The 72,089-nt window shown below is 47.2% G+C and overlaps 1 protein-coding gene across 1 annotated transcript; it reads right to left on the bottom strand.

The window, feature by feature from the left end:
- Positions 1–20,642: 20,642 nt before the first annotated feature.
- Positions 20,643–26,046, bottom strand: LOC137426547 (acylphosphatase-2). Its single transcript, XM_068115163.2, has 4 exons — positions 25,579–26,046; positions 23,726–23,742; positions 21,322–21,431; positions 20,643–21,189 (listed from the first exon to the last, which is right to left on the bottom strand). Exons 1-4 carry the CDS (start codon positions 25,628–25,630, stop codon positions 21,075–21,077), a joined length of 294 nt encoding a protein of 97 aa, XP_067971264.2. The 5' UTR covers positions 25,631–26,046; the 3' UTR covers positions 20,643–21,074.
- Positions 26,047–72,089: the final 46,043 nt, after the last annotated feature.

Here is a 72,089-nt window from a genome sequence, read left to right as displayed (position 1 = left end):
ACAGTCATTACAAAATTCAATGCAATTTTCTGGAGCGCCGGTCACGTCTGCCTTGTTGAAGGACCCGTTCAGGTCGACGGCCTCTGTGGTCAGAACCATAGTCGTTGTCGGCGGCTTCTTCAATTTCCATCCTGTAAAATACTTTCTCATACAGAGGAGGACTAGAGATTTCATTAGTGCCCCCCAAATTACTACCCCGATTATCACAGCCAGTGCGGTCAATAACCACTTCACTATGGTGCCCGTCCATCCCTGGAACCAGTCAGTGAGCCAGCTAAATGTATAAGAATTTTCGCGCGCGATCCGATCGATCGTCAGGGCGTGGCTAGTTTCCCTTAGTCTCACTATTGCGGCTGACACTCCTTCAGATGGATCGGGTATGTAAGTGCAACATTTTCCCTCTATTATTCCGCATACCCCTCCTTTCTCTGCCAAGAGCATGTCCAAAGCCACCCGATTCTGCATCACCATTGTACGCATGTGAATCACCGTATCCAATAGTATGTCATGAGCCGTAGCGGTGTCGTTTGCCACCTTTTCTAGGGCCAAAGCCAATTTATCTATCCGGAAACTATCCATGACTGTGCCCGCTCCTGGGAAGAAGAAACCAAACACCTTTTCCCATAGGCTCCCGTGTAGTTTAGTGGTTCCATCTTCGTTCATGACTGACCTCTTATAACGCCTGTCCAAGGACTTTGGGTCTAGCTCATCCAGTATCTCAACGTCAGGAAGGACTGAACCCAGATAACATGTGCCCCCCCAATTATTTGGTAAATAGGGGTAAGCCTTGTCGCCGCATATAAACATTGTCCCATGGGGTGGGACCAGGTGGGTGGATAAGCACTGGAGTCCCTTTACCACCCCATTAATCCTACTAACCCCCCTAGAGAATGTTATAGCCGTTATGTTGTGGTTGCGTTTATCTTGCAGTACTATTCGTAATGTAATCCCCGAGCTCCCTTGTCCCAGCTTCCCGGGGAGAGTGTAGGCGCATTCTGATTCTCCCATACGCAAGTGGCCGGAACCCTGGAGGCAGACCGTCCCTTTCTGTGGTTTGACCCAGACGGGGGCAGGCCTCTCGGCCACATGGGCAATCATTGACGGGCGATAATTAAATTGTCGATTGCAACTCTTGCCGTTGTCAACCCCTTCTCTTTCCAGCGTGGTGACTAAACATGGGGAATCGATAGGTTGTGAGCAGAGGTCATTGAGGGACAGAGGTAGCACTATCATGTGTATTCCTGTGGTGCCTGCTTGGGGAAAGCGCATGCACGACCAGCAGTGTGTCCTATTTTGAATTGTTGCCACCTCCCTGGCCACTTTCCAATATGTGTTTTCACCCTTCTTTGGGGCCTTATTCTGGGGTTGTGGCGTGAGTATGTATTCGATGCATGGTATGTAGTTCCTTTCGCCACCGGCCGCGCCAGGGGTCCAGACGCTGCACCGGACCTGCATGGTCATGTCTTTCCCTAGGCGTGTGCGTGTTTGTAGCTTAAAATCAGGGGTTCCCCATTGGTATCCTGGTTGGGCCAAGGTCTTAATGCTAGCTTGCCCGTCTTCCCGGAACTCTCGTTGCTTTTGTAGTACCATGCCAACGCGTCCAGGCCCTGCCGACAGTGCTAGCCAATTTATGTTCACCCAATTTGTGTGCAGGGCTTTCTGTTCGAAACATGGTAGTGATACTCTTTGTCCCCATGTTACGGTGAGGTGTCGGGTTTCGTTTTCGCATCTATTGGAATCGGAGTTTCCCCTAGCTGCTGTCGCTATCAATAGTATTGTACCTATGATTAGGCCCATCCTTACTGTGGTTGCTGTGGTGTAGTGTCTGGTGCTTGTATGGCCAACTTACAGTGCGTGGCGTGGATCCACGAAGTCTTGCCCTCGCAAAAGACTGCCGTTGGTGTAGTCAGCAACACCTGGACTGGTCCCGTCCACCTTGGTTCCAAGGCGTTCTTGCGGGTGAAGTGTTTTACGAGCACGTAATCGCCGGTCTGGAAGTCGTGGATGGCGTGGTTTGTTGGTTCAGGCAACGCCTCTCGTACCCGGGCGTGAATGCTGCGTGCCACATTGGACAATCCTCTGCAAAACTTTAAAAGCATGTCATCCATCACAGGCAAGTCAAATTTGGACATGTCCATCGGGGCCGAAACGGGCAAACTCATAGGTCGTCCCATTAATATCTCGTGGGGGGAAAGGCCCGTGGTGTGGCCCGGGGTGGAACGAATACTCATTAACGCCAGCGGGAGTGCTTCCGGCCACTTCAAACCTGTGTCTGCACAGATCTTGGCTACCTTAAGTTTCAGCGTCCCATTGGTGCGTTCCACAAGTCCCGCTGATTGTGGGTGATAAGCGCAATGGAAAGATTGTTTCACGCCCAGTGCCTTTAGGATACCCTTAATCACCTCTCCCGTGAAGTGGCCCCCTTTGTCTGACGAAATTTTCTGAGGGATGCCGAATCTGCACATGAAATCCCGCACGAGGCGCTTGGCTACTGTCGGGGCGTCTGACTTGACGCATGGATAGGCCTCGACCCATTTTGTGAACATGTCCACGATTACCAGGACATATCGGAACGACATACTTGGTTCCATGTTAATAAAATCGAACTGGACATGACAGAAGGGCCCGATTGGCCGAGGATGGCCCGCATTATGTGGGTGCCTAGGGGGTGCCCCCCTGTTGTGTTGTTGGCAAACCGCGCATGACCGGCACACCTCTGATGCGATTCGCGACAGTCCCGGTGCCGCCCAGGTATAGTTTATCTGTTCCATCACCCCCCTCTGGCACACATGGCCATTTTGATGTCCCATACGTGCCAGCCAAGGCAGTAGTTCCTTGGGTGCTATCGGTTTTCCGTGAAGGGTCCACATCGCATTTGGTCCGGGGCGTGTGGCCCCTCTTTTTACCCAGTCATTGTGTTCGGCTGCTGTTGCTGCGTTTTGAAGTTTTATAACGTCCTCATTAGTTGGTGAGGCGGTGATGATGGTGCACCCAATTTGCGGGGAGGGGGTAGGTCCTGAGGTCGGTACGTTGGCAGTTTGCGTGTGTGCCCCCTTTGCTCGCGTTACCATCGGCATGTTCTGTCCTATTTGTTGGTTGGCCGCTTTTCCTGCCGCTGCGTCTGCTCTGGCGTTGCCTCGGGCGACGTCAGAGTCTGTCCTTTGGTGGCCGCGACATTTAATTACCGCGATAGCGCGGGGAAGCAAGATGCTTTGGAGTAGCCCTTCAACCAGTTCGCCGTTCTTTATGACCGAACCCGCGGATGTGAGAAAGCCTCGCATCTTCCAGATTGCCCCTTTGTCGTGAACTACCCCGTGCGCGTATGCTGAATCTGTATAAATGTTGACGGCCAGGTCCGCCGCCAAGCTGCATGCTCTAGTCAAGGCGCACAGCTCCGCCTGCTGGGCGGAAAATGTGGGCGGAAGGCGCCCACTTTCTACCGTCTCGCTATCTGAACACACCGCGTATCCAGATAGCAAAGAGCCGTCCCATCCGCGTTTAGCCGACCCGTCAACGTAGTACACACGATCGGGGTTATCGAGGGGAACGTCCTTCAAGTCCGGACGTACCGTAGAGACTTGCTGTACTACATCAACACATACATGGGGTTCGCCCTCCTCTGGGGTGGGCATCAGTGAGGCCGGGTTGAGTGTAGTGCAACGTTTAATGGTGACGTTGGCGGCCGTAATCAGTGCTGTTTCGTATTGCATTAATCTAGTGGTCGATAAGTGTTGTGTTGTCCGCTGTAGTAACAGTGAAGTGACGCAGTGTGGTACCTGTAGCGTTACCGGGTGCCCCATCACAATGTCCGCTGTCCTTTCCACAGCGTACCTAGCCGCTGCCACGGCTTGCAGGCACACCGGAAACCCTTGCTCGACCGGTTCCAGCTTTTTACTAAAGTAGGCTACCGGTCGTTCCTTATCTCCATGAGTCTGTGTCAAAACGGACTGAGCAAAACCCCTTATTGCATGAGTGTAAAGGGTGAATGGTTTCGCATAATCGGGGAGTCCTAAAGTCGGTGCCGTTACCAATGCCTTTTTCAGCCCCTCGAAACAGCGCATCAATTCGTCCGTCCAAACCAAGTAGTTTGGTTCTCCTACTCTAGTGGCTTCGTACAGCGGTTTAGCAAGTAGCGCGTAGTCAATTATCCAAGAGCGGCAGTAACCCGTCATACCTAGGAAGCGCAACATCTGTCGTTGCGTACTTGGCCGTGGCGATTCCATGATAGCGGTCACTCGTCCAGCATGCAGTTCTCGCTTCCCGTGTGAAATGGCATGACCCAAATAGGTTACTACCTTCCGTACAAATTGGAGCTTTCTCCGTCCCACCTTGTGGCCCTTGGCCGCCAAGGCTCTTAGCAGGGCCATGGAGTCCCCTTCGCAGGCTTCCTTGGAAGGGGAACAAATCAACAAGTCGTCAATGTATTGTAACAACACCGATCCCCCTTTTAGTTCCACGTCTGCCAAATCGCGGTGCAGCGCTCGGGAGAACAGGGTGGGGCTGTCGGAGAACCCTTGGGGTAACACCGTCCAGGTGAACTGGCGCCCCCTAAAGGTGAAGGCGAACAAGTATTGTGACTCAGGTGCGATAGGTACGGAGAAAAAGGCAGAGCATAGGTCAATGACGGTAAAATGTGTTGCGTCCGGTGGGATAGATGTCATAAGGCCTTCCGCATTTGGTACCACTGGGTGTATGCCTTGTATGACTTTGTTCACTTCCCTCAAATCCTGCACGAACCTCCATTTATCCTGCATTGGTTTCTTCACGGGCAAAATCGGTGTGTTGCATTGGCTGTTAGTTTCCACAATTATTTTCTGTTTCACCAAAGATTGAATCACTGGCTCTATGCCCGCATCGGCCTCGTGCCGCAATTTATATTGTCTCACGTTTGGGAGGGGCATTCCTGGTTGGATCGGTATTACCAGAGGTTTGGCGTCGCGAATTCGCCCCACGTCGTTGTCGTGTTGGGACCACAAATCGGCCGGGACCTCCTCTAAAAGGCCATCGGACTCGCCCGGGCCCTGAGGCACCGTTCGTACAACGTGGGTGCCCTTTGGGGGCAGGTCTGTCTCTTCAAATTTTCCTTCTATACTCTGCTCATCATGGGTGATTACATACCCCTCGTTTTTGTCGAGCACTGTCACTGTCCAGTGGTCCACTTCATAAATGGCGCTGCACGGAATTTCTCGCAAGCGCCCCATCATCCATCCTACACTTTCCGCCGGCCACCCTTTGGCGGTGGTGAGGGTAACATGGGCGTCCACCCCTGCGGGATACTGAGACAACGCCCGCTGCTCCGCAGTTAGGGTTACCTTGACGCCTATTCCCTCCCGTCCAACCCATATATTTGACAACGATAGGTCCGAATTCTTACCTATTGACCCCTTTATCCTTTCTCGGTACTCGTCATCATCGCCCCTAGCATCGTAGTAAGCCGTGCAATGGGGAGGGTTGTCCTTTATGTCTGTTGTAATTTGATGTACGCGCAGCCAATCTCGCAACCCGTCGTTCCGGGAGCACACTGTGTCTAGGACATGTATCCAAGTGGCCAAAGCCCTCTTTTCCAGGCTCCACCAGTAGGCGGTGGGGCCGGGCCGAGACAATGCCGTCATTAACAGATCGCGTTTGGATTCCGCGACGTCTACAAAAACTCCCTGCTCCGTACATGAAATTTGGCAGCCTAAACGGCAAAGTAGATCCCGTCCCAACAAGTTAGTCGGGGCGGTGGTAGTCATCAAAAAAGCGTGTCTAGCCTCTAGTGGGCCGCACACCACTCTTACCTCTTCTGAAATAGGGAGCGCTTGGGGCAAGCCTGAAACTCCCACTATCTGGACATCCCTATCTGTGGGGCGCAAGGATGGTAGCTGCCCCTCGTTAATAGTACTGCGAGTAGCGCCCGTATCGACGAGAAAGTCTACCTGTTGCCCATCTACGTCTAGTGTCAAGGTCGGCTCCTCGGTTGGTGTCATAGTCAAGAGGGGACATTCTACGGGCGGCCCGCCGGCTTCCTGTCAATAGGCTACTTGATTTCTCTGTGGCGGGTACCCCTGGCGGGGCCCCCGGCAATCGCGTTTCCAATGTCCCGTCCGTCCGCAACGGAAGCACGCCCCCTGTGGAGCGGTGGATGCGGGGTACCTGTTGCTATTGCGCTGACCCTGTTGCGTCGGACGCCTCGCAGGCTGTTGGTTCCGTTGGTCCCATTGTGGCGGCCCATTCCCGTTCGCTCCGCTTGGGGTCCAATAACTTGGGGGAGGCCCATCGATTTGGGGAGGGGGTCCCTGTGGATACCCGTTCTGGGGAGGGGGCGTTTGTACTGCCCAGGTCTGTGGAGGGGGTGGTTGCATGGCCCAGCTCTGCGGCGGTGGAGGGGGCCCCTGCATGTTCCAGTTTTGCGGTGGAGGGGGCCCTTGTGGGTTCCAATTTTGGGGAGGGGGCCCTTGTGGGTTCCAATTTTGGGGAGGGGGCCCTTGTGTCCGCATGTCGACTCGTCCATTGTCGTTATCGTCGACGTCGTCGTCGTTTTCGTTATCGCGGCCCCACTCTTCGTTGGGCTCTATCCTAGTGTTCCGATTCTGGGCCCGTCCTTGGCCTCGATTCCCCTTCTCTTTTTGGTTGAGTTGGGCCCGTTTTTCCTGGACCAGCATTTGCAACATGTCGTCCTTAACATCGACCTTCTTATCGTCTCCGTCGCCACATTGTTCGGCCGCTTCAACTAGTTGGTCGGTTGGGGTGTTTCTCCATCCTATCATAGCCGTTTGAATGCGCTTCCTAACTGCCGGTCTCATCCCTTCTACCAAAAAGTTGTTCACTACAGCGTGAGGGAGATCTTGTGCCCGCACCTGGCCCAGTCCTCCCCACTTTAACACTGCTCTTTCTACCCTCTCTCTCCAATCGATGGCTGCTTCGCCATGCTTCTGTTTTAGGCCGTATATTTTATTCCAATCTGGCCCTGCGGCTGGCATCAGTGCGGTGTATACCCCGGCCAACAATAGGTCGACCAGGGCCTCCCAATCGGCGAGGGTCTGGGCCGCGGTTGCGGCCGGGGGCGGTGCTACATTTGGCCAGCGTGCGTGTACTTTGGCCTGGTCCCACACCCGCGCGGGCAATACAGCCTTCCCCATGTGGCAGACGTCTCGCCAATCTGCGCCTGTATTTTGTATCCACAACCGCATAAATTCTGGTATCTGACCGGGATGTTCAGCCAGCAGGGTTCTCACCCGCTCCTGCATAGACGCCAAATCTGATTCCCTCCAGGGTATCCTGATGTTAATGGGTGCCCCCCTGTTCAGTCCTATTGTTTTTAAAGGACACATCCCAATTGCAGGTTGTGGGTTCTCTGATTCCGTGCACCCTTCCAATGAGGGGTACAGTTCTCCTGGCCCCTCTTGGGCCGTGAACCCGCTGTCCGCCCCATTAATTTCTTGTCCTCTAAAAGGATTGCCCGGGCTAAGGTGAACCTGAGGGGCGGCTGGTCTAGTTTTATGGGGGTCTAACCCCTGGGGGAACAGGGGCGGGGGTGGGAGAGGTGGCGCCTGTAGCCCGGGGACAGGGCTCAGGGCTTGGGGGGGTGGGGGCATGGTGGCTACCTCCCCTACCGCGGGGTCTTGGTCCGGATTTTGGACGAGCGGCATTAGCCGCTGATTTGCTTGCTTAACTACCTCCCTAATTGTTTTGTCCTGAACCTTGTCTGCTTGCTTCTTTTGGTCCTGAAGCTTCAGTACTTCCCCTGCCAGGCTAGCCTGTCTTGTGGCCGCCAATCGCTTCATTCCTTCCTTTTCCCACCACCCAAACACCTTCCAATAATCGGGTGGGAAGTGTTTCTTTTCCTTTTCTAGCTTATCCAAAGCTCCGTACAACACTTCCAATTTGTCAAGTGCAAACGATCCCTCCTCTGGCCAGGGATGACTTAAATCTTTAGTTAGCACAGCCCAGTCCTTTATTGGTCTTACCGCGGCAAAATGATGCCTCTTAAACATGAAAGATGCCGGGGTTCCCTTGAGGGGTTCCCCTTCTTTCGTTAGCTTGTTTCCTATCTTGTTGCTCTGGGCTGATCCTTCCTGGAAAGTTCTCGGCCTACTCAACCTTTACGGCTGTCCGACCTCACTTTCCCCCTCGTCCTTGTTAATTATTACGTTACCCTTAAATAATATCCAGCGCAAATATTGTAACGTTACTCTTAAATAATATCCAGCGCTAAATCTATCCTTAGCTTTACTCTTAATGTTTATCCAGCGCAAATATTGTAACGTTACTCTTAAATGATATCCAGGTGATTTCAACAAAGACACGTCATTCTGTGGCCTGAAATGAGCCTCTACTTACAATTTCTGTTCGGAGAGCAGGCAGAGCAGAAGGCAGAAAGGAACGGGCTGAACCCGCTCCAGGAAGGAAGGTACGACGTGCCGGCGTCCCGGCGTTCGGACAGCCTTCCTTCTGTCGCTCGGGGTCCGCTCTCTCTGTCCTCTGTCTGCTGCAATCCGAGTCACGGCACCAAATGTCAGAAACCACCTTTTCTGATCGAGGTAGAGTTCCACCAACAGGCTTGAGAATGACGAGACCTTTATTAAAATAACACTTTATACGGATCCGGAGGAGACCGACGTCTACAGCAAGCTACAGCAAGAACATGCCAAGTCAAGCCTTCCTGAAAACACATTGATTCTCATTCATTTATATATGAATACGATTATCAGAAAATCTCCGAGAGAACAAAGCGACTGGCGAGAGTCCCTCCCCGTCATTCCTAGCCCCCACCGTTATCCGCTCTGTCATTCGGGGGAGTGCAGCACGCACCTTATCATTCGGACCAGATGTGATTTCAAAACTCCGACGAGGCAGAAAATATAACTCATTAAAGGGAGGGTGCATTCTTGGCTTCGACAAACCCATAAAGTATATGGGTTTGTTCAAAATGAGTAATTCAGAGCATGTTTATACAGAGTCAAGCGTCGCTGTGATTAATACAAAATATATATGGTTCACGATAGGTTTTATGTCTGCAACCTAAACATTCTGCTAGTGTTACGCAAAATCACGCGCATGTGAGCGTTCTCCTGCCCGCGGCTCGAGGCGCCGTCTGAGAATCATGATAGGGATTTTACGACCGGCCTTATCTAGCCTCGAAAGTGCACACGTATACAATTTGTCCAACACGACTGAAGCGAGCCTTTCCTCATTTTAAATGAAAGCGAAGCAAAAACCTCATTGTAACTCAGGCGTCACTGTCATTAAACAAAACAGTTAATGTTTTTGGCAATTTATCAAAGGATTTATGTCTACGATTCAAGCAGCCTACCTAAGGTTCGAATACATTTTATTAACTCATGAAATAACATTATAGAACAGCATTTTATAACATAGCTTACGTGGTAATACGTCAGTCAACCGGCATTTATAATTGAGCATTAAGCAGTAACAAATCTGAGACCTGACATATATATATATATATATATATTTATATATAGTTACGGATCTCTACGTCGGCCTTCTTCCCCTTAGGAAGGGGGGGATTAGTCCCCTTGTTCGTGACTGACCGACGTGAGTCCTGACGCTGCACAGCTCCCTCCGGAGAGGCAGGAGGGCAACCCCGTACGCGACCGCGGACAGATGGTAATTGCCGAGCGGTTTAGCAACCGCGGCACGAACTATTAACAAGGACTGACCCGATCCTTAACGTTGGCCAAATCGTGCCACAGGTATTCAATGAGGGAAATCACTAAAGCAACCAGACGAGCATGAAGAAGAAGAACAAAGGTAGGAAATACAAATATGATTTATTTACTAACTATTTACACAATTAAAGAAACCAAGGAGAAGGAAGGATAATAAAATAATTGACAGAAGGAGGAAGAACCAGAAGACACAGTGCAACACTAGCTTATCTAAACAGGCTTAACATACCCAGGGACAAGACAGACAGAACGAACTCACTCACTCACTCACACGAATAGGGGGAGATGGATGCCAGGGATCGATGGTTGGGAAGGCAGAGAAAGGGCCAGGCAGATGGTAGGCGTCGAGGTCCGGCTCCCAGCGTGTGCTCCGGTCCACGCGTTTGGGGTCGAGGCGAAAATCCCGGGAAACAGCTCCGCTCTGGGCTGGCAACGAGGAGCCGGCAGCTCCACGTATTCGGCTTCACACCGGCAGCTTGCTTTATTCGTCCTCCGCCTCCTGCGTCTCCGAAGTTCTCTTTACACTCCAAAGAATCTGCCTCTCGCCCAGCGCACCTCCCTCAGAACTCTCTCTCTCGTCTGGCCCCTTACGCATCTCTCTCGGTGGGGGCTGATGCAATGGGTTTTATAACCCCGCCCTCTTGAGCCATACCCACTCATCCTTGGTTGGTCGGCAAGGGCTTTCCTGGCTCCACCTTCGGATGACGATGGGCGGGCAACGCCCCTTCTTCGCCGGGCTGACCACGTGCGTAATGGAGTCAAATGTAGTTGGTAATGCGGTTGGCAATGCGTTTGGCAATGCGGTTGGCAATGCAGGTTCTGGGGTAATTGAAAGGGGATTCTACCTTATTTCCATTTGATGCAATGCAGTGTCAACTAGTGGGAACAGAGCCTTCAACTACATAGAATAAGGAGATAACTATTTAAGAGGGTATATGATTGGCTACGTGTATGTATATGGAGTAACTAGGAGGACGACCTTTGACCTTTACACACGGAGGGTGATATTTACAACAATTCATTACACTTACAACAATACAAAAAAAACACAACAATTCTCAAATCCGCAACAATATATATATATATATATATATATATATATATATATATATATATATATATATATATATATATATATATATATATATATATATTGTTTCGTTTATAGGGGGTAGGCAATAGATTACCTTTGGGCCAGGAAGGAATGTATAATATAGTGTGCTCCAAATGTCGTGATCAAGAAGAAGAACCCCCATGATGTACCATAAGTAGGGATCCGTTAGACCGGATGTCGTGTAGGAGTGTATCTTTGTCCCCATGACGAGTTGTGGGGCTATGTTAATTAGGTAGGGATTAATGGTAAATCCCCTGTATGTAAATTGCCTTTGTGATTTCTACTTTGTTCCTTATGACCCTGCACCACACACATAACCAAGCCAAGAAATCGGCGTGCATTATAACATTCAATAAAAGTAACCGGAAACAGGACATTGAGCACCACCAATGATACCACTGACCTGGTGATCATAAAGGCCGGCAAGTAGCCGTGAGGCCACGCCCCCGAAGAACGATTGGTCAGGACGGCCACAGAGTGAGGAGATCTACTCGCTGATTGGAGCATGCATGGACGTCATCGGATGACGGAAGAGCCTTGGGGAAAAAAAGACTCGAGTCCCGACATTTTGTTCTCTTGCACCAGGGACATTGAAAGCGAACGATCGCATATACAGTACGGCTCTCTTGGTGGTGGATTTTCTAGCGTGCAGTCACATAAAGCTCTTGCGTTGGGGCAGTCATCACGCGCAGTCGCATTTCGCATTGTCCCGCTCTTGATTCTGGATTTTATAAAGAACAGTCGCATTTATTTTTCTCTTTGGTTTAGGGTTTCGTAACGAGCAGCCGCACGTCCTTGCTTGGTTACTGGTGGTCATGGAAGGTGGACGCATTCGCACAATTGTTCTCTTTGGTCTGGGCGATCGGTTCGAGCGGCCGCATTTTCCTTTCCCTGGCTCATTGGTGCTGACGGTGTAGTGGCTGTCCTCGCTGAGAAACAGTGGTGCTGTGTGGAGCAGACGATGAGTGGACGAGCGCGGCCTACTCGCTTTGCGCTCGGTGGCTGGAGGAACGAACTGCGCACCAAGACCTGTTTCCCATGCACGGACTTTGCGCCAAGGCGTGTGCTTTCCCGCGCAGGGACTGTGACGATACCAGACATCAAGGGGACCAGAGCTAAGTACACAAACACAGATGTTTACTTTCAGGTATTTTTCCCCTTGTGTTGTTTTACAAGTCTGTGTTGAAAGTCCCTAGATTAGGAATTTTAGTTTTACAGTGCATTCTTTTGGTACTAGCATTTCTTTCATTAAAGCCGGTATTTTTGCATTATAATACCTTGTCGGTTGGCTTTAATCGTCGTGGTTCAAAGACGTCCAGTGGGATGAACTTCAGTCCAGTGGGTCCAGTGGGATTATCCGTGCAGGTAAGAACTTCGCTACCCTTCGCTGCCTCATCCCCCATGCGTATTATCACTGCCATAGTTGGATTGAACGCCTCGGAGTGTTAAGCTCGATCGGCTACCCGTTACCTTGGAGGATCTTAATCCCCAGGAACACGACAATATATACACATACATATGTATATATATTGTTGCGGTTTTAGAACCCACAATTTTGTAAATAATAATCACTTGCAAATATGACATTTAAGGTTAAAGGTTGCACCCTTAGTTAGTCCACAAGCAACACGTAGGCCACCATAGGAACTCAGTTATTTCCTTATTACGTGTTAGTTAAGGCTGTGTTTCCAATAGTTGAATCTGCGTTGCATCAATCAAATAAGCAGTAGGCCCTTCGGTTCATTTTCCAATCTCTCTCTCCAAGCGGCACCATTATGCGCCCCTACAGGCGGTACTTGTCTCTCCCCAAATTATCACGTGGTTTGATTAGCAGCATTCGCTGCATTGAACTGGTACTTGAGCTGTAACAGATGCCATTGACCATGCGGTCGGCTCGAGGAAGAAGGGGACGGAGCGCCAAGGACAAGGCGTGGCCCTGTCAACCAGCCGTCAAAGGCGGAGCCGGTAAGCCCCTACCACCCAACCAGGGCTGAGGTGAGCTCGCTGCCGGGCGTGGTTTCGAAGCACGCGGAGTGATCTGAAAGCGCGTTATACAGACTTGGCATTTAATATGGAATATTTTTTTTGTGGGGGTGAACTTACTTTTCAAGATGACTTAGAACTAAAAGTTCATTGGAATTATGTTGAAATTATTCTAGATTTTGTTAATGTGACCTTTAAAAGAAACAAAAACCACATTTGACATTTCAAAGAAAATAAATTGATCCTTGAAAGTGATGTTAACTGATATCGAACTCAATTCACGGACAGTACTGTTAAACTTCTGTACGTTTTCCAGAAGTATCTCTTTATTTTGCACATTAGCCAAATTTTTTTTCAACAAAAACAAAAGCTAAATTATGACTGGGATTACGGACAGTAAAATTACAGTTCAGTACTTCGTGTAACCCCCACGAGCATTCAGGAGAGCACGTACACGTCGAGGCATGCTGTTCACGAGATTTGCCAGGGTTTGGACAGGAATCGCTTGCCATGCAGTGACAATAGTCTGCTGCAAATCACGCACAGAAGTCGGCTGCTGGTCCAAGTTGTCGATTTGAAGCGTTAATTCTGCCCACATGTTCTCTATCGGATTCATATCCGGGGACAAGGCAGGCCACTCCAAATGCTCTACACCACGGTCAGCAAGAAAGTGTTGGATCATGCGAGCACGATGAGGCCGTGCATTGTCATCTTGGAAGACAAAGTTTCCTCGAAAGGCTGCACGAGCAAATGGAGGCAATGTTTCTTCCAGAATGACCCTGTACTTGAACTGGTTCAGGTTTCCATTCAGAACAACCATGTCAGTTTTGCCCCCTGCATGAAAAGCAGCCCAAACGGTCACCCCACCACCTCCAGCTTGGAATCTTGGCACTATACAATCTTCGTTGTGGGCTTCATGCACTTGTCTGCGCACTCGGACGCGGCCAACTTGACGATAGACCAGAAATCTAGACTCGTCACTGAAGGTCACGTGATTCCAGTGTCCTGGCTGCCATTGACGGTGCTCTCTGGCCCACTGCAATCGGCGCTGGCTGTGTTGTCTGGTCAGGCGTGGCTTTCTCAGGGGACGCCTGGCACGATAGCCTGCTTGAACCAGTCATTGGTTGACTAGCCTTCTGGATACAGGCACATTTGTCAGTTGCTGCCACTCAGCCCTAGGCCGATTAGCTGACTTGGTACGGCCATTGCAGACTAACCGGTGCAGCTGGCGATCATCTCTCCTTGTGGTTCTGCGTAGACGGCCTGGCCTCGGTATTGGAGTAGGGACACCCCTCTGAGCATTTCGTTTCAGGATCTTTGACACCTGACGTTGAGTAATGCCATACTGCCGAGCAATAGCATGCTGTTTCACGCCAGAATTTCATAAAGCCTCCACTCCATGACAAACAGCATTGTCAAGTTGACGGACCATCTCCAGAGGAAGCAGCAATAACTTTTGTAGACGTGCAGCAGTTGTTTTCCACTAATACAGAACGCAACAACCCTTATATACCCGATTGTGAAGCCAATCGTCAAATGTACCTGTCCTTACATTTTGTCACGCCACCTGTGATGTAAACCTGTTTTTGACTTCTTGCTGCGAAAGACATGGTTCTGTTCTCTTTCGGAAGAAAGACATCAGTGACATGGTTCTTTCAACAAAGACATCACCGAAGGGTAAAAGAAACTCACCAGATTGATATACTGAGTTCAGAAAGTAACCCCAAGTCAAAAAAAAAAAAAAATTCCATATTAAATGCCAAGTCTGTATAAGCGCGAGCGTCAAGCCCTTTCACGCACTGCGCGGAGGCGGCTGATTGTAACGGTCTTGAGGACTGCGCCATGGACTGCCTTTTGATATGGACTTGGTCGGCAGCGTGCATTACAAACGGAGTTCTTTCACGGACTTCTTCGGGGTGAACTGCGCATACGGACTTGCGAGGACTTGCTCAGCGGCGCTCTTGTAAGAGAAGATATACGGCGAGAGAGGAGATACGACGGCGCTCATTGCAAACGCGCTAGCTGCCTGCCGGGTTTTTCGCCCATGGAACCGGAGCGACACCTGGAGCCGGACCCCAACGCCTGGACCATCCGCCTGGATCTTCCACCCTACCAGCTACCATCCCGTGTGAGTGTGTATGTTTGTCTGGGGTGTTAAGTTAAGACTATCGTTAAGCCTGCCCTGTGTCCTTCTCCTTCTTCTTCTTCTTGTACATTCTTTCCTTTCCTCTTCTTTTTGGTTGTAAATAAATTCACCTCGTTCTTTCTTGGTTTTTCCCTAATCCGATCGCCTCCGTCCTTTCTTTCCATTGAGTACCTGTGGCACGATTTCGGAACCGCTAAAATCGGGTTAGTCTTTGTTCACGGTCTGAGTTGCGGCTCGCTTCGCTTGGCGTGTCCATTAACGCTGCGGCTCGGGTGGGAGTTATCTCCTTGCGTTACGGCCGGTGGTAGTACTTAGGTACTAAGACTAATTCGGCTTATAACCCTACTTACCACCGAACGGAAGGAACGTTATAACTTCCCAAGGACTCGGGACGGCCAGCTTAAAGGACAAGGGGATTAACCCCCCCTTGATAAGGGGAGCGCCGATCCCCGAATTCGTAACAATTGGTGTCTGGAAGTGGGATTTGGACCTGAAGCAAATTTTTATATTTTTGGACAAAAATTGTCAAAATTTTGAACGGCCGAAATTTTTATTAAAAGATCCAAATTAAATCATGCCATGGATAATCAAGGCGATCGGATGCCGCTGGGGGAGATAGAAGAAGGGTTAGAGTCAACCCATTACCCCAGGGAAGAAGTGGGATAGATGGAGGAGGAAAGCAATGAGGGTGCGGTAGCAGGGGTTGCAGGCGCACAAAATGGCGGCGCCTCACACGTGGCGGCGAGAGCCGAGCCCGCAGCACCAATAGATATGAACCTCTTTATGATTCAACTCGCGGCAAGCCTTGTGAAGCTAAATGATAAGATGGATACTCGGGGAAAGCAATTGGGAAGTCAAATTGGGGGGGTTAGAAGTCAAATTGGGGGGATTAGACAGCAAATTTGAGGGATTTGACAGCAAATTTGAGGGATTAGACAGCAAATTTGGGGGATTGGAGAACCAAATTGGGGGGTTGAGAAATGATATGGGAGACCAAATAGGGGGGTTAGAAAGTAAATTAGGGGCCCGATTGGAGGACGTGTGTAGCCAAATGAACGAAGGATTAACGGGGCTGGAAGACAGAATGGCCACCCGGGAAAATTTAATGGAAGGAGTGAAGAATGGGTTAACAGGGTTTGAAAACAGAATGGGTGGCCACATAGAAAAATATGGGAGAGACATTGACCGCAGATCGGGCAGAAAGGTTGCGGGGGTACGCGACGAGGTAGCGCGACTCGAGGAGCGCGGGTTGAGCGAGGCTGAGCAAGGCACAGGTAACTGGACAGGTATAGAAATCGTGACCCGGGGTATAGAGAAGCCGACGCTCACCGAATTAAAAGATTTTATTTTATTAGCGCCGGCGGTCGTCGAGCTTAATGAGAAAATCGAAGCAATAGTGGAAATTGGGATTGGATAGACGGCAGCCATAGAGATTAAATCGGAGATTTGGAGGGAATGCACGCAAAGTCGGTGTTCACATCATGATGTTGTGCTGCATAATCTTTGTGAAAGTTTGCAGGTGGTGGAGCGAAGAAGTGGAAGCGCCAAAGTAAGCCGGGCTGTATATGGTGCTAAACGATTTGGCGCAAAGGTGTTTGGCGCGAGAGGGTTCTTCGTGCGCTTGGGATCCTGGCGTAACCCGGGCGCTCATAGAAGGTCCGTGGTGCGCTGTGTGAGTGGAAATGGCGTGCGTGTGAGAGAAAAGTGTGCGCCAGAGCGAGAGTGTGATACCGAGTGCGAGAGCGAGTGCACATCGGAGTGTATGTGAGATGAATACGGTACAGAGTGTGTGTTGGAAGAGAGTGGGATGGATGAGGAGCATGTGCGAGGATGCACACCTGAGTTGGTTGTGGCGAGTGTGCGGGAGAGCACACCGGAGCACGTGATTAGGTGTGCGCTGACTGAGTGGATGCAGAAGTGCACACCCGAGAGCGTTACGCAGTACGTAACGGAGGAGAGGTGTGTTATGGAGTGTGCGCCAAGGTGTGCGAGGAGGTGTGCGGTGGTCAAGTGGGTAACGAAGTCTGTGGGCGAAATGAGTGTGCCTGGATGGTGTGCACGAGAGCGTGCGGTGATCGAATGCGTGAGTTGTATGAGAGGCGTTGGAGCGCCGAGATGTATGAGTAAAGAAAGGAACGCGTGGTGTGAGCATGCGAGGGGAGCATCGGCGTTGACCGGGGCAGCGGTTAGGCCGACGTATAGCCGACGCGAGCTCTCGGGGCGTGGTGCGCTTTGTGTGCTGCGGGGGCCGGCGGGGATCGGTACCGCGTCGCTCCTGCAAGGAGCGCCGTGCACGATTCGGGCCGGGCCCCGCCCTGCACGGTCGGTGTCGCGTTTTGCCAGGCAAGGCGACCGGCCCGGTTCGAGGGGAGGTAGGAGGGTTAGGAAGGGCGCCCCCTTGTGGTGGCGGCGCTCCGGCCGGGGAAGGCTGGGCAATCGCGCTTAGGAGCACAAGGCCCTGCGTAGGGATGGTGCTTGGAGCCTTGGCCCGACAAAACCTCCTCCCCTGAATCCGAATGCCGGACGGACCCAACCTGCAGGAGACAGACCACCCGTATGCATCGCTCGGCTTTGCGAAGCCGAGCAGTAAAAATGCGTTGACGCACCGAGGCTCGAGAGTAGTGGACGATCAGTAATAGTGGTAGCAGTGATGATGGCAAATGGTATACGGTGTAGAGGGATGGTAGATCTACCATCCCTCACATCGTATCTTTGGGCAAAGGAGCTATAGGATTTATGGGATGGCAGTGAAAACTAGCCCGGGAGGGTTAGGATAATTGATAGAATTTAGAAAGACTAGGGCATGCCCGTACCATATATATATATCTAAAATTATATCCCCCCCCCTCTATTTACATGAAATGGTTTGGTCCATTCGCAAAGCCAAAGCGAACGGCTTGCGAGTACGGTGACAATCCCCCCCCCTCTATTTACATGAAATGGTTTGGTCCAAAGCGAACGGCTTGCGAGTACGTTGACAATCCCCCCCCCCCCCCTCTATTTACATGAAATGGTTTGGTCCAAAGCGAACGGCTTGCGAGTACGGTGACAATCCCCCCCCTCTATTTACATGAAATGGTTTGGTCCAAAGCGAACGGCTTGCGGAGTTTGGTAAAGAAATCGCCATCGCGTGCACAAACGCGCAGGAAAGCGAATGAATCGCAAATTAGTTTTAAAACATAGTTTAACGGCAACATAGTTTGCCAACGTGAAATAAATGAATACGCTCTCAAATGTGCCGTCCGAGGCAGAGTCTGTTCGCCACATTCGGCACACGTGATAGCTCGCTGCTCTCTGATTGGTTGAATCGTTTTTTGGACATAGCTCGGTAACTACTTCTCCGATTAATATGAAACCTTGAAAAGGCACATCCTCGGGTCCCCAGCAATATACCTGACAAGTTTAAAGTATATCGGACCCGTGGTTGTCGAGAAACAGCGGTCACAGACAAACAAACAAACACACACACAGACACACAGACACACACACACACACACACACACACACACACACACACACACACACACACACACAGATTGCTGGAATTATAGATAGATGACCATAGGTGATTTGAGAGTTAAGTAGTGACTTTTGTACAGGTAGTGGGGCCGTAGTCAGATTAGGTGGTTGATAATGACGTGGGATGTGCGTAGAGTAAGGGATGACGGGGAAGCACGAGTTTTAGAAGGGAGTAGATAGTTTAAATGATGCTGTTTGTGTGAGCAGGAGGTTTCGAATGAAATGAGGAATTGCGTATGAGAATCTTTGTGGTGAGGGTGATGAAGTGAGGCAATGCTCGAGAGAGATGTGTGTGTGTGTTGAGTGTTTGACTTGCATGATGTGCAAGTGAAGTACAGGTGTGCGGAATGAATGGTGTGGAGTGAGTATGGTGGAATGAGTGGAGTGGAGTGGAGTGTATGGTGCGAAGGAGTGGATGGGGGAAGGATGGACCCCTTCACGAGTACCCGGTGAGGGTAGTTTAAAAGTAGGTAGAGGGAGTAGGTAAATTGTGGTTGGATATTGACATCTGTGGTGCTTGTTGTGGAAAAGAGGTGTTTTGATGGGTGCAGGAGTATGTGGAATGGCTGGTCGTGTGGCCTGTTAGTGTGTATGGTTAGTTGAGAACTTCGCCACTGGTAGTCTGTCGGCCAGGTGAGGCCGCAGGTAGGCTCTGGGAGCCAAGTTAGAGTTCAATGGGGCCCGAGGATCCAGAGAAGGACTGAGAAGGTTCATGAAAGAGATAGATGTTGCTGTTGAGTTATTCTGCCAGTAAAAACAGACACGTTAATCGCAATACTGATGTGCCAAGCAGAGGCAGGAAGCACATGGAAAGAGTAAACAACTAGGTACAAAGAGCTCAAAAGACTGGGTTTGAGAGGGACAGGCGACTTTCATAGGTCAGATGATTTCTACTCAGATCAACAGTAGCCGTGACCAAGGAGCATAAACAGCTGAGACGAGAACGCCACTCGGTGGAGCACATACCTCCACCAAGTAAAACAGTTGACATTTTGTATCCCACTGATAGGACGGATTTGCAACCGGATCTTTGCCAGAATGGAATCGGCTTGTTCTTGTCACCTACCTCCCTCATCCATCAAGTTTTGTCATAATCTGTTCAACGTTTTGAGATATCCTGCTATATATAGTTTTGGCCCTATTTCTCAATGGTGAATAATCACTTGGGAATTTTTTTTAAAAACCTCTCATATCTGGATCCGGATCTTCACCAAAATCGAAATGAATAAAAAACGGACAAACAGACCGGGATGAAAACATAACCTCCGTCCACCTTAAGTGGCGGAGGTAACTAACCAGGGATTGAATGTCAGTCAGAATCCAGAGTAAATAGGACTGTAGAGCAATAAATGAAAATTTAACAAAACCACACATCTAGTAATATACACCAACTTAGGCGTCGTCTCCCCACCCTCGGGGAAGGGCAGAGAAGAGAAAGGGCGCCGAGTGTATCCTGCACCCAAAACCTGCACATGGGTACCATGAGCACATATGCAAAATTTGAGGGAAACCGACCAAGCAGTTTTTGATCCAGGAGTCGGAGGTCATTCCTATTATGGAATCAAACAATAAATTCGAAAACTGCATTAGAAACTAAAAGGGCAAGTCATAATAAACTCTGCATAGTCATCCTCACCCTGTGGATGACACTGCAGCTCAATTAGACCCCAACCACTCTTTTCTACCATTTTAATGGCATGTTAGTTTGTTGTCACCGATTTCTGTTTTTCAGTGCTTATTCGTAAAATAAATAAATAAGATAATTGAGGAGAATGTAAGATATTTGCTAACTTGACTTATTGGGAACATGTGTGCAGATTTCTAATGTATAACCGCATGTTATTTAAATAAAACTTGGAGAGGTGGGGGTTGGAGCATGGAAAGGACAGGGGTGGAGTCATCAGTAAATAGATGGGGGATTTTCCAGAAAGATCGTCGATATATCCTTGTCCCTCATATCCTTATAATTTGTGTGAAAGCAGACTTGCGTCCGTGTCTGATATGCAAGTTCCATGAACCTCAGGAATGTTATTTATGTGTGCATTATGGGTAGAATTGCTTCTCATATACCTGTTTTTAAAGTGTGGTTTCATTTTGTTCTCAGGTGTGGCGAGCATCATGACACCTTCCCATCTTTGTTGATATGTGGAATGAACACAACTCTGGCCAACCCAAAACTTTGTACCATTAAATACCACATGAAATTACGCAGTTTTCTCGGAACGCTTTATTTTTAACCCTAGCCTGCAACGGAATTGATGTCCATTTTAAGAATTGGTGCAGTAATAGGGAACAGGTTCAAGCAAATACGTGACAGTTTACTCGGACGATTGGCAAACCTAGCAGAGAGGGAAACTTGGACTCTACAATGAGAGATTGTGGAAAATGTACCAATGACATAAAATTGGGACTTGTTTTAGAAACCAAAATTATTACAAGTTTATGTTTCAACAATGATGCTCTTGTAATAATCTAGGCGAGTGCAAATGTAAATTCCATTCTCGTGAAACAAACGTCAAAGCTTTAAATGCAGTAAAAGTGAAGGTGGCGCCACGTAGTCTTCAAGCGTTGCAAACGTAAAGGTTTCGTTGTGATGGATATCCGGTCGAAGCATCCTTCGAAATGAATTTGCAGGAAAGAATCAGTAACGAGTACCAAAGCTTTTGAATTCTGTCTGAGCGATTTTTCGCTCATTGTGGAATTCTGCTTTGTGGATCCTCGAGCTTGGACTTCCAACCTTACTGAGCCAGTGTTTCCTGCGGAGGTGGGGGCATTGTGTCGAGTCAGGTCAGGTTTGCAGTGAGTCAGGACACTCGCTGCAAACCAAATCTTGCTTCAGAAAATTTCAATTGAATGCAACGTTAACGAATCATGTTTAAATCACTAACATAGCTTCGACCTTGTCAGCAGGCCCCTGCACAACGCCAACGACGCTGCCCGTCGGAGCGTTTTTCACCCAGCCGACCAGGCGCAGCTTCCTGCTTTCATCCTCTGTATACTGGGAATAAGCATTTGAAAGAAGCCATAAAAGGTTGTACACCTATGAGATGCATAGAGTGGACGACAAAAGTTATCAACAAACCCATGACAAACCCATGACCCATGACATAAGCTTGTAATAATTATAGGTTTAGTCATTACAAGAGTCGCCCATCTTTGCAACTGCCATAAATGGAATAATACAGGGAAACAACACAACAACAACAACAACATGCATTTTAAGGCCATTTTCCCTGCTAGAGCGGGGGTTAGCCTTGCGGTCCCCATGACAATCTTCTCCATTTTGCCCTATGTTCTGCATCTCTCCTTATTAACCCCCTTGCCCGCATTTCTTCTTATAATAATATAATACAATTATAATACAGGGCATTCCAGATAAAATGCCATGATTTTATACAGTTAATAAAACTGGTACCATTGTGCAGAGTAAGGTCTAAAGTTTTGTTTCATATTCGAAAATGCTCAATATGACCACAATTTGGATAAGCAAAGACCACCAGTCTCAGATATGGTGGATTGCTTTTTGGTCAGCGACAGCATCAGGGCCCAGCACCATGCACACTTGCTTAAGGCACTTGCAAGCTGGTAGGATTGTCTTGAGGTGTGCACGCTCGCCTCCAAGCTACCTAACCCTGGCTCTAATCCCGATAGAGCTATAATCTGTTATCCTGGCATTTCACAGGCAGAGCAAGGCATAAATATGTGTGTGCCCTGTCCCTCGGATGGACGTTAAACTGGGTGTTCCGTCTGACAGCATTAGTTGGTCGATGTTAAAGACCGAATGGCGTCCTTCATGAAGAGCAGGTGAGCTATCGCTGACATGCTGAACAAAGTACATGGGGCACTGCGTCTGTGGCACAGCTGCAACCCTAGAAAACGATGCTACCTGCAGTCATGCACTACATACTAAAGAAGAGAACTTCCAAAGAAGAGGTCCCACAGACTGAGACCCGAGCTTGCTGGTGACCACGGAAGACCTTTGTCAAAGCGTACAGGGAAATATTTCGAGATGATCCAGCTACTAAGTCGGTAATGGTGGTGATCAAAGACATTATCTATGACGTGTGCGCGCATCCCAATCCTGTCAAAAACTATGGTGCCTCTTCAGAAAACAAAAAAATGTTTGTAGCGTTTTCAAGTAGTCATTCCCATTGATTGTGCCGTTGTTGTTTCAAATGCAGCCTATGTCTGCTGGTTGCATCATTTCTGGAAGTGTGGCTGTGCCGCTGATGCAGTGCCCCTGTTACCAGTAAGCTGGTACTCATTTTGTGGAACCTAGCATCTCGAACTCAAGAACCTCAGATCTCAAGCCAGCCACCTTAACCATTAAGCCAACACCAGGGGTTTCCCCATTGATGGAACAATATAAATAAAAAGTGCGGGGTATCACTGCTTGGAGCCAGCGCACACATTAGATGACTAGAACAGGAAATAAAATGTCAGACTTTCCTCTATTGTGGTACAAGTTGAGTTTTATGTTTGTGTTGTCAATAAGTATCAAAATCATGGCATTGCATTTGGAACACCATGGATGGCAATACCCCTTTTCTGTTGGCAGCACCACTGGCTTTTCCCTATGTGCTTATCGTGTTTAGTTTTGGGTGCAAATCCTCGTGGGTCACATGGAGTTATCAATCTATTGGGATTGAGAAATTGTTGAAAATGCACCAGTCAGAAAGTTAGCCAAAAGCTTCGATTTAGAAAACAAAATTATTATATGTTACATCACTATTAGCTACTAAAGGAGTTACTCCAATAACCTGTCTTGTAGCAGCACATGTGGATTTGTTTGACATTCTGTGACATCATGTGATTGGTGTCCTGTCATGCTTTAAAAAGTGGTGGACTTAAGGCCCCAATTTTTTTTGATGGTGTATATATGAATATATATGAATGTATATATATATATATATAATAGATTGTGGACATCTTTAACTAGAATGGCACTCTTCGACGTCGCCAGATATGCCTCCGTGCACATTATTACATGCTTGCACCAAATTTGATTTCAATCCCTTGAGATATTCTCAAGTATCAATTTTTTACCTGACCCTTGACACCAAAATCTAATCAATTAATCTTTGCATCATTATTTGCATCTTTGCATCTCGGATCCCTTCAGCCATTACTAAGTTATCGTGGTAACAAAAACTTATCTGACTTTGTCAGCGGAGGCATTAAAAAAAATCCAATGCAAGGCCGAGGGCTTTGCGGAGGCGACGTGCAGGAAGAACGTACGAGCATTACATTTCAATATCAAATGGGAATTTGAAGATGTAGAAGAAATCTTACCATTCTGAAGCACACACCTGGTCCAAAAGGTACAAAGAGGAGATTTCTGTCAATGCACTTGGACATACACATACACATGCAGTACAAACATTGCATGCCATTAAGAAATGGATTGCAGTTCGTGCAGCAATATATTATTATGCTGTCGACGCTGTCACGGAAATGCGACAAACCAGCGTTTTACAAGTGTGGCTTTTAAAAAGCAAATCCTCATATTGTTATCGGTTCATCAAATGTATTATAATGCACACCCAAGCTGACTGATGTACACTCCGGGGCAAAAAAAATGAGCCAAGTCAGTTTTTAAAGATTTGTTGTCATAACTATTTTACCATACATTAAAAAAACACCAGGACATGCAGAAATAACTACAAAAAAGTATGGAATAGTTTGTCCCTTATCTTTCTTTAAATAATCCAGTCTTTTGGTCAAACTTTCACAAAGCTTCTTGTACCAAGAAATTTCAATATTGTCCCATTCATGTTTGACAGGTTCCCAAAGTTGATCAGAATTTGCAAATTTCCTTCCAATAACTTTGTGCTGAATATAGGCCCCAGGATTCTCTATGGGGTTCAAATCGGGACTCTAACCAGGCCAGAACATACATTTCAGGGACTTTTTCTCCAACCACTTTATGGTGGCTTTTAAAGTATGGGTCGGGGCATTATCTTGAAAAATGACTTCTTTGCCTTTCTCCCCAGGAATTAATGCCCCCAGGAAGATCTCACTCCACGAATTTTTCATAAAAATAAAGATGAATTTTTTCACAAAAAAAAACAAAAAAAAAAACGAATTTTTCATGAAAAGAAAAGGATTTTTTAACGAATTTTTCATTTAAAAAAATCATAAAAATAAACAAATTTTTCAATAAAAAATAAAACGAATTTTTCCATAAAAACAAAACGCCTTTTTTAAAAATAAAAATAGGCCTAAAACTTTTTAAATAAAAATAAAACGATTTTTTTCATAAAAACAAAACGACTTTTTTTTAAATAAAAATAGGCCTAACACTTTTTAAATAAAAATAAAACGAATTTTTTCATAACGACTTTTAAAAAATAAAATAGGCCTAACACTTTTTAAATAAAAATAAGAGGAATTTTTTAATAAAAATAAAACACGAATTTTTTCATAAAAAGAAAACGACTTTTTTTAAAATGAAAATAGGCCTAAAACTTTTTAAATAAAAATAAAACGAATTTTTTCATAACGACTTTTAAAAAATAAAATAGGCCTAACACTTTTTAAATAAAAATAAGAGGAATTTTTTAATAAAAATAAAACACGAATTTTTTCATAAAAAGAAAACGAATTTTTCATATAAAATAGAGATGAATTTTTCACAATTTTTTAAAATAAAAATACGATTTTTTCATTAAAATAAAAAACAATTCATTAAATAAAACGAATTTTTAATAAAAATTAACCATGAACTTTTTCATTAGAATTAAACACGATTTTTTTTTTCAAGCTACTGCAACACGAGTAATCAATTGAAGACCATAGGATTATAACCAGGCTAAGTCACATTTTCGTCATTTCGAGAAAAACGTGAAAAATATTTTGAAGAACGTGAAGAACGGGGGAAAAAAATATGACTTAGCCTGGTTATAATTCTATGGTCTTCAATTTAAACTGGAATATGTCCTGCGCATCTATGGTTCCAAATTTGAAAAAAAGCAGCTCGGCTCATTTTGTTTTGCCCCGGAGTGATGTCACATGGCACAAGCACTTCAGTTTAATACATTAGAGCATTTTGTTCAGGATCTAAACGTTTTGGAAACACGAAAGTAAACAGACATATATATATATATATATCCATGAAGGAATGAAGGCCGTGTACCTGTACGTACCTTGAACACGTCCGAAAATTTCGAAATCCACGGACACGAGTGACAAGGCCATCGGATTGGGTAGGAAAGTGACGAAACTGAGCAAGAGGAGGTGAGGGGTCTGCGGGTCGAGACTAGCGCACGAATGATCCACCGGTCGCAGGTTTAATCAGAACATGTCGCCATGGACGGCCGGGACACGGAGCTCAGTAAACCGAATAAACTTGAAGGAGCTGCCTAAAGATAGCATCACTGACGCGATATAATTATAAAGCCGTACTCTGTATATAGATCGCTGCGCTTCATCAACGAAACGTACTCCATTTGACAAAAACACGAAGAGGCTTCCAGATTGCAAGGGTTAGTAAAATAGCTTTTTGTGAGGTAAAATCAACAAAGCTACATCAAAGCTCACGAAACGTATACGAGCCGATATTCCTGAGGGACGTTTGGAAAATGTAGCTTCTTCTTCTTTATTAGTGGTTTAATGGCGTTTTCAGAGCCACCAGGCTCTATATACGCCACCAAAGGACCTATACACCTTGATTATGGATGCTGGAGGCTTGTATTGCAGCTGGAGGCCCTGTTCCTTTAATGAATTTTAAAACTGATCTGCAGAATTGAGGGTGTTTCTGACTCAGACGGCAAAATGTATCCGGCAGGCCTGACCACGTGATCGCCATGTCACGTCACGGACAGAGAGCAGTCGACGCAGTCTGAGCTCAAACCGAGGGCAGAGAAAACATGATCCAAATCCTCGGGAACCTTACAACGGTCACACAACCCCGTCGGGTGACATCTTGTCCTATGTAGATAGTAGTTGAGGGAACAGTGTCCGAGTCTAAGCCTCTATAGTCTATAAGGTAGTCTTTTCCCTTCGGGAGAGGAAAAGGTAGTTTGTAATTTTAACCGGTGTTTATACGGCTATGACGGTGTAGTCCGCACCAGCATCAATGCACACGAATTATCTCGTGAAAATAGACATGGGAATTAAAAACAGACTTTTATAATTCACATTACATATTATGTATTTCGTTTTTATTCTATTTATGTATTTGATTCCACTAATTGATTTCCGAGTTTTTTATTTATTTTTTCAGTGTTAGGGAGTTAGTTTGTTCAGCGAGTGTCGAGTGACGCTGTGTTGATGTGAAACCTATCCATTGGAAATTCTTTGCATTTCCCCAGCGATCCCTTCATTACCTCCGCCACCAAAGGTGGATGGAGGTTATGTTTTCACCCCTGTCTGTTTGTCTGTCTGGGTGAACAAAATATCTCAAAAAGTTGTGGACGGGTTCGGACGAAATTTGGCAGAGATGTAGATGTAGCGTTCGTAACAAGGACGAAATGATTCGATTTTGGTGAAGATCCGAACTCGGCTACTAGAATGTTTTAAGTTGAAGGAGCCGGGGCTCCCACGTCGATCGGAAGAATGGACGCGACAAAAAGCTAGAATTCATCCGAGTTGCTTTAATGAAATCAAACACTCAGGCACTCTGAAAACCCGTTTATCTGTCAGCAATATATATCTATTCCGCCAGGGGGTTTGCCCAGGCCCGGCGCCAGGGGGCGTGGCACAGCGTCCTGGCTGCGGCCTGGCAAGTTGAGGGCGAGCCTGCCCGGGCGTCCTGGACGAGCCCGGCATGGTGATCGCTCCGCGTCCTTGATAGGTGCAAGGCGATTGTGCAAACTCAGCGGCAGCCGCTACACACGTCCCCCCAGAATCGACTTGCACCGGCAGGGTCAATTTGAGGGGGGTCCTGATGACCCGGCCGAAGCGACCCCTGGCGGGTCGTGGGAGGGGGTCCGGTGAGGTGGTGGGCGGTCGAGTGGGGGGCACCGTGGACGGGGGGCGGCCTCGCCGCGGCGGAAGGGCCACCCGTGGTGGGTGGTCGACGTCCACGTGCGCCGGCTTGAGGCGGTCCACAGCAATCCGGTCCGACCTGCCGCCGATGTCGATGACGAACGACTTGTCGTCCCGTCGCAGCACCCGGAAGGGCCCGTCGTACGGCGGCTGGAGTGGCCACCGATGTGCGTCGTGACGCACAAAAACATACTCCGCTGTGCGGAGTGCTGGGGGGACGTAGGACTGGGGGTCACCGTGGTGGGATGTTGGCACGGGGGCAAACCGTCGGGCGGCCTCCTGGAGGTCCGAGCGCTGGTGAGCTGCGGACCAGGGACTGGTAGCGTCGGGCACAAATTCGCCCGGGACGCGTAGCACCTGGCCATAGACAAGCTCGGCGGTGGATGCCTGGAGGTCCTCCTTGGGGGCCGTGCGAAGGCCCAAAAGGACCCACGGCAGCCGGTCGGCCCACCCGACGTCTTGAAGGCCGGCCATGAGCGCGGCCTTCATGGAGCGGTGGAATCGCTCGCACAACCCGTTTGCTTGGGGGTGGTAGGCCGTAGTACGGTGGAGCTTGACCCCCAGGTTGCGGGCGACCGCGCCCCACAGCTCGGAGGTGAACTGTGGACCGCGGTCTGACGAGATGTCCGCCGGTGCGCCGAAGCGGGCGACCCAGGTGGCGATGAAAGCCTGCGCCACGTCGGCGGTGGTGGTGGAGACGAGGGGAACGGCCTCCGGCCACCTGGTGGTCCTGTCCACCATGGTGAGCAGGTGTGTGAACCCCCGTGACGGGGGGAGGGGGCCCACCAGATCCACGTTGACGTGGTCGAAACGTCGTTCGGGCACGGTGAAAGGTGCCAGCGGGGCCTGGGTGTGTCGGTGGACCTTGGCCCGTTGGCAGGCCGTGCAGGCGCTGGTCCAATCGCGGACGTCCCGACGAAGGCCGTGCCAGACGAAACGCGCCGACACCAGCTTCTGGGAAGCTTTCCGGCCCGGGTGGGACAGGCCGTGGAGGGAGGCGAAGTTGCGGCGCTGCCAGGCGACGGGCACGATGGGGCGAGGCTGGCCTTGGGAGACGCCGCAGAGCAGGACAGTGTCCGCGCAGGGGATGTCGGCCAGGCGGAGGCCCGTGTCCGCCGCCCGGAGGGCTTGCACCGTGGTGTCGGTGGTTTGGTCTGCCGCCATAAGCGCAAAATCCACGCCCAGGTGGACCGCGTTCGCGCTGGCCCGGGAAAGACAGTCGGCCACGGCGTTGTTTTTGCCGGCGACGTGCCGGATGTCCGTGGTAAACTCCGACACGGCGGAGAGGTGGCGCTGTTGGCGGGCCGACCATGGCTCCGTGACCTTGGCCATGGCGTAAACCAACGGCTTGTGGTCGACGAACGCCGTGAAAGGCCGGCCCTCCAGGAGGTGGCGGAAATGGCGGACGGCCAAGTGTAGACCGAGGAGCTCCCGGTCAAACGTGCTGTATTTGAGCTCGTTCGGCCGGAGCTGCCGGCTGAAAAAAGCGAGTGGCTGCCAAACCCCGTTCACCCATTGCTCATGTACGGCGCCCACCGCGTAGTCGGAGGCATCCGTGGTGAGGGCGATGGGAGCGTTGAGCACCGGGTGAGCGAGCAGTGTTGCGTCGGCGAGGGCCCGCTTTGAGCCTTGGAAGGCCGCATCCATTGCTTCGGACCAGGCGATGTCGTGCTTGCCCGGCTTGCCCCGGAGGGCTTCGTAGAGGGGCCGCATGAGCTGAGCAGCGCGGGGCACGAAGCGGTGATAAAAATTCACCATTCCCAGGAATTCCTGCAGGGCCTTTATGGTGCGGGGACGCGGGAACGTGGTGATGGCCTCGACCTTGGTTGGCATCGGCACGGCCCCGTTCTTGGTGATGTGATGGCCCAAAAAATCAACGGCCGTCGTGCCGAAGTGGCATTTGGCCGGGTTGACGATGAGGCCGTGCTCGCTGAGGCGCTCGAACAGTGTTCGGAGGTGGAGGAGGTGCTCGGCCCGGGACGTGCTGGCGACGAGGATGTCGTCCAGGTAAACGAAAAGGAACGGCAGGTCACGCAGCACGCCGTCCATCAAGCGCTGGAACGCCTGAGCCGCGTTCTTGAGACCAAACGGCATCCGCAAGAATTTGAATAAGCCGAACGGCGTGATGACTGCCGTTTTAGGGACGTCGGCCGCCCTGACAGGTACCTGGTGATATCCCCGTATGAGGTCAATTTTCGAAAAAATGACCCGTCCCGCCAGACGGGCGGAGAAGTCTTGGATATGCGGGATCGGGTACCTGTCGGGGGTGGTAGCGTCATTGAGACGGCGGTAGTCGCCACACGGGCGCCATCCACCCCCCGGCTTTGGCACGATGTGCAGTGGCGAGGCCCACGCGCTATCGGAGCGCCTCACGATGCCGAGGTGCTCCAATGCGTCGAATTCGGCCTTCGCTACGGCGAGCTTGGCTGGGTCGAGGCGGCGGGCCCTGGCGTAGACCGGCGGGCCCGTGGTTGGTATGTGGTGCTCGATCCCATGCCGTACTGCGACGGCCGAAAACGTCGGCCGCGTGAGGGCCGGGAACTCCGTGAGCAGGCGAGCAAACTCGTTCGCCGCCGGGACGGTGCATGCCAGCTCGGTCGGCGCGGAGCTGCTCAATGTGCATACCAGGGAGCTGAAGGTTTCAGCGTTGATTAAACGACGCCGTTGGACGTCCACCAGCAGTCCGTGTGCGCAGAGGAAGTCGGCGCCTAGCAGAGCCACGGGCACGTTGGCGGTTACAAACGTCCAAGCAAAGCATTGGCCGCCGAAGCAGAGGGTGACGTTGCGCGGGCCGAAGGTGCGGATAGTCGATCCGTTGGCCGCAACTAAGGAGGGGCCGCAAACCGCGGATTGCCTGTCCTGGTCAGAGGCGGGTATGACGCTCAGTTGGGCGCCGGTGTCGCACAGGAAGCGCCGTCCGGACGCTTTATCGGTGATGAACAGTAAGTTGCCCGTGTGGCCGGCGCTCATGGCTGGTAATGAACGCCGGCCCGGCCGTTTCCCGGCCTGCCGAAGGTGCACGGGGGTCGGCATGTCCGGGCCTTCTGTCCGAACCTGGCATGATAGTAACACCACGCTTGGTCAGGTGGAGGCCTCGGTCGTCGTGCCGGAGGTGGTCGGCTCGGTAGAGCGGCCGCCAATGGCGTCGGCAGTTCGGCCGTCGACCGTGCCGGGTGCTCGGGCGCCCTGGGGGTTGCGTCGGACGGCGGTGGGTCCCATGTCGCCGCTGCGATGCGCTGTCCTGCGGCGGAGATCTTGTCGGCTTCTCTGGCAAGGGCCCGGGGATCTGTGATCGTCGTGCTTGCCAGGGCGAGGCGTACCGGGTTAGGCAGCTGACGGAAGAACAGCTCCCGGAACAGGAATGCCGGAGAGTGCTCGCCGAGCAGTGAAAGCATGTAGTCCATGCGCTCAGAAGGGCGCGTGTCGCCGAGCTCCGGCAGATCGAGCAGGCGCCGTGCGCGTTCCGCCGATGGGAGGGCGAAAGCATCGAGGAGAAGCTTCTTAATCGCGCCGTATTTGTCAGTGGCTGGCGGGCTTTCGAGGAGGCTCAGGGCGCGGGCCGCGGTAACCGACCCGAGCGCAGCTACCACATGGTGGAAGCGGGTGTCGTCGGCCGTGATGCCTCGCAGGGCGAACAGGGACTCCGCCTGTGCGAACCAAACCGCCGCGTGAGCCTCCCAGAAGGTAGGCAGTTTAAGGGCGACTGCCGTGTCCATGTCGATAGGTCACCAATGAAGGAGCCGGGGCTCCCACGTCGATCGGAAGAATGGACGCGACAAAAAGCTAGAATTCATCCGAGTTGCTTTAATGAAATCAAACACTCAGGCACTCTGAAAACCCGTTTATCTGTCAGCAATATATATCTATTCCGCCAGGGGGTTTGCCCAGGCCCGGCGCCAGGGGGCGTGGCACAGCGTCCTGGCTGCGGCCTGGCAAGTTGAGGGCGAGCCTGCCCGGGCGTCCTGGACGAGCCCGGCATGGTGATCGCTCCGCGTCCTTGATAGGTGCAAGGCGATTGTGAAAACTCAGCGGCAGCCGCTACAAAGTGATTCTTCACCATTGGGAGATAGAGCCAAAAACGATACATAGCAGGATAATATCTCAAAAAGTTATGGATGGATTGTACGAAACTTGGTGGACGGGTTGTGAGTGTGACAAGGACAAACAGATTCGATTTTGGTGAAGATCTGAATATGGATTCGGATATGAGAATTATTTAATTTTTGACGAAATTTTGATTCTTCACCATTGAGTGATATGGCCAACCAGGCAGAGGTATGTTCTCTACTGAGTGCCGTTCTAGTTTCCACTGTTGTTGTCAATCCAGGTGCTTGAAAGGTAACTTTACTAAACCACACCTTAGGTTACTATTCTACCTCCTTAATGTACCATGATGTGTAAATTTGGGGATAATGTGGGATACAAGATTATCATATTATTGAGTTGCTGAGAGATTATTGGGTGTTTTTTTTTATTTACCTTCATTTTCGCAGGTTGCCAAGGGGTCTGCGTTGTTATTGCTGTTGTTATTGTTGGGGGTCAATTTTTGAAATGTGCACCCAATCGCCGGACCCCGCCCACATTTGTCACTTGACTCCACCCACCATGGCACCCATACGAAATAATATGGCCGCCATCTTGGTTTTATGCTGGGCCAAAGACATCAGGCCTGTAGGCCTCTGCTGATTATACACTGCCCGGGTTTGTAGCATCAGATTTCCATGGGCCTTGCTTTGGTCGAGTGTTACTCGATCGTTTTGAGTGTTGTGCAGTTGCGGCTGAAACCCAAATTCTACACAGGTTCCTCCTGATTACTCTATCTTTGCCTATTCGGGTTCCTTCTGTTAACTCCAATGCAATCTTGTATTTGGTCTTCCATTTGAATACAAAGAGGTACGTACCCTGAAAAATCTAATCGGTTGAATAAAATTATTAGTTAGGTTTAATCAAGCCCGTCAGCACACACGGAACTCGGCTCTCGAAAAAAAACAGCGTTACGTATTTTTTGAATGGCCGCATATTAGAGTTAAACAATCCTTGACCGTGTGATCAATCAGCTCGTTATGATATAACTGTGGTGAAGGCTGTCATGGATGGGTAAGAGCTGTTGAGTTAGTCTCTTAATAGTGCAATAAATGTGTTTCCCAATTGCACCGTTCATCTTTAAGAGTGCTTTAAATGGGCGTTTCCAAATCATCCCTCAACCGGATTTTGTCACAGGTTGACCACAGTGCAGTTGTTTTTGTTTCCATTTGTATGCTGAGAGCAGTTGACAGGAAATCATTCCTTTTCTCCAACAGCCTCATTTCAGATCATCAATTCGGATTCACACATTATAACTCCACCTTGGACATGCTACTTCTACTCACCCAACAATGTATGGAGGCCCTCAAAATGCGTCATGAGATCTGAGCCATCTCTCTGGACATATCTCAAGCTTTCAAAACAGTCTGGCAATCTGCCTTGCTCTCCAAACCGTCTACCTATGGAATCCAAGGCCAACTCCACTATTCGATTACTGACTTCCCACACACTTGTAGCCAATGAGAGCTCTCAACGGAACCCTTTCTTCTCTCTCTGTCAAGGCTGGAGTACTTCAAGGCAGTGTTCCAGTCCCCATTTTATATTCTGAAGTAATCTTCATCAATGTTCTCACTGGCTCTATGGAAAATCTTCTTTATCTCTTTGCTAATGACTCCACTTTCTGCCTTGACATCCCTCATCCTTTTGACAGACAGACAGGCAGCAGCCTCTTCCCTCTACTCAGACCCTGACAAAATCGCTAACTGGTCAAACACTTGGAACATGTTTTTCATTCCTGAGAAATCACACAAACACACACACACACACACACACACACACACACACACACACAATTATATTTATTATTATAGACCAGCAAAGGTATTCGGCATTTCCAGGCAACGCAGAGTCACTTTGCTGACAGATAATTAAGAAAGGGGTGGGTGAGGAGGAGGAGTGAGAGGAAGTGGAGTGGAGGTGGGGAGATAAAGGAGGGAGGGGGACGTTGGCGAGAGGATGTGGGGAGCAGGAGAAGAGTGGAAGGGGAGCATGAGGAGAGGGAGCAGGAGGAGGGAGGAGTGGGGAGCAGGAGGATATTGAGCAGCGAGCAGGAGGAGAGCGGGTGGGAAGGAGAGGTGAGTGGGGATCAGAGGGGTGAGTGGGGAGCAGAAGGAGGGGTGAGCATAGCTCAGAAGGAGGGGTGAGTGATGAGCAGGAACAGGGGGAGGGGTGAGTGGGGCGGAGTGGTGACCTGGCACCAGGAGGAGAAGGGAGCAGGAGGAGGGGTAAGAGGGGAGCAGGAGGAGGAATGAGAGGAGAGCAGGATGAGGGCTCAATAATGAACAGAGTTGCTCCATAATGTTTTCCGAGTGAAGAAAAAGTTTCTCGTTGAGTATGAAGATGATTTCAGGCCATCACAAAACAAATGAAAATTCTGAAATAAAAATATGGGGCCATATTTGCCAAAAATGCAGGGAATAATAAAATGATTGTTTGTGTTGATGTTTTGCCAATCTCATTGTTAGTTTCTCCGTCATGATTTGAAGAAGAAGAATAAGCCCTTTGTTCTCACTGTTTCTCCATATTTGTTTGTTTACAATCACAATAATGAAATGATGACACGTGAATAAAGTTGAAGCATTTTGCAACTTGAAAAAAACATCCGATGTATCGTCTCATCCATATATATATATATATATATATATATATATATATATATATATATATATATATATATATATATATATATATATATATATATATATATATAAATATATATAAATATATATATATATATATATATATATATATTATATATATATATATTATATATATATATATATATATATATTAAAATAAATAAATAAATAAATATGCTTAGTTATAAAAATCGCTAATTTCTTAAAATTTACAGGTTTCACTCCAGATTTCAGCACTCATTTAGTTCTCGAGATCCGATCCTCAAACCCGAACACAGATTCTGATTATATATACTTTAATTAGTCCGTGAGAGTAGATTGTGTTTCCAAGGCAAGGCACGTTTGAATAGGCCAAAACGAAATGGTGGCTAGGACCCCAGCGATGTGATATTGAGCTGACCGAGGATAAAGCCTTTCATGAAGGTGAACCATTATTTCTCTTTAAAAGGGGTGTTTATATTTATCCAAACACCCAATTTTCATTCATGCACTCCTTTGGAGTTCCCTGAGTATGCATGTAAAGTTGGGGGAGCTAGGTTTCATGGTTTTGGAGTTATGGAGGAGACACACATTGCCTTTTATTATTAAAGATAGATAGAAGTGGAGGTGGAAAGAAGAGAATGTAAGTCATTAAATTAAGGAAAGATTTTTAATTTGTATTTTCCATTTTCCATAATCATCACACTAAAATACGCAATTTGGCGCCTGTTTGTCTGTCTGATGAATTTTTGACCACGATACATTCCGTCGTTGCTTATCCAATCTCAACCAAACTTGACAGGATGACTAAGGGTTACACAATGAAGGTTGTAGAGCATTCATTTCCCCCCCGTGCCCAAAGAGGTTTTCTCCCCCGAGCGGGGTTTCCATGCCATTGCTGTCAATGGGATTGTGTGTTGAGGTGTATATCCATGTTAAGTTAGCTTTATCGTGGCGTTTTTCCAAAGGCTCTTTCAATAACAAAATCAATGATAATAGCATATTGTTGCGGATATGAGATTGGCATCCATCCATATCCGCTTGTAAATATTCCCCTATTTCCTCCATACTTCCCAACTATCCCCAATCCCCCATTCCCCCATTCCCTAGTCCCATTTTCTGTAAACAACACTCTGTAGACCCGACCTTCCCCTATTTCCCCCATTAAATGTCGCATCCAGGTCCACCGCATCTCACGTAGACAACTATAGGACATCTTGCTAGTTATTCTTAGTCTATGTCAGTTAAGGACTCGTTTCCATTAATTCTGACTCTTCGTTGCACCAGAATGTGATTGTATGGCACCGTTAGGAAGTTTAGGACCTCCCAATACCTCCCCGCAGCTCTTCGTCACGGTTCAGCAACAACAACAACAACAGCAACAACAACGGCGGCGGCGCGGGGAGTGCGCGTCCTCACTCCGGCTTGGTTGGTGGGGGGTGTTGGGAGGGCACCAAGCCTTTCCAACGAGCCGCCATCGGACATGTGCTCAACGGGGTTACCAAGTAGGGGCTCGCTGTCAGCTCCTCGTCAGGGGCGGAGCCCGGTAACCCCCGCACCCAATAGAAGCGGCGGACCGATCCCATCTGGGGCGGAGCCAACGAGCCGAGGGCGTGTCACTCCCCGCTGAGCATGCGCAGGAAGAGGGAGGTGACGTCAGATGCGCCCTGAGCTGGGAGAGAGAAAGACGCCACCTCCGAGCGCTGCAATACCTCCCCGCATCTCTGGACCGGACCGTGTTTGATTCTGCCCCTGAGCCAAGGTGCACCTTGTGCTATCGACTGCCTGTCCTTCCCTGCCATCAATCCCTGTGTAAGTCAGTCTTGTTCCGTTTGTCTGTGGTCTGTCTGGGATAGATAAGATTGTGTCTAAGTGCCTATCTCTTCTGTGTCTTTACCTCATTACCTTGTAATCTACCCCTTTTTCTACCCCACCAATTATATCCTCCTCCGGAGGTCTTGAGAAGTGTACCCCTTGTGTCGTTTCATTTATCCCAGTCGTTGTGTCCTTTCCAAACCATTGATTTAGCATAGCGCGACTTGGTCAACGTCGGGTGGAATCGGGTGAGTTGGGGAAGAATCGGGGGAATTGTTAGGTCGCGGCAATACCACCGCTCGGTAAATAACATCTAATCCGCGATCCGTAACAATATTATTAATGTTATTACAAAACAATATTAATACGAATAATATCCCACCTCCCCAAAGTGTTTTTCCTGCCGTGATAACATGTACAACTAGCTTATCATACCGTTTTCGTGAGAGCAACGGCCGACCAAACAAATAGTAAAAATATTATAAACCACAAACATGTTTGATTACCTTTTAAAATAGTTGATAATGCTGTGAAACACTAAAGTGAAATAAATTTGGAGGAATCTGCACATCAGTCCATGCTAATCACGTCAACGAACACACCTGATCATAGATCTACTGTCGTCTATATAAGCTCACAAAGGTTAATAACACCACCTTTCCTACCGCTTCCATGGAGTTCTTCCACGGACATTTGCGATTTGCTATATTGCCTGCCGACTCTCCCCCCCCCCAACACCCTCACGGAAGTAAATTTTACTTTCGGAAATTAGGCACTCCGCATTATCTTACGAAGATAGGTGTTGAGTTTAAATTACTTGATTTTTAAATGTCGTGGCATCACAGTCCTTGGAATTTCATTTTATTTTAGATCCAAAATTAAAGTTCACTTTTACTTTCCGTACCATGAACCAGCCTCGATGATCGGTGCGAGATTTACACTTTGGGGACATGGTGTAAATCTTCGTTCACAAATTCTCAATTCTATTATTCATGCACTTCTGTTGATTTTATTGATTATTTAAAAAAGGGAATCAACAATTAACAAAGTAATTTTTATTACAATTGCAACAATAATGAAATACACCTTTCCAATTGATTCAGATTATTTCACAAAAAATAAGTAAGTATCGTTATTCACACTTTGGCATGAAATGGGAGAGGAACAGACTTCAGCTGGTTTCCGTCCAGACCCAGATTTGTGAGTTTGGTTAGTTTATCAAACACTCCATTGGGGAGAGATTGGAGCTTGTTTCCCCCCAGATACAGCTTTGTGAGACTGGTGAGTTTATCAAACACTCCACGAGGAAGAGACTGCAGCTGGTTACAAGTTAACAGCGTTTACTTCAGTTTGTTTATGATGAAATTGAAGAGTAAACACTATTATTTCATCATACTAGATTTCCATTTAATACCCATAATGCTTAGTTTGGGTCCTTTACTCCATTGGTGCTCTTTGGTTAATGTACAAGTTAAGGAACCATCAATTTAAACATATTGTTACGTTTGTGGGGGTAGGCATGAAATACCTTACGAAAGTTCAGAATGTGTAGGTTTTAGTATGGACTGTGTGATGCGAGGAAGAACAAGCCATCTCGATGTACATAAGCAGGGTAAATGTTCAGGTTAAGAGTGTTTTCATGTTGCCATAAGGAGGGTGGTTTTGTACGAATTCATTATAGGGCTTATCTATCTATAATTCCAGCAATCTCTGTGTGTCTGTGTGTCTGTGTGTCTGTGTGTCTGTGTGTCTGTGTGTCTGTGTGTCTGTGTGTCTGTGACCGCTGTTTCTCGACAACCACGGGTCCGATATACTTGAAACTTGCCAGGTATATTGCTGGGGACCCGAGGATGTGCCTTTTCAAGGTTTGAAATTAATCGGACAAGTACTTACCGAGCTATGGCGATTTAGCCGTTCGCCGTTCGCTTTGGCGTTGCGAATGGACCAAACCATTCATGTAAATAGAGGGGGGGGGGGGTTCTGTGGTCGTTCGCTTTGGCTTTGCGAATGGACCAAACCATTCATGTAAATAGAGGGGGGGGGTTCTGTGGTCGTTCGCTTTGGCTTTGCGAATGGACCAAACCATTCATGTAAATAGAGGGGGGGGTTCTGTGGTCGTTGCGAATGGACCAAACCATTCACATCGAATCATCGAATCACATCGAATGGACCAAACCGTTCGCTTTGGACCAAACCATTGCATGTAAATAGAGGGGGGGGGGGGGGTTCTGTGGTCGTTGCGAATGGACCAAACCATTCATGTAAATAGAGGGGGGGGGTTCTGTGGTCGTTACTGCCACGTGGTTTCAAAGTTTTTTTTTGTTGTTGTTGTTTGCACGCATGTTTTTTTGCACCCACGTACGGGCACGCCCTAGGATGTTTACACACACACACCCCTACACAAATTTTTTTTTTTTTTTTTTTTTGGCAAGGAACGGGCACCCACGTACGGGCACGTCCTAGCTTATATATAGTACGGGCATGCCCTAGTGGTTAATAATCCCCAGTATGTATTGCCTCCCTGTGATTTTTCCCTAATGTTCTTATAAAACTCAGCTGGACTGGCAATGGACTAATTCGCTCACAGCGCCGCCAGTGCCGACAGAAACAGCATTTGCCAATCGACAAGTAAACCCTGATGTCATCCGAACAGAGATTTGACTCTGCCCCCCGACGACTCGTGACGGGGAGGCCACGCCCCGACCTTCGTCATTGGGCGCCAAGCAAAGCCGTGACGCCCTGCCCCGAAGACGATAATTGGTCTGGGTAATGGACTGATGTAATGAGACGTCGGTGATTGGACAGAGTGGGATGTCAGCGGTGGAACATTCGAGAGCTAGGAGAGCAAAAAGCCGTCTCGCCATCTTGGTCTCTCTTGGTGCTGGCGTTTGTTGGAGGCGGTCAAATTCTCTCTTCTGTGCTGGTTTTCGAAGAGAACGGCTGTGGATGCCTTGTGCTCTTGTCCTGGTCTTAATCATGGTGGTCGCTTGGTTGTTTTGCATGGGAGGACGACGGGCGCTCGTCTTTGTGCGCCAGAGAGATCATCAGAGCCTTGTTAGCGAAGGAGGCCTGCCTGACGGGTTACCTCACAGTCGGGGTGCGACAAAAAAGCGACCACGCCATTTGTGCGTTTCCCGCGTGGTGGTTCGAGGCGACGACAACCAAGCCCTGTGTTGCGACCAGAGCTAAGTGGCTGCACGACCAACATTATTTTGTTTTCTTTTATCATTCCCTTGTCTGTATATGAGTCGGAATGGATATTTGATTTGATGATTATGATGTCATAGGTCACGTGGTTCGGCCGCCATCTTGGAAAAACCAAAAAACTTCGCACCTCTATATCTTTGAAACCACTCCATGGAAAAATTGAAACATGGCTCATTGTAAAAACGCCATATGGGGAATAGGTGTTAACGATGATGCCATTGGTGCCATAATTATGACGTTATCATTCGACAGGGACAATGCTTAGTCTGATCAGTTTGAAATGTATTGAGCGTGATCTATGCAACAATTATATGAGAGAATATAAATTTTTGATGTCATCGCTCACGTGGTCTGGCAGCCATATTGGATCAAAGAAAACAAATGTTCAAAAACCGAAGAGTTGGCTCGCAACAACTTGACTGCGCAGGGTAAGTATTCTATGAATACCATCTAGTTTTTCGGACCACTATATGACCTTGACCTTCAACATTTGGGGATAAAGTGTGAATAAAGAAAATGTCTCCAACTACAATCTATCCAAGAAACTCAACATCATGAAAATCGGAGGAAAATTATTCAAGTTATCATCAAGAAGGTGTTTTTTGTTAGTTCGGTCAAAATCCACAAAAACATTAGGTCAAGGACACAAAACAAATATCAGGTGCACAACAAAAGTGCAGCTCCACAATTATGAGGCAGAGACATTTATTTTTGAAGACCAAGCGATCTTTGAGATTCCTCATTGGCAAAACTTAGCAGTGACAAAAAACACTTTTTTTTACAGTCCATTTCCCATTTGACCTTGACCTTTAACTCGTATGGGTTGCTGTAAATCATACTACAATACGCAGTTTGGTGTCTGTCTGTGACGATTTTGACCGCGATACATTCGGTCATTATTTATCCAATCTTAACCAAATTTCACAAAAGGACTAAGGGTCACACAGTGAAGGTTGGTGCAAATTAATTTACCCCCTCCCCAAGGGGTTTCTCCCCGCCAATGGGGTTGCGTGTTGAGGTGTATATCAGTGTTAAGACAGCTTTATCGTTGCGTTTTTCCAAGACCTCTTCAAATAATGCTCAATATAATGGCAAAATATAAATGGTATTACAAAACAATATTAATACTAATAATCTGTCTCCCTAAGGGGTGTTTCCTCTTTGAACAAACGCCATGTTAACGTGTGTAAACATCTTATCGTGCTGCTTCACGGAGCACCCACTACCAGAAGTAAAAATATTTTAAACCACAAACATGTTTGATTCCCTTTTGAGACAGTCGCTAATGCGGTTTAACACGAAACTAGGCCAAAGCTTCACGCTGTGGAGGCCAAAGCTTTCAGAATCATTGGAATCTCCTGCGATGTAGTCAACGCCGAGGGCCTTTCACTCACTCACCGCAGGCAGGTTGGTGGTCTTTCTGTCTTCTACCGACTCCTCTCCGGCCTTGCTCCCCCAGCTCTCTCTGTGCTCTGTCCCCCCAATATTCCTTCAGGTCGCACAAGATCTGCCTGCAACCCTCTTCTGGTTAAACTGCCAAAGTCTAGGCTCTCTGCTCACCTTCACTCTTTCATTCCCCTTTTCTCCCGCCTCTGGAACAAACTCCCCCACTCCCTTCAATCCCACTCCTCCCTCCAGGTCTTTAAAACAGCTGTTCACCACCATCTCTTATCTTCCCCCATCGAAAACCTTGATCTTTTCTACCCCCGGTAATTCACCCCAGAGTCCTTGCAGTGTTCATATGTTTTAATCCTCTCCCACCTCCCCCCAAGTCCTCCCGATGTCCCTGCTCTCAAATGTTGTGTTTGTGTCCTTCCCCCTCTCTTTTGTGTCCTTCCCCCTCTCTCCCCATCTTGTCTACCGCTCCCCTTGTTTTTTGTGTTTTGTGTGTCGGTTTGTCTTTTTGTGTGATTAATGTTAGCTCTTCCACGAGCCTCGATCTTGTATACAAAAAAAAAAAAAAAAAAAAAAAAAAAAAAGAAGAAACCCTGGGTGTATTGTTGCCAAGCAACCAGCTAGCGCTTGCCATCCAGCTGTTCCTTATCAACAGTTTTGAATGGAGTGCTTGCAAAAATGCTTAAGCCATTTGGCGACCTCTCTACAAGAAACTTGGTAAATGAACAACCGCCCCCCTCCACAATGTTCTTGGGGCCCGACCGTAGATCTACTGTAATATATATATCCCAGAGAGGAATGACCATTCCGGCCACCCCCATAGTGAGCGGGTGTACTAATTAAACTTAAATGCATCTTGCCATCAACTACCTAGTGAGGGCAATTTCGTTTTGATCAGATAAGCCTTGGTCGATTTATGGTGAAAAATATTAAAATGTCTAGAATTAGTTCATGACCTTAAAATTAGGTCAACATCAACAATATGTCAACCTCAAGTACTTTCTATTCGCGTTATTGATGCAAAATTAAATTTTAGCCATTTTCATTTCGTCTCTGTCGGCTCAGAGACACAATTCGGAAATTGATACAGTTTGGAAATTGGGAGTGTGTGCAGGAAGAATTTTCCTTTCTAAATGGTGGTTTAGTACTCAAAGGTCCAAGAAACTCTATGGTACAATGAAAAATTGGGTCGCTAGTTATTGAAACAAACCATTGCAACGGCAATAATTAATCCTTCCCCAATACAATAGGTAGACAATCGGAGGATTAGAAAACATTTTTAAAAATGCAAAAGGCACATTTATTGAAAAACATGTAAAAATAGGCATGTGTCATGTTTTGAACTCCCCTCATACCTTTCCACCAGAGATATATTAGAGATGGATTCAGGTGTCCTTGATTCACAACTCCTCAGAATCACAAAGTACATCACCAACAAGGACAAGTTCCACATTATTCTGGAACCACACCAACCTCAATTTCACTTCAAATAACAAGATCATCTTCACCTTGACATGTGTACATTGCTCTTTCATCCGAACTGGAGAGAAATCCTGGAACTTCCTACTAGTTACTGAACTACCCTTCAGGACCAAGGGGGTTTCAAGAGAGGGTACTTCTCAAATAAGAAGAAAAAGACATAAAATGTCATAGCCCCCTTGGTTTTAGTAATTTTGCTGTATGGAGTTAAAGGATGTCAGTCGGCCATCTTTGGTTGGATGACAAAGCAAAGTCTTCTGCATATGTATTGTCTTTGTGCCAAGTTTGAACAAAATCGGACCATGCCTGTTCAATAAATGGTTGGGGACACGTTTAAGTAACAAGATGGCCGCCAGTGTGGCATTTTGGATCTGATCTCGAAAATAAATGACGTGCATATGTAAGCCGTCATTCATTATTATCTGTGTGCCAGGTTTAAACAACATCGGTAAATGCTTATCCGAGAAATAGTTGAGAACGTATTGAATATCGGGGTTTTTAGCCCCCGTTTGACTTAGTCTGAAAAAGGGGGCTTATGGATTCGGTGTCGTCCGTCTGTGCGTCCGCAACATTATCTCGGAGAGGTATGGACCGATTCATTTTGTTCATATTTGGCACAAAGACAATACGTGGCGGTATACGTATGCACATCATTTTGTTACCTCCGCCACCAAAGGTGGATGGAGGTTATGTTTTCACACCTGTCTGTTTGATTGTGAACAAGATATCTCAAAAATTTGTGGACGGATTCTGACAAAATTTGGCAGAGATGTAGCGTTTGTGACAAGGACGAAATGATTACATTTTAGTGAAGATCTGGATCCGGCTATTATAACTTTTAAAGTGATTCTTCACCAATGCATGGCGCAAAGTTGGGAGACATGGTCTCCCAATCTCCCAATACATGGGAGTCTGCCTCCCAATGCATGGCGCAAAGTTGGGAGACATGGTCTCCCAATCTCCCAATACATGGGAGTCTGCCTCCCAATGCATGGCGCAAAGTTGGGAGACATGGTCTCCCAATCTGCTAATACATGAGAGTCTCCCTCCCAATACATGGGAGAAAGGGCCAAAAATGATAAATAGCAGGATATCTCAAAAAGTTGTCAACAGATTGAGACGAAATTTGGTGGAGAGATTGGGTGTGTGACAAGGACTAATCGATTCGATTTTGGTGAAAATCTGAATATGGATTCGGATACGAGAATTATTTACTTTTCTAAGTATTTCTTCACCATTGAGAGATCTGGTGAAAAGCGATATATAACATGGTATTTAAAAAAGTTATGGACGAGTTTTGACTAAACTTGGTGGACGAGTTGGTTTGGTGACAAGAACAAGCCGATTAGATTTTGGTTTATGTCCGAATCCAGATCCGGCTTTTCAGTGGATGCCGACTGGCAGCCATTTTAGTTGTATAAACCCCATGTTGAACACGTACATAATCAAGCGTTTCTCGGACATGCATTTTCCGATGTTCAAATACGTATCCTCCCATTCTCACCACACAAAACCACCCTTTGTTGATTGGCTTCCTCTAACCTTGGATCTCCAATCGCTTATACCGTCCCTTGCTCTGCACAGCAATCAATCGTATCATCCATGGACGTTGTTTGCCCAATAAACCACCGTTTAGAGGCCATTTTTCCCCGCAAAGCGGGGGTTGGCCTTTTCGGGGACCGTGGTTGTTGTTGTTTTTTGGTCCCCTTTTTGAAGCAATGTTTTACGCACGGCACGTTTGCCCAATGCAAAACAAAAAACCGAGCGGAAAGGTGCGCTGGTTTGTCGGTCAACTTAACTGGACATACCGATAAAGAATTATGGCTTACATATGTGCGGCATTTTTTTTTTCCAAGATCAGATCCAATATGGCCGATTGGTGGCCATTTTGTTACGTACACGTGTCCCCAACCATTTATTGAATACGAGCAGGAGTACCCGGCGTTTCCGGGTGGGGGGGGGGGTGAGGCAGGGGAGTGAAAGGGGTAGGGATGTGAGAGGTGAGAGGAGAGGGAGGGGAAAGATATACTACATACACATATTTTGGGGGGTGGGGTGGGAGGGGAAGTGGCTTTGACAGGCCCCTCCGTTTTCGGGGAGGTGGGATGAAAAGGAGAAAAAATTTACCCGTGCAAAGAGTGCTTTAAACTCAGTGTTGCCCAGGTAAAAAAGGAAATTGTAATACCCTCTGCCACCACCACCAGGTGGCGCCACACGGTACACATTTACTTAGAGAATTTACGCCCCTCTCCTGGTCCCCCACACCCCCGCATGAGGCTGCGGCCACATAGACTATGTTACTCCTCAGACAAAGTTGTATTTGTATTTGTACCCCGAGTAAAGTATATAAGAATTTATAGCTGTTAGTAAAGTATATAAGAATTTATTTATAGCCGAGTAAAGTATATATGAATTTATATTGTTAAAGTGGACATCTCTCTGGCCATTCTCAGAGAGCCTCTTCAGCGCCGACGAGTCTGGCATTTCACTCAGGCTGACTGGCACGGTCTTCAAGCAGCCATCAATCATCTGGACTGGTCTCCCATCTCCAATGCCTCTGACATCAATTCTTCCTGGGAATTCTTCCAAAGCAAACTGCTCTCTCTCATGCACAGATTTATCCCATCTCGTCTTCAGTTGTCTTACCCTTCCTCCCGTCCATGGTACACTGAATCTTGTGGTGAGGCAGTTGCCCTGAAACAACTTGCCTTTGCCTCTTGGAAGGCTAATCCGACTGAAGGCAATCTCAGTTCCTTCCACCAAGCTCGGAACAAGTGTGTGTCTACCCTCAGGAGTGCCCGGAAGCACTATCTCCCCACACTCAAGAATGAACTCTCAAACCTGTCTCCTTCCTCCAAATCCTGGTGGCGTCTGGTCAAATCCGTTTCTGGTGTTTGTGCCCCCTCCATCCCCTCCCTTACCTCAAATCGCTACACAGTTGACACCGCACGTGACAAAGCAGAATGCCTCAACTCTGTGTTTGCCTCAAAATCTTGTGTCCCAAACCCATCTCTCTCTCTGTTCCCACCTTACCCAGTCGAACCCAACTGCTCCTGGACTCTGTGTCCTTCTCTCCTGACAAGGTGGAGAAGTTTTTGTCAAACCTTGACTCTGATTCTGCAACTGGACCAGACGGCATCAGCCCACAGGTCAGGAAATCCTGCTCTGCCACTCCAGCTCACTCTCTCTCTGTTCTTGTCACCCTATATTTTGCTCAAGGTCATCTGCCAGCATCCTGGAAATCAGCAAACATTACCGGTTTACACAAAAAAGGTGCAAAAACAGATCCTTGCAATGACAGACCAACCAGCCTTCTCCCAATTATCAGCAAAGTCATGGAATCCATCATTGCTTCGGATATCAAATCCTTCCTCTTCTCCAATGGCTTGATCTCCGTTCATCAATTTGGATTCAGACCAGGTCATTCTACTCTGAACATGTTGCTTCTGCTGTCTCAACAATGGATTGAGGTCCTCAATGCGAAACAGGAAATCAGAGCTGTCTCCCATGACATATCACGTGCCTTCGATACGGTCTGGCACCCAGCCCTGCTCACCAAACTCTCCTCCTATGGTATCCATGGAAATCTTCACGCATGGCTGGCGGACTTCCTCTCTGGTCGTAGTCAACGTGTGGCCCTGAATGGGTTTCTCTCATCTCCTCTTCCTGTTCAGGCTGGAGTTCCCCAAGGTAGTGTTCTGGGCCCTGTGCTTTTTCTGGTCTTCATCAATGATCTCTCTGACTCTCTTGAAAATCCTCTCTATCTCTTTGCTGACGACTCTACTCTCTGTCGCTCCATTCCTCATCCCTCAGATCGGCAGTCTGCAGCCTCCTCACTCTCTGCAGACATGAACAAAATCACAGACTGGTCAAACAAGAGAAACATGTCTTTCAATCATGACAAATCTCACACTCTTACTATGTCTCTCCGAAAAGACCGACTGGACAACCCTCCCATCTACTTTCTCAACAATCCTCTCCAAGAAGTTCTGTCGCTCAAGCTTTTGGGTCTCACTATCTGCCATGGTCTTTCTTGGGAAAACCACATTTCCAAGCTGGCCTCCAAAGCCAGTCGCCGACTGGGCATCCTCCGTCGTGCCAAGTCCTTCCTTGGCACACCTGAGCTCCTCACCACATACAAGGCTTTCATCTGCAGCTCAATGGAATACTGTTCTCCCTTATGGGCCGGTGCTCCTGCCTCACTCCTAGCTCGGCTTCACACTGTTGAAACCAAAGCTTTCAGAATCATTGGAATCTCCCGCGAAGAAGCTATCTCTGAGGGCCTTTCACTCACTCACCGCAGACAGGTAGGTGGTCTTTCTGTCTTCTACCGACTCCTCTGCGGCCGTGCTCCCCCAGCCCTTTCTGTGCTTTGTACCCCAAATATTCCAACAGGTCGCACAAGATCTGCCAGCAACCCTCTGATGGTTAAACTGCCGAAATCTAGGCTCTCTGCTCACCTTCACTCTTTCATTCCTCTTTTCTCCTGCCTCTGGAACAAACTCCCACACTCCCTTCAATCCCACTCCTCCCTCCATGGCTTTAAAACAGCTGTTCACCACCATCTGCAACTGCAACTGCTCCTGACGGCATCAGCCCACGGGTCCTAAAATCATGTTCTTCTGCTCTTTCACTCCCTCTTTCTGTTCTCTTCACCCTCTCTTTTGCTCAAGGTCATCTGCCATCTGCTTGGAAATCAGCCAACATCACCGCTTTGCACAAAAAAGGTGCAAAAACAGATCCCAGCAACTACAGACCAATCAGCCTTCTCCCAATTATCAGCAAAGTCATGGAATCCATCATTGCTTCAGATATTAAATCTTTCCTCTTCTCCAATGGCTTGATCTCTGATCATCAATTTGGTTTCAGACCTGGTCACTCTACTCTGGACATGCTGCTTCTGCTTTCTCAACAATGGATGGAGGTCCTCAACGCCAAACAGGAAATTAGAGCTGTCTCCCTTGACATTTCACGTGCCTTCGATACGGTCTGGCACCCTGCTCTGCTCTCCAAACTCTCCTCCTTTGGTATCCATGGAAATCTCCACGACCTCCATCGCCGACTGGGCATCCTCCGTCGTGCGAAGTCCTTCCTTGGCACACCTGAGCTCCTCACCACATACAAGGCTTTCATCCGCAGCTCAATGGAATACTGTTCCCCCCTCTGGGCTGGTGCTCCTGCCTCACACCTTGCTCGGCTTCACGCTGTTGAGGCCAAAGCTTTCAGAATCATTGGAATCTCCTGCGATGTAGTCAACGCCGAGGGCCTTTCACTCACTCACCGCAGGCAGGTTGGTGGTCTTTCTGTCTTCTACCGACTCCTCTCCGGCCTTGCTCCCCCAGCTCTCTCTGTGCTCTGTCCCCCCAATATTCCTTCAGGTCGCACAAGATCTGCCTGCAACCCTCTTATGGTTAAACTGCCAAAGTCTAGGCTCTCTGCTCACCTTCTCTCTTTCATTCCCCTTTTCTCCCGCCTCTGGAACAAACTCCCCCACTCCCTTCAATCCCACTCCTCCCTCCAGGTCGTTAAAACAGCTGTTCACCACCATCTCTTATCTTCCCCCATCGAAAACCTTGATCTTTTCTACCCCCGGTAATTCACCCCAGAGTCCTTGCAGTGTTCATATGTTTTAATCCTCTCCCACCTCCCCCCAAGTCCTCCCGATGTCCCTGCTCTCAAATGTTGTGTTTGTGTCCTTCCCCTTCTTCCCCCTCTCTTTTGTGTCCTCCCCCCTCTCTCCCCATCTTGTCTGCCGCTCCCCTTGTTTTTTGTGTTTTGTGTGTCGGTTTGTCTTTTTGTGTGATTAATGTTTGCTCTTTCACGAGCCTCGATCTTGTATACAAAAAAAAAAAAAAAAAAAAAAAAAAAATCTCTTATCTTCCCCCATCCAAAATTTTGATCTTTTCTACCCCTTGTAATTCACCCCAGATCCACTTTGTTTGAAATTCCAACTTCGTTCCTGGAAGTCCTGGCAGTGTCCATATGTTTTATACCTCTCCCACCCTCCCCCTTCCCGTGCCTCCCCCCTCCCCAAAGCCCTCTCCCTCCCACAGATCTCTCGATGTCCCTGCTCTCAAATGTTGTGTTTGTGTCCTTCCCCCTCTCTCCCCATCTTGTCCCCCGCTACCTTTATTATATGTTTTATGTGTCGGTTTGTCTTTCTGTGTGATTAATGTTAGCTCTTTCACGAGCCTCGATCTTGTATACCAAAAAAAAAAAAAAAAAAAAAAAATATATATATATATATAGCTGGAGTACCCCACGTTGTTCAAGAGAAAAAGAAACTAACATATTTGAAATGAGATAAAATACAATGTAAAAGCATTTCCATCCAAATCAGAATCCATCACAAATGTCAAATCATCATTTCACCTTTTCGTTGAACATATGCTGCATAATGTGCCGTTCATCACGTTTCTGAGTTAAGTGTGATGCTGATCAGGAAGAAGAGGAAGCCTTACTACCAACTTCATATACTTCCCTGGAATTGTTTGATTTATTTGTGTTCAAATGTCTGGTGATTGTTTTGTATTTATTGATGCGAATGTGTACTTGTATATAACTGTCATTAATTTAAAAAAGGCTTCGGCACAATAGAGCGAAGTTTGAACAAAATCAGGCCATGAATGTTCAATAAATGTTTGGGGACACGTTTACGTAATAGAATGGCCACCAGTCGGCCATATTGAATCTGATCTTGGAGAGAAAAATGATGTGCATATGTAAGCCATCATTCATGATCTGTGTGCCAAGTTTGAACAGCATCTGTAAATGTTTGAGGACGCGATACATCGGGTTTTGTTCAATATCGGGTTTTTTTACAACTAAAATGGCCGCCAGTCTACCAGTCAGCCATCCTTGATCAGATCGCAAAATAAAGTGAGGTGCACGTGTATGCCATGATGTACTGTACTTGTGCCAAGTTTGAACAAAATCAGACCGTTAATGTTCAATAAATGGTTGGGGACACGCGTACGTAACAAAATTGCCACCAGTCGGCCATCTTGAATCTGACCTTGGGGAAAAAAATGATGTGCATATGTAAGCCATCATTCATGATCTGTTTGCCATGTTTGAACAGCATCTGTAAATGTTTGAGGACGCGATACATCGGGTTTTGTTCAATATCGGTTTTTTTACAACTAAAATGGCCACCAGTCGGCCATCTTTGATCGCACCGGAAAACAAAATGATGTGCTTATGTATACCATGATGTATTGTGATTGTGCCAAGTACTAGTACCGACTGCAAAGCCGCAATGAGCCGGCGAAGCCAAAGCCTCTTGCCACTATTTTACCCATCACTATGGTATCAGTAGGTTAGGTAGTTGGTAGTAGGTAGGTGTAGTAGGTACCGTATCTGGTAAGACTTGGTAAAAGAGAAGAGCAGACAGTCCTCCCCAATACCTGCATACCTCTTGCCACTATTTTACCCATCACCATGGCATCAGTAGGTTAGGTAGTTGGTAGTAGGTAGGTGTAGTAGGTACCGTACCTGGTAAGACTTGGTAAAAGAGAAGAGCAGACAGTCCTCCCCAATACCTGCATACAATAAATGTCACAAGAAGCTTAAGGAAGTAACGATACGATGTGCTAGCTTAAGGCCTATTTTAAGAAATTTTAACTGGGCTTAACATACGTTTTCACAGTATGTGTGTAGTCTTCTAACTTCAGTCGCTGGCAGGACTGGTTCTCTCCGGGCACGGCAGCTTCCTCCACCAGAAGACGTTAGCTTGCAGTGATTAATTCGGTGAATTCCGTCTCAACTTCGGATATTTGCGGCCGTGAAAAACTATCCGTATTTCTAAACTAAATATGTAAACCGCTTATACCATATTTCTGGCCGTGAAAAACTATCCCATACGGCCGCGAGATTTCTAAAAAATAATTCTTCGTCAATGTTAGAATATTTGACGCCGTTTTCACCCTCCGAAACGCGTAATAATATTTTTTCAAATGCTCGAATCTCATTGGTTCTGGTGTTTGATGACGATTTTCGTTGAAGATAACGAAGTTGGTCTTAACGTATTTTAATTACTAATTAGAGGTTCCATTAGATTGTGAATCAAAGAACGACGGGTGAAACAAACTCCTATTGAACTTTTTCGCAATTGTTTTATGCAAACTTCCGCATCCGGTCGATGGCGGCCACCATTGAGTGATTTCATTTTAGAAATATTTTTTCAAATGCTCGACTCTCATTGGGTCTGGTGTTTGGTGGCGCCTTTTGTTGAAGATAACCAGGCCCGTGCGGGCCGATGTTGGTCTTAAATTATTTTATTAATACATTGGAGGTGCATAAGATTGTGAATCAAACGATGACGGGTGAAAGAAACTCCTAATGAACGTTTTAAATTTGTTATGCATACTTCCGCATCCGCAAGATGGCTGCCTCCACTGCGCTTCGGATTCTCGAGCCAAGGCATAATCAGGTTTTCAACATAATACGTACTCGTTTATTGACAACACCGGCTTCGCCGGCTATTAACAAAATCGGTCCATACATCTCCGAGATAGAGTTGTGGACGGCGGAGACCCAATCCATAAGCCACCGTTTCGGACGAAGTCCAACAGGGGCAAATAATCTTTGGTATGAGAACTGAATGCTGCCAAGAAGAAGTACAACTAACAACGTCGCAATAAATGAAGAAAAATAAATCCTAAAATTCCAAATTGTTTTCCCACTCAACTTGCACCGTCTTAAGGTGAAGGATGAGATCAGAAGAACCTCATTGTGTTCAGAATATCAAACATTCAACATTATTTAATTCTCATCGTGAAGAAGAACATTTTAAAGAATTAATCATCAACCTCAAATTACCTTTCTTAATCAATCTTAAATTACTTATTTTATAGATTAATTTTTTTAGATTTATTATTTATAGATTCATTTAGGAACTTAATAAAAAATATATATTATTGAATGGACAACATTACGTTTTTGCACAAATTAAAATTCCTTGGTGGGGTTTGTCAGGATTAAACCAAAGTTTGTTGTTTAAGGCTTTAAAACGGGAATCAGGAACAGACTTCAGCTGGTTGGTGTGCAAGGCGAGGTCTTTGAGTTGTGTAATTTTATCAAACAATCCATTCGGGAGAGACTGTAGTTGGTTTTTGTGCAGCCACAGTAATGTTAGTTTGGTTAGTTTATCAAACACTCCATTAGGGAGAAACGATCTGGTTTTTGCATAGACACAATTTTGTGATATATGTATATGTATATATTGTCGCGTCCCTGGCGATTAAGATCACCCGGGGATGGGTAGCCGAACCAGCCTTAACTTCCGAGGCGACCTCCCAATGATGGCAGTTATTTTTGCGAACGCTGGATGGAAGATATGCCTGATGTTTAACTACAAACAGAAGGGTTTATTCCGAAACCACAAACAAACAAGCATTCTGAGTATTGCGCTGCAATATATGTCCCCTACAGGCAGTCTGTCATCCGGAAAACTGTTGGGGAAATTACCAAGGGTTATTTACTCACAGGTTCTGAATCGTTCCCAATCGCTAATTACCTCAGAACAGGCTCACCTGTGATTCGCACTAGGGACTTCGATTTATACACCTTGCAGACAGGTCAGCAGAAGCACAACAAAAAAAGTTGTTGATAAAGAACCTTTCGAGTCGCTAAATATCAGTAATTTATTATATTTTCCGGTTCACGATCAATGATCGATGTGTATATATATATATATATATGTTGCTCGGCTTGGCTCCGCCCCTCCTGAAAGCGCACGCTGTGTCGCGCTTTTGACGTTCGCAGACGAGGCTGAGGGCCTCGTCTTGAGGACTTGAGGAGAACTCTAGAATAAACAAGAGATATCCATTTTTAAAACATTTTCGTTTCATTAACGGTATCTGCCAAACCACGTGCTCTATCGCAAATTCCAAAAGGACATTTTAGTAGACTGACATGCTGAACAGATCTGTGAGGTTTCCCCTCGATTGGATCAAAAATGAGGGAGTGGCTCAGTTTTAAAGGTTCATGCTTAAAAACGTCATAACTCTGAAACCATGTGACGCATGACGTCATGCTCGGTGACTTTTTTGTTCGTCATGGGTATGCGATTCTACCTGCAAAGTTTGGCCTCGATCTGTTCAGCCGTTGCAGAGAAAAAGGGGTTTTTGTGTTTTCACGAAAAACAATATGGCGGCCGAACCAAGTGACCTGTGACATTATAATTACGATTACAATATTATTCAGAACGAGTCCCCCCTACCATGAAAATTTGATCTCAATCGGTCCTATTATTGCAGAGAAAATCTTTTTTAAAGGAAATTAAAACTTGAAATGGCACTGAGTTAAGGATCATCAGAATTATCAGAATTACCAAAGTTCAAAGTGCCATAACTTTGTCAAAAATGATCGAAACGTCGTGAAGTTCGAACTTGATCTGTAACTTATCATGAGGAAATCAGGTGCCAAGTTTGAAATCATTAGCATTAAGCGTTTAGAAAAAAAGTCCGGAAAACTGTTCTTTGCGTGACGGACTGACAGACGGACAGACTGACGGACTGACAGACGGACAGACGGAGGGACGGCGTGCAAACCTATAGTGCCCTCCGGTCTACACCGGTAGGGGACAAATAATACTCAACAAATAAAATGCAACATAAATGATTTAATAACAAAATAAGCACGGACGAAAAATACCGAAATAAAAACTGAGGTAAATCTAAAATTCCCCACTTTGAGATACCTCCACACACTGACTCAACCACACACACAGGGGAAAATAAAATGAAAATAAAATCTCTTCAGCCGGCACTTATCTTTGGCCCAAACTGGACCCTTTTTAGAGAGTCGTGTTGATGGTGAAATTCAGGGCTTCCCGCGCCGTAGTGCACAAGATGGTGACTGCAGACGAAAAGCCTGCACGTCGAAGGCGCCCAAAGCCATGGGGGAGAGCAGTGAAGATGGCCTTCTTTAAGGTTCCACTGCCTGGGCGAGCACAACGCGGCCTCCAGCTCCCATGAAGAGCACCACAGCCAAAACCTCTTTCAAAATGCTGCCGACGCAACAACAGCTCCACTAGCCTTTCAAATGCACGCACACATCACTAAGCACCAAAATGGCCAGCCTTCCTGTCCGATTGCGAGCAGGCAGCAGCAGAAGCACAATCCTCTTCCTCCAAGCGAGAACCAATCGCCTGCCTCAGGGCGTGGCCTGCCAGTCTTCTTCTCCGTCCACTGATTCTCTGGCTCTTCTGGGTGGGTGTTTTGCCTTATTAGGTCCTTGGGGGCGGGCTTAGTTCGGCCGACTCCTGCTTGGCTTTTGCTGGCGGTCGATATAATTTAAGGGTTGGAAACAGAGGGAAGGCAGGCGCTGGGGAAAATTATCCTTAAACCCTATTACTAATTAACACGGCATCATCCCTCGTATGATGCACATTTGAACAACCTTCAGCTACATTTTCCCTACTAATTATATCGCAATGATCCTACAAGTTTACGTGGTCCATGTTATTTCCGATAAAATTCTACCTATCCTACGATATATATATATATATATATATACTAGACGACCCATGACCCGTTGGGTCAATATCAGTTTGAATAGATATGAGAATAGAACTAAAGCGAACGCTGGACATCATCAGGGAGATTATTTGGGCCAGCAAGCCATAAGGCTCACCTCTTCAGCGTTCTAAATCACTTACCTGTGACACGTGATTTCGGCCCTTATCTCCGATCACGTTTTTTTTTTTTTTTTTTTTTGTAGAAAAAACACGCGACCCGTGGACTACCACGATTTTGTTGTCAGAGGACACTTCTGATGACGATGTTCTTTGTCGACGATCCTCCATTTACATAAACTCGCACGTTCTCTTTCCTCTTCCCTCAACTGAGCGCCACATACAGCTGACCATGCTGGAAGACAGGTTTCTCCAGGTAGACCAGCACATTCTCCATAGTTTGCCCTTGCGCCTTATGGATCGTCATTGCGAAGCAGGGTTGTATGGGGAACTGGCAGCGCTGCAAAGGGATATCCTCAGCTTCCGACAGATTTAGTCGGATCCGAGGGAGCATTACAGTTTCGCCTTCAAACGTTGAACTTATGATCCTCGCAACTATAATATTTCGAAGCATGTCCTCAACAATCATGCGCGTCCCGTTGCAAAGTTTCGGAGGGTCCAAGTTCCGCATCAAAATGATAGGGGATCCTTTTTTGAGCTCGAGGTTGTGCGGCGGCAATCCCGAGACTTCAACGGAATCTAGGAATTCCGTTGGGAAGTGCGTCGCATCAGTACCCTCAGTCACACTGTTGAACGCAGCATACTCCTTGCTAGCACCAGGGAACCTTGTGATGCATCTTGAATTGATGTTTCGCATCATATCGTTGAGGGGCACTAATATAGACCTTGCTGAAAAAACCTCCATCGGATTGGCGAATGATGGATATATGGTATCGATGCACTCACTCATCGAGCCCACTCGCTGTCAGCAGTATATCCTCTGGCAAATCTATCTCATCATCCGCATTTTTCTCGATTCTATCCTCGCCGATGTCGAGCAAAAATCTTGAAAACTGCCCACTTCCGTCGGTCAGTCGCATATTAGTTCTCAAGTGAAACATTCCAAAGCTCTGCCATAAGTAGGACTTCTTTATGCACGCATTCTCAACGTCAGCATCACACCCTCTTTTCACCACGGGCAGAAGTTGACGGAAATCACCACAGCATATCGTCAAGATCCCTCCAAAAGGCTCGTCTTTGTCACATACATCACGCAACGTGCGATCCACAGCCTCGAAACTCTCTCTCCTGATCATAGGACACTCATCCCACACGATGAGTTTTGTACTTCGAAAGAGGTCTGCGATAGTGGAATTTTTATCGATGTTGCATACGCCATCTTCCCTCGGTGTCAGAGGGATTTGGAACCTTGAGTGCGCTGTTCTTCCACCAGGCATGAGGGTAGCAACTATGCCAGATGAGGCCACCGCAAGGGCAACTTCTCCACTCGCTCTCACTTTAGAGAGAATCAGGTGAATAAGAAACGTCTTCCCTGTGCCCTCCAGGCGCGTCAATGAAAATCATTGATGACTGATTCGTGCGGATGTTGCTATTCGCGTCCACAGACGTGAGGTGTGATTCGTTGTCCGCGTCCGTAGCGCCGTCGGAGGGTTGATACGACATTCTTGCTGCAAATAGTATTGTGTTTGTGCTATCGTTTTGCCGATCATAAAATGACAAATAAATTACATTGTGAAAATGAAAGATTTCAAATAAACCTATTTAAAGTGTATGCGCATATAAATAATAAAAAAAATCGAAGAAATATCTCTCGGTAATTTCCTGAAACATATTTTACTTCCGGGTAATAATGTTGGTTGAAATAACGAAGATATATACTGTATGCCTGTTATTTTAGGCGGTGTATTTTCATATATCAACGTGGCACGATTTTTTAAATATATCTCTGCAATTTCCCGTGTGTGCGTGAATGTTCTCAATTATTTCTTTTACCGAGTCTAAAACCATCGATGAAAATGAAATCAGATGGAAGCGTTAATAAAAAAAATCGAAGAAATATCTCTCGGTAATTTCCTGAAACATATTTTTGCCGATCATCAAATGACAAATAAATTACATTGTGAAAATTAAAGATTTCAAATAAACCTATTTAAAGTGTATGCGCATATAAATAATAAAAAAAATCGAAGAAATATCTCTCCGTAATTTCCTGAAACATATTTTACTTCCGGGTAATAATGTTGGGTGAAATAACGAAGATATATACTGTATGCCTGTTATTTTAGGCGGTGTATTTTCGTATATCAACGTGGCGCGATTTTTAAAATATATCTCTGCAATTTCCCGTGTGTGCGTGAATGTTCTCAATTATTTCTTTTACCGAGTCTAAAACCATCGATAAAAATGAAATCATATGGCGAGTTAGATTGAACATAAAGGCCTGAGAGAGACTCAATGGCCTTGAAGATACAAGCCTTTCAGAATTCATTTCGTTCTATAAACGGAAACTTTCATCGGATTTTCTTCCCGTTTTTTTTCAACCGAGTCTAAAACGATGTTAGCGACTGTGAAAAATGAAATGATATATCGAATTTGATTTGAAATAAAACTGAGAGAGAGAGAGAGCAAGACACCACGGGCCTACAAAACAGGGCTCAAAGCTATGCGAGTTAATAAAATGGTGGATATTACTACTCTCTCAAAGGGGTTAGCCACGCCCCCCGGACCGATCGAATGTTACACACAAACACGCAAGATTTCAATTTTATAATTATATATATATATATAATATATATATATATATATATATATATATATATATATATATATATATATATATATATATATATATATATGTATATATATATATATATATATATATATATATATATATATATATATATATATATATATATATACATATATATATATATATATATATATATATATATATATATATATACATATATATATATATATACAGTGGAACCTTGACTTACGAGTTTAATTCGTTCCGTGACCGAGCTCGTAACTCAAATTGCTCGTATCTCAAATCAAATTTCCCCATTGAAATGCATTGAAATGCTATTAATCCGTTCCAGCCCGCCAAAAACCACACCAATTTTTTTTTAAATATACAGTATATATAAAAATATCTCGCGCTTTATATTTCACCTGTATGCAGCATACAAGTTGGCAGGATGGCCTGGACTGGAGGTACGCACACTTGACTCTAAAGTCTAAACTGTCCAGCCTGGGTTTGAATCCCGACCCAGCTATAACCTGTCATGGGTGAATCACAGGCAGGGTGATTCATCAATGTGTGTACCGCTAAACTGGGCGCCCCGTTTGCGTCCCATTAGTTGTTGGATGTTAAGGATCTCACCGTGTTTTCCACAAAGAGAAGGCGAGCTATCGCCGGCACTCTGAACAAGTTGTGGCCTGGCATGGCATGAACATGAAAACATGAACATGAACATGAAATGTTCGACATGAACATGAAATTTTCCGAAATAACCAAAATGCGAAAACAAAAATGCAGCGCTATACGACAGAGATACGTACTGTACTTGAACGGCAAGATAACCACGTGACCAGAACCTACCTGGCGGCGTAAACTCGAAATAACCAAAATGCGAAAACTAAAATGCAGCGCTATACGACAGAGATACGTACTGTACTTGAACGGCAAGATAACCACGTGACCAGAACCTACCTGGCGGCGTAAACTCGAAATAACCAAAATGCGAAAACTAAAATGCAGCGCTATACGACAGAGATACGTACTGTACTTGAACGGCAAGATAACCACGTGACCAGAACCTACCTGGCGGCGTAAACTCGAAATAACCAAAATGCGAAAACTAAAATGCAGCGCTATACGACAGAGATACGTACTGTACTTGAACGGCAAGATAACCACGTGACCAGAACCTACCTGGCGGCGTAAACTCGAAATAACCAAAATGCAAAAAAAAAAATGCAGCACTGTACGACAGAGATACGTACTGTACGTGCACGGCAAGATAACCACGTGACCAGAACAACCCACCTGGCGGCGTGAACTCGAAATAACCAAAATGTGAAAAAAAAAATGCAGCGCTATACGACAGAGATACGTACTTGAACGGCAAGATAACCACGTGACCGGGTGGCGAAAGCTCGTAACTCGGATCTCGGCTCGCATCTCAAAGCAATAAACTGCCGGAGCGACGGCTCGTATCTCGAAAAACTCGTAAGTTGGGGCACTCGTAAGTCAAGGTTCCACTGTATATATATATATATATATATATATATATATATATATATATATATATATATATATATATATATATATATATATATATATATATATATATTGTTACGGTTCGTGGTTAAGGATGTTGTTTGCCGAGCGAAGGCACCGCGGCCGAACAGTTTCCCCGATTCACCCGATTCACCCGATTCACCCAGACGTTGGCCGTATCGCGCCACAGCTATTCAATATGGAAACCTCTAAAGCGACCGAATGTAAAGAGGAAGAAGAAGAAGACGTACGGAGGAATAACAGGTTTTATTAATTATTTACAGAAGCCAAAGCAAAGAGAGCAGTTGGTTATATACAGAAAATGGAAGGAGCAGACACACAGTGAAATCTTTAGCTTACCTATACAAGCTTAATTAATAAACCCCAGGACAACGTTAAAGACAGACGGACGATCACACTTACACGGGGAAATGCAGGCAGGAAGGAATGGCTTGGAGATGGGTGGCTTTTCGAGGCAAGGAAGGTTCAGCGGGTACTGGGCACGGTCGGGCCAGAAGGCACCGCCGTCAAGAAGCCGAGCTTTGGTCCCAAACTGCGCGGGCGAAGTTCCTCTCTCTGTACTGCTGCCTCGTGCACTCCTTGCGTTGCCCCGGTCCGCTTTTCCTGCAGCGCGGCACGTTTCACGGCGGCTCGGTCACACCTGCTCGTCTCCAGCGCATCTCCTGGACCCATCTCCGTAAAAGCTCATCTCCTCTGGGAGCGTCCCGCGGCGGGTTATATAGGGCCCGCCCTTCACCCTTTTCGAACCTTCCCCAAACGTTCTCTCTCCGTTTGAGAGAAAGACCCCTCGTTCTGGGTTGGATGAGCGGGGCCGACTTACTCCTCCCCTCTATGATGAGGTGGAGACCCGCCTTTCTTCTTCGGCGTTACCTCGTGCGTAATGGAGTCAAATGCAGCAAAGTGGACGGCAGATGGAAATGCAGCAAAGTGCCTAAAGAGGCAATTGCAGCAAAGTGGCGAACCTGGCACTTGGAAGCTGCCATGGGGCGTCGGAGGGCCTACTCTTATTTAATTCGGTGCAATGAAGAGTCAAACTAGTGGGAAACACATCCTTAGCCTACACAGAGAATAAGGGACTAACTATTTAAAAGGATATATCGTGTCCTGTGTGTAGGTTTATGGAATTAACTAAGAGGACGAGCTGCGACCATTCTTTACATTACGAGGGTCAGTTACACACAACAAAACCATACTTTTCACATTCGTTACACTTTCTCAAAATTGTTACACTTCTCAAATTCGTTACACTTCTCATATCCGTTACACTGCACCCTCCTTCCTTCAGGCCCGTACTCGGGCCTACAAAACTTCAACTTAGTGTGACACGTAGGTGTAATTCCCTCTATAATTAACCTGACCCTGAGTGTGACAATTTTAAAACACAAATAAATATGTCCCCCTGCTGCATTGCACCCTGCCTAACAGATTTGCGCCCACAGGATAACCGAATTACGGAATTGTTTTCAAGCTATACATTTACGGTGAGGAGCATTATTTACAGTGATGTTCTTTCTTATTTACAACGCAACCCAGGACCTGTGTTTTTTTTTCCTTTTCTTTTTAGGGAAACAAAGAGAAGGAAATTCCTGTTGGGAGGGAGGAGACAGCACGCATTGCATCGATGCACCAGTACCAATAACACCAAAGCACCCAAAAGCACCCAAACGCACCAACCAGTGCACAGTCATTACTGTTTGCAATAAACACACAAAAAGACAACTGGTGGTGGTCTTCTTCTTCTCTGCTGGGCCGATGTTCTTCCGGATGTCTTCTTGCTTCATGCGGCCTACTTGGACATATAAAAAGCACAAACCGTGTCCATTTTTATTTAGGGCCACAGGGGCCAACTAAGGGTGGTCCACCTGTTTGGCATAGGTGCCACCTTACCGAGGTCCGCAAGCAAGATTCCCTGGCCACTATGGCCGGTCTCCAACAGAGGTGCCCTGCCCCAGAACCAGGGGTCCATCAAGTGGTACTTGGCCGCAGAACAGCGGTCCATAAAGTGGTACATCAATGCAATGCATGCTGGTTGAGAGGGTCCTGGCACACAAGACGACCTCCGCACGCTCCCCTCAACACGCAGTGGCGCACAGTCCTCAGGTGGGAGACAAAAGGGGGGGAAAGACAGATGAGCGAGGGGTAAGGTCACAAGGGTACACATCAATACAGGCAATGCAAGGCGAGGTGCGTATGGAGACGGAGCGGAGAAAAGCTCGTCCCTACCGTATGTCACCCCCCCTGTCACCTACTCTACCCTTGCCCTTACCCCATATGTACAACAATCTACACATTACAACTTCGTCACTACTGTCACGTCTTCCCCATATTTCCCCGACACCAAATTCGTCTCCACAATCCCTCTATCCAAAATTTGCCATCACCCAATTCATCATCAACCCTCATACGGAGGAAGAGATGGAACATCAAGGCACAATGTCACACCCACGTCATGATGCGTCTCACATTCCAACATTTGCATCAATAAAAATAATAAAAACCACCTGGCATGGTGTGGAGTACCTGTCACCTCAGGTGAGTGGATGCAGATGGTGCAAGGAGATTTTCTTTCTAAATGACAGATGAGCTCTCCCTAACCCTAACCCTAACTACTTTCTAAATGACATTAACACGCTTTACACTACCCGGGGTCTTTCCCTGCCAATCCATTGGCCAACTTACACTATGGGTTCTAAAAACCAATTCCCATTGACCAAACTGTGGTGCTTCTCCATTTTGGGGTCTCACTCCCCCGATTCATCTCCCGGTGCCCTTGCACAATTTCTGGGCTGAGGCATGTAGCTCTCCCAGCAGGTCTACCCACCTGCACACCTCCACCACTGTAGTTGCCACCCGAGCTTACCTAGCTCCTCACCCTAACCTAACTAACTGGGGAAGGCCCCTCCTGGCTCTGTCACCCCACTCGGTGCCCTCTGGCACTGGGCTACCCGGGTCCGTCCTCCGGATCCTCGGGCCCCATCCACAACTACCGGCTCCCAGAGCCCACCTGCGGCCTCACCTGGCCGACATCCTCACAGTGGTGGAGTGCCCAAACCAACTACACACACTAACAGGCTACACGCCCAGCCATTTCCACAACACTAATGCACCCATCCAAATACCATTTTTCCACCACACACCACAGATGCCAATATCCAACCACAATTTACCTATACCCTCTACCTAACACTTAAACTACCCGCCCCGGGTATTCGTGATGGGGGTCCATCCTTCCCCCATTCACTCCTTCGCACCATCCACTCCACTCCATTGTTTCCACCATACTCACTCCACGACCATCCATTCCAATACTCCATACATTCCAGACCATTTATTCCACACACCTGTTCCTCATACCTGTTGTTGCACACCTGTGCACTCACACCTGGTGCCACCTGCACCCTCATCCTCTTCCTGGACCAGTTGGTCAACACAACACACATCACCATTACTCACTCAAACACTGCTCCATACACCTGTCCAGTTGCACACCTGTGCAATCACACTTGTTCCTTACACACTTTTCACAATACACTTCCAATCCTCAAACACACGGCATCATCTCATCTAACTACTCCCCTCTGAAACTTGCGCTTCCCAGTCGCCCCTTTAAACTATTGCGCTCCCTCGCCATTATCATCCACACTACCCTCTCTGCGTCCCCACTACAGGTGTCATTGTCACTACTAGTAAGGGCATTTTATGAGATATTTCACAAATCTGTTAACTAAATTGTTACCAAAAATTTTCTTCACCAATATGTTTGTAAAGGTGTGTAATAACATGTGTTAAAATGTTGAAGTTCAACTCCCGTGGGAAACCCAGAAAAAAAGCTGTTGAATTTGGGTACCGAAAAATTATTTTCGAGAATTTTTATTTTTTTTAATCGGCCCTTAAGTAACTTATGAGGGGTCAAATAAGGGTTTTTCATGATTCTGAGTTGATTGTTAACATTTATATTTTCACTTTTACATTTACACACAAAGTAGCTTTGATTTCACATACATATATAATACTCAAGAGTTATTTCTCATTCACAATGTGTTACATATTTAGGTGAATGTATGTAAATTACCATTCAGGTCTTTGCTTATCCATGCGTAGTTGATTAAGGGTTGTTGTGGTTGGAGGGTCAGGAGCCCTTCTGAAAAAGTGTCCGGAAACGGAAGTGACCGGAAACGGAAGAAGAAAAGACACGAGGAAGAAAAGGGACGATTCTTCTTCCTCGCCCCGCTCCGACGAAAGGTGGGATCGACCTTGCGCTGCGTGGAAAAGCGGCGTTCGGAAGCCCGTCTGGCGAGAGGAATTACCGGGACGTGTACCTGCCCGGTGGAGACGTCAAGTTGACGTGGGGCCGTGCATCGACCCCGCGTCTGGCACTGTTCGCGGCACCGTCTAAACAGACGCGTGCGGGTCGCACGTTGGGGCCTAACGCGCCTTGCAAGCGGCGTGGGGCTTTTGGCTTGCTCTACCGTACCCGCTTCGCGTGGCCACGAGGGGCTGCAGCCACGGTGCCTGGTACGATACCTGCCCGGTGGAAAAACGTCCACCCGGGGTTCGTTCAACCGCCCGAGTGCGGCGACGCCGACCAGTATCTTGGTCAGGAGGGGCCCAGAGACATTGTGAGGAGCAGAGACCAAAAGGGGGTCGTGAGTACCGAAGTGAACACACATATATAAGATGGCCATCTTAATCATATAGGGGATTGATTGTGGATTGGGAATTGTTGAGGGTTGTTTGCTATTGATTGCTCGGGGAAAATCTCCGTGGTTGTATCATCGAAATTGTATGGTGTCATTACCATTGAAATATATCCTTGAACATCAGTTTTCTCTTGGGTGGAATTCATATGGATTGCGTGGTGAGAGCGCATATATAATACAACTTTCTGGCGAAGTTCCTCTCACGGTCCGGGGGTCACCGAGACCAGGTATTCACCGAGGGGACCACGTAACAGAATTGGGGGCTCGTCCAAATTACGATTTGCAGATTCGCAATTGGGTCTACGTCCGGGATCTAAAATTGTATAAAATAATAAAATAATATTTTTATTAATTAAAATTTATTAATTAAGTATTAATTGGAAAATTTTTGGGGAAATTGGGGTAAAGTCTTGGGTGAAGGTTAACAGGTGTTAACGATAGTCACCATGGCGTTTGTGGCACAGAACTTTGCGGTAACACCGAGTGAGGCACAGTTCCGAGCGTTACTAAAGTCGGACCTCTTGAAATTGGCCAAACATTTTAACTTGGAGGTCCAAACTAATTTGAGGAAGGCAGAGTTGCAGGCCACGGTGATACAATCTATGGTGGGATTAGGAACATGGGACGAGTTAGCCTGGGAGTGGCTACCCGAAGAACCAGAAGACGTTGAGCTCCGGAAACTGGAGTTGCAATTACGGAGCCAGGAACGGATTAAAGAAGAAGAAAGGAAAGCAGAAGAGAGGAGAGAAGAGAAACAAGCAGAGGAAAGGAGAATGGAACGAGAACTCCAGGAAAGGTTTGAAGGGAGAAAAGCAGAGGAGAGGAGAGCTGCAAGGGACCTCGAAGCAGAGGAGAGAAAAGCGGAAAGGGAATTAAAGGAACGTGACATGGAGCTTCAGCAAGAAATCAAATTCAAGGAGCTGGAGTTAATGAGAGAACGGGGAGAGGCACCACCCTTGCTGACGGGGTCGACACCTAACCAGAAAACCTGGGATGTGGGCAGACATGTGAGGCTGGTTCCACCGTTCAGTGAAAAGGAAGTCGCGAAATTTTTTCCACACTTTGAGAAAGTGGCTCGACAATTAAACTGGCCGGAGGAGGCCTGGACCAGTGGACCATACTCGTGCAAAGTGTGCTGGTGGGGAAAGCTCAAGAGATTTATTCGGCGCTACCAATTGACCAATGTGCAGATTATGAGGTACTGAAGAAGCACATCCTCAAAGCCTATGAGTTGGTTCCGGAAGCTTACAGGCAAAAATTCAGGAATGCCAGGAAGAGGGAGAGTGAGACCCATGTGGAGTTTGCCAGAGTGAAAGAAAACATGTTTGATCGGTGGTGTGAGTCAAAAGGAGTCGGGAAAGACTTCAAAACATTGCGGGACTTGATCCTGGTGGAGGAATTCCAGCAGTGTGTCCACGAGGACATCAAAGTGTACCTGCAGGAAAAGAAAGTACCAAAGTTGTGGGACGCAGCCACCATGGCAGATGATTATGCCTTAACACACTGAATAGGGGTCTACGAACCTAAGTCCTCGCCGAGATCTCCGCAGGGGAGGTGGGGAACAGCAGGTGCGGAGAACGACCATACATGGCGGCGGCCTCGAGAGGATTATGGGGACAACGCGGATACCCCACCTGTTCGAAATCAGAGGGATGCGGGCCCAAGACAAACTTATAGTTCGGGGGGCCCGAGGCAGACCACGAGTTTTTCCTCCGGGCCTACTTGCGCTTTTTGCAAGAAACCTGGACACTTGATGTCCAGTTGTTACCGCATGAAAAGGGAAGACCCAGAGCGGAGTCCGACTATTACGACTCCCAATGCAATGGCCATTGTGAGAAATCGCCATCAAAAGGGTTACCAACCATTTATTTCAGAGGGGTTTGTGTCACGGGATGGAGCCTCGACTAACCGGAAACCGGTTAGGATATTGAGGGACACAGGGGCACATCAATCTTTAATGCTTGAAGGCATTTTGCCATGGTCCGAGGAGACGGCAACGGGGGATAGTGTTCGTTTACAGGGGATCGGGGGCGGTGTTAGTGCTCCACTTCATGTCATCCATTTGGAGTCCGATTTGGTGTCAGGACCGGTCACCGTCGGTTTACAAGCCATGCTTCCTGTAGAGGGTGTATCTGTGGTTATCGGGAATGATTTGGCCGGGGGTCAAGTTTATGGTAACCTGAGGGTTGGTAAAGAGCCCAGCAGGGAAAATAACACCACACCAGCTCGGGATGGCGACAAAAGTGCCAAGTTATTTGTAGGGGGACTGAACTCCAAAACAGAGGAAGAAGTTCTGACCTCTGTCTTCAACAGATATGGGCCGCTGGTGGAAGTGCGGTTGGTAAGAGACTGGGAAACGCAACAGTCAAGAGGGTTCGGCTTTGTCACGTTTGCCAGCACAAAAGATGCCAGAGAGGCAGAGAAGATTTGGAATGGCAAGGATTTGGAGGGTCGGACCATAACAGTAGGGAAGGCATTTCGTAGGTGTCGAGAGGTCTACAGGAGAGGACAACTGGGCGGTAGTTTTGGTGGTGGCCGCAATCAATATTATTATGGAGGCTCCCTGAGTTACGGCAGCTCCCGAAGGAAGGATTGGCAAAGTAGTGGCCGAGAAGGAGACCGCTATTCATGGGACTACAGGGACAAGGGGTCCCACCATAATTTTTAGGGAAGTTCTGAGAAGTTGAAGCACTGAATGCGGCGGAGCCGCCGAGCCAAGATTCCTACACGGATTAACCGTGAACGCCGTTCCTAAAGGCGTCCATGTAGTGAACTTTCATGCATGGACCAACCGTGAACTCCACGTTCCTCAAGGCGCCCATGTAGAGAACTTTCCTGCACGGACTAACCGTGAACTCCGCATTCCTAAAGGCATCCATGTAGTGAATACTCGGCTTGGCCTCCCGGAAAAAGTGCGATCGAGTGGCTTAACTTTGGATCTTTGATCAACCCCTTAACCTTCATTCACAAGAAACTGACGGTCAAAGTCAGAGGGTCATGAGATGGAGTTTGATTTGGCAGGGACAATGTCGTGGCTGGTGCTTAGTCCAGAGTGAGTAATCTGGAGGGGTTGTGGTGAAATTTTGGTTGCTTTATTTTTAAGTGATAACTGTGCCCGGGGGGAACTGATAATGTGGGGGGGTTGAGTTATCTGGTTTGTTTCTCCCAAATTGGCCGGCAAAGAAAGTTTTCGCTGGGTTCAAACTTTCTTTCTTGAAGGGGGGGAGTGTTACATATTTAGGTGAATGTATGTAAATTACCATTCAGGTCTTTGCTTATCCATGCGTAGTTGATTAAGGGTTGTTGTGGTTGGAGGGTCAGGAGCCCTTCTGAAAAAGTGTCCGGAAACGGAAGTGACCGGAAACGGAAGAAGAAAAGACACGAGGAAGAAAAGGGACGATTCTTCTTCCTCGCCCCGCTCCGACGAAAGGTGGGATCGACCTTGCGCTGCGTGGAAAAGCGGCGTTCGGAAGCCCGTCTGGCGAGAGGAATTACCGGGACGTGTACCTGCCCGGTGGAGACGTCAAGTTGACGTGGGGCCGTGCATCGACCCCGCGTCTGGCACTGTTCGCGGCACCGTCTAAACAGACGCGTGCGGGTCGCACGTTGGGGCCTAACGCGCCTTGCAAGCGGCGTGGGGCTTTTGGCTTGCTCTACCGTACCCGCTTCGCGTGGCCACGAGGGGCTGCAGCCACGGTGCCTGGTACGATACCTGCCCGGTGGAAAAACGTCCACCCGGGGTTCGTTCAACCGCCCGAGTGCAGCGACGCCGACCAGTATCTTGGTCAGGAGGGGCCCAGAGACATTGTGAGGAGCAGAGACCAAAAGGGGGTTGTGAGTACCGAAGTGAACACACATATATAAGATGGCCATCTTAATCATATAGGGGATTGATTGTGGATTGGGAATTGTTGAGGGTTGTTTGCTATTGATTGCTCGGGGAAAATCTCCATGGTTGTATCATCGAAATTGTATGGTGTCATTACCATTGAAATATATCCTTGAACATCAGTTTTCTCTTGGGTGGAATTCATATGGATTGCGTGGCGAAAGCGCATATATAATACAACTTTCTGGCGAAGTTCCTCTCACGGTCCGGGGGTCACCGAGACCAGGTATTCACCGAGGGGACCACGTAACAGAATGTCAGAAGTTTCAACAGTCATTGTCTATGTCTTCTTCAGACTCAACAACATCATGACTGCAGTTTCTGCATGTAATGCCATTACAGACTCCACAGGCCGAGATGCACGTGACCCCATTCTTCTTGCAGCTGCATCGCCGGTTGCTGCAATCTCCATGACAATTACAGCTCGTGAACTGCAATAGCTCCTCAGGAGCAGTGGGGTCCAGTGTTGGAACTGACTCATACCCATGCACACCTATTGCATGGGTATGAGCTTCATATTGCTTCACCCGGGGGAAAGCTGCTGTTGTCTGTGGATCTGGCAAAGGTGGTGCCGGAGAGGTGACTTCGATCCAACCCATTGGGTGAAAGGGAGTGTTTCCGTGAATAGAGACAATGTTTAAATCTATATTGTCTCCAACAAACTGAGTGACTGCATTGTTTGTTTCCCCAACCTCCATAAAGACCACCTGATCATTACTTGACAATTCACTTTCACTGGCTGGCACTTTGGCTGTCATCACTGATTGATCCTCAAGCGCAGCATCAACCGCAACCTCATCATTGATTTGTTCATCGGTTTCCTCCACAATGGTGTCAAGAGTGCCAGAAGTATCTGGAACATCATCTCCACTCCTAATTAAGGAAGCAGTATTTGTAGTTTTGTGTCTCCGTGTAAGACTCAGTGTATCCCAGCCGGTGGAACTTGTTGAGCATCCATTTTGACCCAAATCTATGATCAAGTTGTATGGCAAGCCCCATTTGGTGTGGCAATACTCCAGACCGAGGTCGACAGGCCTTAATAAAATTCTGCCCCCAAACGGCAACTCTTTCGTCTGTCTTGACAATCGGTCTCAAGAACATCTGAAGGCTTGCAGGAACAAGTGTCAGCTGACTATCGATGTCAGTCATACTGTGTGTGGTGGGGTATGACTTTGGACCTAAATCAATCAAGGCAATATCATTGGATATGAACTTGAGTGCCATCTTTATGATCTGAGTCTTCTCATCTCCATGGTCAAGATTAGCATGATGCGCTCGCAGAATATTGTCGGTGCCATCTTTGAGACAGAGTACATTTGCCCTTCTTTCCTGTGTTGTGAAATACAAGGTGTCTTCGTATTTCTCTAGAAGTTTTATCTTTAGCCAATGCTTTGAATAAGAAAGGCTATTCTCTGGTGACTGATCAAACTCCTGCAGCTTTTCATGGACTTGGTCCATGTTCATTACCCCATGCTCTAATTCTGAGTCTAACCATTCGCAGAATTCAATAAAAACTGCCTCTCGCTCCTCATCAATACTCCTCTGTCCTCTCTTCCTTTTTCCTTCCTCATCAGTCTTGGACAAACTGTTACCTCTCGCAAACATAAGTTTGCATCGCAAATGGTACAGTGTTTCTTCTGCTACCAAGTCGTTGATCCCTTCCAGGCGTCCAGTGACTTCAGTGCCCCAGTCATCCCCGCGACTCCGTGCTGTCTTCAGCAAGCTTGCCTTCAGTGTATCTGCAGTCAAATTATCTGGCACTCTGTATTTCTTTCTAGCTTGTGCTGGATTATTTTTGTAGAGCTGGGCTGGTTGGTTGCAAAGAATGCATACATCCTTTTACAGGAGGTCAACTGACTGTGATCTTCTAGAACTGCAGCCAGTTGATGAACTGAACTCACAAGTAGTGCGTCTTCTCTTCAACTTTGATGTCTCTTTCTCTGCCTTTGATGCTTGAGCTGACTTCTTGGTGGTTGCAACAAAGTTGTTGTACAGATCATTTTTACACTTCTGGTGGTACCTCAGTTTTCCTTCCTTTTGAGCCTCCTTCATACGTTCCACAACAGTAACATTTTCGACAGTTTCTGCTTGTTTCAATAAAGTTGAGTATCCCTTTGGAGTTGCCTGTATGAGCCTTTCAGCTGGTGTATCCGAGCGTGCACAGATGAAGCAATTGAGCACAGGTGGAGTAACGTCTTCATCCATATTGCTGGACTCCATGTCCTGCAAAGTAGAAAATGAGATATATTTAGAAATTATTTTTCCACAAAGGAGTGTCTGTGGTGAAATATAAATGTTAACAATCAACTCAGAATCATGAAAAACCCTTATTTGACCCCTCATAAGTTACTTAAGGGCCGATTAAAAAAAAAAAAATTCTCGAAAATAATTTTTCGGTACCCAAATTCAACAGCTTTTTTTCTGGGTTTCCCACGGGAGTTGACCTTCAACATTTTAACACATGTTATTACACACCTTTACAAACATATTGGTGAAGAAAAGTTTTTGGTAACAATTTAGTTAACAGATTTTCACATGTTTCCCTTACTATACCTAATCTTAACGTCACCTAAGGTCATCTTCTAGGTCCCTACACATTATCCAAACCCTCCCTCGGCGAGCTTTCACTGCCATAAACCCCATAAGACTAGTGCTCCTTTGCCCCCTGCTGTGAGGGATGGTGGATTGGCCATCCCATTGTCAAGAAACAACTCTTGGCTCTTAAAAGAAGTTCCACCAACAGCCTGAGAATGACGATCTTTATTAATACCAACTTATACAGATCCGGAGGAAGCGAACATCTAACAGCACGACTTGCCCTCATGCCACGTTCAGCCCTTCCTGAAAAATGCAAAGATTCACAGTTCACTTAAATAGGAACACGATTATCAGAAAATCTCCGAGAGAACAAAGGAACTGGCGAGAGTTCCTCCCACCGTTATCCCTAGCCCCCACCGTTATCCGCTCTGTCATTCGGGGGAGTGCAGCACGCACCTTATCATTCGGACCAGATGTAGTTTCAAAGCTCCGAGGTGACAGAAAATGTAACTCACAGAGAGAAGAGTGCATGCTTGGCCCAGATAAGACCATTATTCAAAGGTTTATGTATACAATCCGAGCATTTTACATGAAACTACACATTCCACGCGCGTATAAACGTCCGCCAGCCCGCGGCTCGAGGCGCCATCTGCGGACCGAATGGAGAGAGTTTATGACCGGGCTTATCTTGCATCAAGAGGGCGCACGGAGGACGAGCCATCCGTCCAGCACGAAATGCATCGAGTACTTTCCCATTTATCCACAGCAAAGCGAAAACCCCTTTATTTACTTATGAAAAACATTAAGCAACATTTTAAATCATAACATATTATTCAAGACGTCTTATACAGAATTCTTAGCAATAACGAATCTACGACTTGACATTCCTTCCTCTTGTCTCGTCGAGACAAAGTATCTTAAGAGACAACGTGCCACATCGGGCTTTATTGAAAAATAATTGTGTAATGCGGGTATCTCCCAAGGGCATACCGTGCGCCCATAGCGCCTCGCCCGTGCATTTGGCGAACGTGTCGTGTGGTGCGTGCTTGGAGCCTGAGGGCTCAGAACATGAAAGTCCATTAACGTTTCGGATCCACAACGAAGGCGTCTGGTCCAGATGAGGTTCTGCTCCGCCAGGGGGCCAACAACCTCCCCTGCGGAACTTGCTCCCCCCACCCTTTGCAGACTCGGTCCTTGCAGATCTTCAAAGTTAATCAACGATCATGCCCATGAGGTCCCTCACGTGCTGCTGTTCTGGGGAATACATAATATTGTCAGTATCTTGTGTCTCAATTTCCTGGTCAGGGTACAGAGCGTAAAAATCCGATTCACTTGAAGCATTTGAACTTAATACATATGAAGCAAAGAGAGGAACTTCCTTTATGTCAAAGTCTCCCTTGGGCGCCTGGTCGGCTTGCGGGTCTAGGATATCCACGTCGGGTCCCTCGACCGCCAGGCCCAGCGTCGCAATCAGATCCATAGTTGGGTTGAAAGGGGGCGTGCAGCTGTCGGCTTGTAATACATAAGCAGCGTTAGCCAGTACACGCAAGGGGTTTATAGCACAAGTATCACAGTCATCACATACACCGTTACAGGCAGCAGCCAGTTCCCACATGGGATCCACACAAGTATCACAGTCGTCACAAAATTCAATACAATTTTCTGGAGCGCTGGTCGCAACTGCCTTGTTGAAGGGCTCATTCAGGTCGACGGCCTCTGTGGTCAGAACCATAGTCGTTGTCGGCGGCTTCTTCAATTTCCATCCTGTAAAATACTTTCTCATACAGAGGAGGACTAGAGATTGCATTAGTGCCCCCCAAATTACTACCCCAAGTATCACAGCCAGTGCGGTCAATAACCACTTCACTATGGTGCCCGTCCATCCCCGGAACCAGTCAGTGAGCCAGCTAAATTTATAAGAATTCTCGCGCGCGATCCGATCGATCGTCAGGGCGTGGCTAGTTTCCCTTAGTCTCACTATTGCGGCTGACACTCCTTCAGATGGATCGGGTATGTAAGTGCAACATTTTCCCTCTATAATTCCGCATACCCCTCCTTTCTCTGCCAAGAGCATGTCCAAAGCCACCCGATTCTGCATCACCATTGTACGCATGTGAATCACCGTATCCAATAGTATGTCATGAGCCGTAGCGGTGTCGTTTGCCACCTTTTCTAGGGCCAAAGCCAATTTATCTATCCGGAAACTATCCATGACGGTGCCCGCTCCTGGGAAGAAGAAACCAAACACCTTTTCCCATAGGCTCCCGTGTAGTTTAGTGGTTCCATCTTCGTTCATGACTGACCTCTTATAACGCCTATCCAAGGACTTTGGGTCTAGCTCATCCAGTATCTCAACGTCAGGAAGGACTGAACCCAGATAACATGTGCCCCCCCAATTATTTGGTAAATAGGGGTAAGCCTTGTCGCCGCATATAAACATTGTCCCATGGGGTGGGACCAGGTGGGTGGATAAGCACCGGAGTCCCTTTACCACCCCATTAATCCTACTAACCCCCCTAGAGAATGTTATAGCCGTTATGTTGTGGTTGTGTTTATCTTGCAGTACTATTCGTAATGTAATCCCCGAGCTCCCTTGTCCCAGCTTCCCGGGGAGAGTGTAGGCGCATTCTGATTCTCCCATACGCAAGTGGCCGGAACCCTGGAGGCAGACCCTCCCTTTCTGTGGTTTGACCCAGACGGGGGCAGGCCTCTCGGCCACATGGGCAATCATTGACGGGCGATAATTAAATTGTCGATTGCAACTCTTGCCGTTGTCAACCCCTTCTCTTTCCAGCGTGGTGACTAAACATGGGGAATCGATAGGTTGTGAGCAGAGGTCATTGAGGGACAGAGGTAGCACTATCATGTGTATTCCTGTGGTGCCTGCTTGGGGAAAGTGCATGCACGACCAGCAGTGTGTCCTATTTTGAATTGTTGCCACCTCCCTGGCCACTTTCCAATATGTGTTTTCCCCCCTCTTTGGGGCCTTATCCTGGGGGTGTGGCGTGAGTATGTATTCGATGCATGGTGTGTGTTTAGTTTCGCCACTGGCCGCTCCTGGGGTCCAGACGCTGCACCGGACCTGCATAGTCATGCCTTTCTCTAGGCGCGTGCGTGTTTGTAGCTTAAAATCAGGGGTTCCCCATTTGTATCCTGGTT

The sequence above is a fragment of the Myxine glutinosa genome, chromosome 5 (genome assembly GCF_964187855.1).
Source record: "Myxine glutinosa chromosome 5, kmMyxGlut1.1, whole genome shotgun sequence".
Classification (NCBI taxonomy): domain Eukaryota; kingdom Metazoa; phylum Chordata; class Myxini; order Myxiniformes; family Myxinidae; genus Myxine; species Myxine glutinosa.
This window is presented reverse-complemented; position numbering and strand designations above follow the sequence as displayed.

Bases quoted from the DNA above. Each gene is read 5' to 3' on its own strand.
- LOC137426547 (XM_068115163.2), bottom strand. From the start codon at position 25,630: ATGGCCTTGTCACTCGTGTCCGTGGATTTCGAAATTTTCGGACGTGTT. The intron at 21,190-21,321 runs GTTAGTGATTTA...CCACCTCCGCAG, and splicing joins GCTGACAAGGTCGAAGCTAT to GAAACACTGGCTCAGTAAGG.